The sequence below is a fragment of the Oryctolagus cuniculus genome, chromosome 1, assembly GCF_964237555.1.
Source record: "Oryctolagus cuniculus chromosome 1, mOryCun1.1, whole genome shotgun sequence".
Classification (NCBI taxonomy): Eukaryota; Metazoa; Chordata; class Mammalia; order Lagomorpha; family Leporidae; genus Oryctolagus; species Oryctolagus cuniculus.
This window is the reverse complement of record NC_091432.1, coordinates 4420584-4481162: the sequence shown is the minus strand read 5'-3', so window position 1 is coordinate 4481162 and position 60579 is coordinate 4420584. Positions and strand designations below refer to the sequence as shown.

Genomic DNA, 60579 nt, shown 5'->3' with positions numbered 1-60579 from the left:
GCCCCCTCTGTGGGTCTTTTCCGCCTCTCGCCGACGGTGCCCTCCCTGCCGTCAGCCTGGTCTCCCGGGCACCCGTCATTCCAGAGAAGCGGCACGGGCTGCCCGCTTCACTGTGGCTGCAGGAGGCCTGACTCCATCCCGGGCCTCCCCCACCCCACCCTGCCCTGGCCGCCCTCTCAAGCGCCCGCCCTGGACGCCAGGTGTGTGCCCTGACGTCCACCTGTCGCTTCAGTCAAGTCTCCGCCCGAGGTGAGGCTGGAGGGGTCGTGGGGACCACGGGGCTGGGCCTCGTGGCGCAGGGCGGGGCGGCACCGAGGCAGAGACCGGGAGAGGCCGGGCTGGGGCCACATGTGGCGGACTGGAAGCTACAGGGCAGCAGGTGCCAGCCGGACACACAGACAGGCTGGGCGGCTCCTGCTCACCATCGGGCTGGGGAGGTGGGGGGAGCGGCGACGTCTCCCCTCTCTCCCTCCCACTCCACTGCCCCCCACGACGCCAGGCACCAGTTGATGCCAGGCACTGCGGTGGAGATGGGGGGGCACAGGCCGGGCTCCGCCTGGGGACCTGGCTGTGGAGGGCGCAGGGCCTTCCTGGGTGTAGGTGCAGCATTGCAGCCCAACGCTGGGACAGAGGGCACGGCAGGGCGGCAGTTCGAGCCCCACATCCGGGCTGGCATTGCTGTGGTGCCTGGAGTCGGGGAACCGGGTGGGGGTGGGGGGCTGCGTGCAGGCCCGGGTGTCGTCACCGAGGCTGTCGGCTCCCCAGTGGTGGCCGTGACGGTGGGGACGCTGCCTGGTGCCACCGCCCCTTCACCCCGGGTTGGGATCCGCCTACCTCCCCACACCCTGGCCTCGGCCAGGTCTCCCCGTCCCGCTTCGCTCCGGGACCGCCCTGCCCAGCCCTCCCTGCCGGAGACGGAGGCAGGACTCACCCCACTGCCGTTCTCCTAGCCAGGGGGACCCCAGCCCCAGGGAGCTCCCCCAGCTCGGGGGCTGCAGGTGCCGTGGGTGCTGAGCCGGAGAAGCTGCTGTCGCAGACCTCATGGCTGAGGTGGGGTCTGGGGTGCTCTTGGAGGGGTGCAGCCGGGGTCCCACCGGCAGCCAGGGCCGCTGTGCCCAAGGCTGGCTCAGCCTCGTCCTGGGGAGGGGCCCCACGGAATCCGCACACCAGCTCCGAGGGGCAGGTGGAAACCCATTCTATCAGACAAGGACGCCGAGGCTGAGCCGCGGGCCTCAGCGACGGCGAGCTGGGGGAGCGGAGGGCGCAGCAGAGGCCGCTCTGGGACTGGGTGCGGGTCCCACGGAGGAGCCCGGGCCAGGGGGCAGCAGAGGGCGTGCGGACAGCAGCCCGCAGGCTCAGGGCTCTGGGCGGTTCCAGGCCGCTGCTCCCGGGCCGGGTCTGCTCAGCTGTGACCGGAGAGCAAAGGCCTGGACTTGGGGAGGGGACGGGAGGGGACACCGCGCCAGCTGGCCGGGTGCTCCGCTCCTGGCCTTTCTGGGAGCAGCCTCCCCAGGACAGGAGCCAGCCCTGAGTCACGTGACTCGGTCCCACCAATCAGAGACTGCGGCCTGGGGAGCAGTGTGAGGAAGCAGGGTGGGGTCCAGGCTTGGGCAGGGGGAGGGGAGGGGCAACGTGCATCTGCTCAATTCGGCCCAGCCAGATCCCCTGCAGCGGGCACAGCTGGGGCTCAGAGAGGGCTAGCACCTTGCCCGGGCACACACAGCCTGCCTAAGGCACAGCTGGGCTGCAGACCCAAGTCTGCCTGGGGCCAGCCCTGTGCCCTTGACCCTGCTCCAGCTGCCTTGGGTTAGGCAAGGGCGAGGTGTGGGGCTGACTGGGAGGCAGGGCACGGACCCACTGCCTGCGGCACTGCCGCGTTCTGGGGCTGGGTTGCTGCCCCTGGTGGCCCCCGGACTCCCGCTCTCCCGGGAGGCTTCGTCCTCTGTCTGAGCCATCGGCTCACCCACCAACAACCTGACTGTTCATTGTTCATTCATTCCTCCACCCACCTGCTCACCTGCCCATCTCCTTACCCACCCATTGTCCCCTCCATACACCCACCCTCACCCAACCTTCCACCCGCCATCTACTCTCCTCCAGCCTCCCACCCAGCCACTATCTGTTCTGTCACTGTCACCTGCCCACCTGCCCACCACCCATCCATCCATCCGTCCACCGTCTCGCTTCCTTGTTCATCCTCCCCACCCCTCATCAACAGCCCCTGTATGGCACCTCCCTCGAGTCCCCCCGTGCCCGTCTGGGGACAACCATCCCAAACAGCTTCCGGGGGAGCTGGTGGGCCCTTCTCCCCTTCCTTCCCTCAGCCTCAGGGCTCAGATTCTGCATGGCTCGGAGGGGTGCAGAACCCACCGGGACAAGCGGCTGCCAGGGTGGGCACCAGGGGGAGAGCAAGCGGTGGCTGCCATGGGCCAGACCTGCCCTGGCGAGGGTCCCCACGATGCCAGCTCCACCCCTGCTTCCTTACAAGCCCAGCCCAGCCTCTAGACCCGAGACTCGGTCTGTCGGGGTCACCAGATTTAGATCGCGCCAGCCCTGACCGCCTTCCTCCCGGGAGTTGGGAGCAGAGCTGACCAGTGGGGCCGCCGCGTGCGCGCCGCGCCGCCTGACCGCCAGCCGGCCGGCCCCTTCCTGCGGACCCCACGCGGCGCGGCGGAGCCCTTGCCAAGGACACTCTCAGGTCGTGCACGCCAGCTCCCCAGTCAGGTGACAGCAGCGCTGCTCTGTCTTTGTGGATGCGTTTATGGACCTGACAGAGGGGCCTCTCTGGCCACAGACTCTGCCCAGCGTTGGGACGTGGGGGCTCCATCACCAGGTCTGGGTCTCACGCGCGGGGCAGCAGGCTGGAGGGTCTGGCGGGGCCGCGCCTCACAGGAGGGTGCAGCTCTGCGACCCCATGGCCCAGCTGATCAGCCGCTGGGCGCAGTTGCTGTAGGGCGGGTAGCGGAGCTCGTTGAGCTTCTCCAAGCCGGGGCTGCGCAGCAGGCAGGCGCGGTGGTGGGAGAAGGTGTCGAAGGAGAACTTGCCGTGGTAGCTGCCCATGCCGCTGTGGCCTGCGCGGGCGTGGAGAGGCAGGGCTGAGGCCGGGCAGCCCGGCCTCCGGAGCAGCGCACGCCCCGCCGGGAGCCCAGAGACGCACAGGTGGGGAAACTGAGGCCTGCAGAGACCCCGGGCCTGCTGCAGGCTGGACAGCAAATGGACACTTCCTGGGTCTGGGGTGCCACACACCCCGGCTTCCCCGGGGCTGGGCGCAGGGCGGGCACTCACCGACGCCCCCGAGGGGCAGGGTCGGCAGGGTCAGGTAGATAAAGCCCTCGTTGCCTCCGAAGCTGCCACTACTGGTCCTGTCCAGCACCTGGCTCACGACCTGGGGTGGAGGGAGGCGGGTGCTGGGCTGAGCCCCAGGAGTCCGCCGGGGGCTCCCCCAGCTCCACCGGCCCCTGAGCAATCCCCTCCTCTCTAAGCCCCTCTGTGGGGCGGCACCTGCTTGGGGAGGTGCGGCAGGGTGTGAGGATGGAGGAAGCCCCTCTAGCACCAAGGGCGGCCATGACCTTGGGGCGTGGCAATGAGGTCTGGCAATGGAGAGCACAGGCCCCGCCCAAGGCCGGCAAGGCCCTGCCTGGCCCGTCAGGCTTCCCTCGGCCCCCAGCTCCACCGAGAACCTCGCCGGCCTGTGAGGAACCTGTTCAGGGTTCAGGAGACGCACGGTCCATACCAGTGGCTGCCCTGGCCCCGGCCCACTGCTGGCCAGCCCGCCGCCTGCTGATCTCCACCCTGCCCGAGCCCCTGGCCAGGCAGTCACACCAGTGGCCTGGTGAGAGGCCTTAGACGGGCGTGTCCCTAGGGGAGGGGGCCGGTATGGACCCCTTTCAGCCCCACCTGGCTGCTGTTGGAGAAGGCGTACAGGGCCAGGGGCTTCTCCCGGCGGTTGATGAAGGCGACGGCCTCGTCCAGGCCGCTCACCGTCAGGATGGGCAGGATGGGCCCGAAGATCTCCTCCTGCATGACCGGCTCCGCCTCCTGCACGTCCACCAGCACCGTGGGCGCTGCGGGCACGGGCGGCTCAGACCTCGGCCCGGCCCCTGGGGCAGGGGGCTGGGTGCAGTAGTGGGCGGGGGGCCGGTGGGGAGGACGGGGTCTTAGGGCCCTGGAGGCGGAGGTCACACCCAGGCCGTCCTGAGCCCAGGAGGTGGGGGCTCGCTTAGAGCCTGGGGCTGGGCCGGCAGGATCGGGGTCACGGGGTGGGGGAGGGGCAGGTGTTGAGAGCCTGGCCTGGCACTGGGCAGACGCATGGCTGTGGCCCAGGGTGTGGCGGGGAGGAAGTCCAGCTCCCGCCACGCTGAGCGGAGCCTTAGGCCACCAAATCGTGGCACCAGAGCCGTGGCCTTGGCCTGGGCTTGAGCAGCAGGGCCCTGGTTTGGGGGTGTGGTCCGGCCTGGCGGGGTCCCGGCCCCGGGGGGCTGGGCGAGGAGAGGGGCTCACCGATGTAGCGCTGGCTCTCGTCACTCTGGCCGCCGATGGCCACGCGGCCGCAGCCCAGCAGGGCCTGGAGCCGCCGGAACTGCTTCTGGTTGATGATGCGGCCCAGGTTGGGGGAGCGCTGGGGGTCGTCGCCGTAGAAACGGGTGATGGCCTGCTGCAGGGCGGGCAGCAGGCGCTCCCGCGTCTCGGGGCTGCACAGCACGTAGTCGGGGGCCACGCAGGTCTGGCCGGCGTTGAAGTAGCGGAACCAGGCCACGCGGTTGGCCACGGTCTGCGGGTCGCAGTTGTCGTCCACGTAGCAGGGGTTCTTGCCGCCCAGCTCCAGGGTGACGGGCGTCAGGTGCTTGGCAGCGGCCGCCATGACGATCTTGCCCACACGGGGGCTCCCTGGGGACGTGGCCAGGAGACCGCCCCGCCCTCAGCGGGCCTTGGCTGGGCGGCCCAGGCGCCTGCCTCTTGCTCCCTCCGACCTCACCCCAGGCCCCCTCCGGTCCCAGGCCCCCGCCCCTGGCCTCACCCGTGAAGAGGATGTAGTCGAATCTGTGTTCCAGCAGCTGCCCGGTCTCCTCGGGGCCCCCCAGCACCACGGCGAAGCAGCTCTGGGGTGGGGGGGAGCTGGGCTCAGGGGCAGGTCCTGGGGCAGGCGGGGGTGGGGGCACTGGCCGCGCGGGGGCAGGGCCGCCCTCACCTGGTCCAGGTACCGGGGCAGCACCTCGGCCAGCACCTTCTCCGTGCCCTTGCTAATTTCCGAGGGCTTCAGCACCACGCAGTTCCCTGCGGGGGGGGGGGGCGGTGGGAGAGGCCGGTGCCCCCCCCCAGCCCCCGACCCCCGCACAGGCAGATTCTGGAGCCTTCTCTGAGAGGGGCTCCTGGGCGGGCGGCCGAGGGGCGGCTCTCACCTGCAGCGATGGCCCCCACCAGGGGCATCAGCGTCAGGTTCACGGGGTAGTTCCAGGGGGCGATGATGAGCACCAGGCCGTAGGGCTCCTTCCGGATGAAGGCGGAGCCCAGCTTCGTGAGCTGGGGGTGTGGGGCGGACGGTGAGGCCCCACCAGAGGCCGCTCCGAGCCCGCCCCGTGCCCGGGTCCTCGGCTCCCCAGGCGGAGTCCCACCCGGGAGGCCTGGGCAGGGGCTCACCAGGTTGGTGGCGGCCGGCTTGTCTTTCATCCAGGCGTGCAGGCTGCTGAGGGCCAGGTCCACCTCCTTCTGACACACGATGAGCTCCGATATGTCCGACTCGAAGGCCGACTGCGGGAGGAATTCCCGGAGCTCAGGCCCCCGGGCCGGCCAGGGGGGACAAGCGAGTTCCCGTGGGCGGCCCGAGGATGGCCGCTTCCCTGTGGGTCAGCCATCAAGGCTGCCTCCCTGCGCGGCTGTGATGCACCTGTCCTGGCCCCACCCCCACCGCGCCCCGCCGCGCCCCTGCCGTCCACCTTGTGCAGGTCCTGGGCCAGCGCGGCCTGCAGGAGCTGCCTGTTCTCCTGCAGGAAGCGGCTCAGGCCCCGGAGCTGCGTAGCCCGGAACTCGGCCGGCCGCGTGCGCCCCGCGTCGAAGGCCTCCCGCAGCCGCCGCAGCCGGTCCTCCAAGGGCTCCATCCTGCGGGTGGGGTGGTGGGAACGGGGCGGTCAGCACCTGCGGGGCTCACGGGCACCCCCACAGGGAGGGCAGAGAGCTGTGACGCCCCACGCTCCAGGGGGCAGCCAGGCCCCTCCTGGCCCCTCCCACCTGCGCACCTGCCCCCCAGCCCCCGCCCAGCCGCTCTATCAGGAGACGGATTCAGGGTCCCCGTCTCCCCCGGTTCTTTGTCTCTGAGGCTGCAGCGCTCTCAAGGTCACAGACTGAGAGACCGGGACCGGGAGGCCATCAGGGAGGCACCTGATGTCTCACCTGTGACACCTGCTGCCCCCACCTGTGACACCTGCTACCCTCACTGTGACACCTGCTGCCCCCCACAAGTGACACCTGCTGCCCCCCACCTGTGACACCTGCTGCCCCCCACCTGTGACACCTGCTGCCCCCTCACTGTGACACCTGCTGCCCCCACCTGTGACACCTGCCCCCCACCTGTGACACCTGCCCCCCACCTGTGACACCTGCTGCCCCCCACCTGTGACACCTGCCCCCCACCTGTGACACCTGCCCCCCACCTGTGACACCTGCTGCCCCCACCTGTGACACCTGCTGCCCCCCACCTGTGACACCTGCTGCCCCCCTCACTGTGACACCTGCTGCCCCCACCTGTGACACCTGCTGCCCCCCACCTGTGACACCTGCTGCCCCCACCTGTGACACCTGCTGCCCCCCACCTGTGACACCTGCCCCCCACCTGTGACACCTGCCCCCCACCTGTGACACCTGCTGCCCCCCACCTGTGACACCTGCCGCCCCCCACCTGTGACACCTGCCCCCCACCTGTGACACCTGCCCCCCACCTGTGACACCTGCTGCCCCCCACAAGTGACACCTGCTGCCCCCTCACTGTGACACCTGCTGCCCCCCACCTGTGACACCTGCTGCCCCCCCACCTGTGACACCTGCTGCCCCCCACCTGTGACACCTGCTGCCCCCCTCACTGTGACACCTGCTGCCCCCCACCTGTGACACCTGCCCCCCCACCTGTGACACCTGCCCCCCACCTGTGACACCTGCTGCCCCCCACCTGTGACACCTGCCCCCCACCTGTGACACCTGCTGCCCCCACCTGTGACACCTGCCCCCCCACCTGTGACACCTGCTGCCCCCCACCTGTGACACCTGCTGCCCCCACCTGTGACACCTGCTGCCCCCTCACTGTGACACCTGCCCCCTCACTGTGACACCTGCCCCCCTCACTGTGACACCTGCCCCCCACCTGTGACACCTGCTGCCCCCCTCACTGTGACACCTGCCCCCCCACCTGTGACACCTGCTGCCCCCACTTGTGACACCTGCCCCCTCACTGACACCTGGTGCTCTCTGCAGTAATCAAGGAGCCAGAGCACCTGCTCGACAGGTGAGGAGACAGACTCGGCCAAGGTCACTGGCCTCCCCTGGCTCCTCCCTTCACCCAAGGCTCTTTCCGCTTCAGGCGCGGGGCCTCTGGGGTCTCCGGCCGCATCCCAGGCAGGTCCTGGTAGAACCTGGGCCACGCAGGCGACCACTGGGACGAGGCTGGCCCTTGTGGAGCTCACGGTCCAGACGTGGCAAACGCCGTCATTGCAATCTTGATCCGTGCCCGTGGCTCTCCCCGAGGCTGGCCGGAGACCTACTCCCGGCTCTGACCCCGCGGGGAGGGGTGGGGCCTCTCAGGGGCAGCTGTTCCGTTTGGTTCCACGGCGGGGGCAGGTGCCAAGCGCTTGGCCGTCTCCCGCTGCCTCCCCAGGTCATCGGCAGGAGCAGATCGGAAGTGGAGCAGCCAAGGCTCCATCCTGCGCCCCCATATAGGTCGTCGGTGTTGCCAGCTGCCGCCTAACCCACAACACCACAGTGCCGGCCCCCACCTCCAGGCTTTCTACCGTGGGGGAGGGAGGCTCCCGGAGGCAGGAGCCGGAGCTGGCAGTGAATGTGGCCCGGGGACCTGAAGCCAAAGCTTTCCCCTCCCCCCTCCGACTCTCCCCCTTCTCCCCTGCAGGCTCCCAGCCCTGCCGGGTCCCCACCAGGGTCCCCTGCATCCGTCTGCGCCACCCCCAGCCCCAGCCCCAGCCCCAGCCCCAGCCCCAGCCCCAGCCTGGGGGCTCCTTTAGGGGTGAGGAGAGGACACTGACCTGAGGTCACGAGGCGCACGCCTCCCTGCCCTGAGCCCCCCGTCCCGGAGGTCACCCCCAGCCCCAGGCCGCTTGGCAGTGTGGCCCCCTGCACCCACCTGCCGTGACCCCGTGCCGTGGCCCCACCCAGGGCCTTCCACCCGAGGGTCCCTCTGCCCCGGGGACCCCACGTACCCCAGCGCGGGCCGCGAGCCTGGGTCCTGGGCCGAGCCTTTGGCCTCTCCCCCGGACATGCTGCTCCCACCCCAGGCTTCTGCAGCCGCCGACTGCCCAGAAGCCGCACAGCTGGCCGCCCCGCCGGACTCCATGCCCACGCCGGGTGGGGAGTGAGGCCCAGGCCACCTGACAGCGGCTGGGGCGGGGCGGGGCGGGGGCCGCCACCGAATTCTCACACCCACCCCTCTCCCACTGCCAGGAGTCTCAGCAGCTCCTCCGCCCGCCTGCTTGCAGGGATCCTGCGGCTGCCAGGTGGAACTGGCCCGGGGAACAGGTCAGACTGCTCAGGCTGTGATACCTGAGCAGCCAGAAAAAGCCCCTCAGGGTCTCGGCTGCCTCCTCCAGGAAGCCCTCCCAGGCCTCTCCCAGGGTTCCTGGCACCGAGTCATCTCCACTCCTCCTCCATCCCCGTGCCCCAAGGTGCACCCACGACGGTCAGGGAACGTGTTCCAGCACCAGCTCCCGCCTCAGGGCCCCACCCTGACAATGGTGGAGCAGGCGGGTGGACAGGGGCAGAGCTCCAGGCATTGGCAAGGCGAGAGCGAGGAGACACCTGTCCGTGCGGCGGAAGACGGAGGACTTGGGGCACCAGGGCAAAGGGCAGGGGCTGGAAGGAGACCACTGGGCAGCCCCACAGCGAGCCTGGGGCAGGGGACACCCAGACACCCCCTGGGCGGGGCCAGGAGCTAGGACTGGACACCGGACGTGAGGTTCAAAGGCAAGTGGCACCTGAGAGTCCTCGGTGACAGCGGGTGGGGGAGGGGCGGAGTGCGGCTGGAGGAAGGAGCCCGGTGGGCATCTGTGCCATGAGGGGGCAGCCGTCATCGGGAGCTGAATGGGGGCCAGGGCGGGGGCCCAGGAGAGGGAGAATCAGGGAGGCGGGGACCACACGAGAGGTGGGAGGGACCAGGAAAGCAGGTGCCGGGAACCTGAGTCAGGGCCAGGGGCTCATGCCAAGGGCGGCTTCGTGGGGCTGGTGCTGTGGCACAGTGGGTTAAAGCCCTGGCCTGAAGCGCTGGCATCCCACATGGGTGCCAGTTCTAGTCCCGGCTGCTCCTCTCCCGATCCAGCTCTCTGCTGTGGCCTGGGAAGGCAGTGGAGGATGCCCCAAGTGCTTGGGCCCCCTGCACCTGCGTGGGAGACCCAGAGGAAGCCCCTGGCTCCTGGCTTCAGCGAAGCTCCAGCCGTTGTGGCCATCTGGGGAGTGAACCAGCAGATGGAAGATTCTCTCTCTCTCTCTCTCTACCTCTCTCTACCTCTCCTCTTTCTGTGTAACTCTGACTTTCAAATAAATAAAATAAATTTAATAATAAAAAAAAAGGGCAGCTTCGTCTGCGCTGGGGAGCCATCGCCCCACAGGCCATGGGACCGGAGGAGGTCACCGGAGTGCCCGGAGCTGTGGACGCGAGGGGCAGCCAGAGACACGGACAGACAGGACTGACAGCCGGGGAGGGGTCTTTGCGTGGGAAGGGGCGGGGAGAAGCCGCAGTGGAGCCAGGGAGCCGAGGGGCCCCTGGGGAGGGAGGGAGGGCGCCGCGCCGTCCCGTGGGAGGAGCATCTGGCTCTGCCGCCAGCCCGGGAAACGCAGGCTCGGGTCCAGGAGGTCGGGCGGGGCGGGGGAGCCACCTGGGGCCGGGCTCGCTCAGCGCCCTGTCACGCTGCCACGTGGGGCTGTGTCAGCAGCACCCCCAGGTGCCCGGAGCACCCTCGGGGCTGAGACAACCAGAAAGGCCCGGACATTACAGTGTTACTGCTCCTGCTGAACCTCAGCGAGTGTGAACAAAGGAGCTCCACACACTGACGCAGTCTGACGGTCCTTTATTGCCTGGTGCAGAGCCACCCAAAGCTACAGGGTTGATAAAGGCAAAGCCACAAAACCGGGAGGGGAATTCATGGTGCTAGGGTCGGGGGGATACATGGTTACCGGGGCAAGCTGACCCAAAACCTGTGCGAAACTGCTATCACTTATCATCTTGACAACACCAGTTACGATCTTAATTCCAATTGCAATCTTGACATGAGTCCGGGTGTTGGCTTACATCACATGTAGGACACAGACAAATCACATGTTCATCATTGACCCGGTGCAGCCTGTCCACCTCCACGCCTGAGCGACCCTCCCTCCTGGGGTTTCTGTGCTCTGCCAGGTGTGATGTAGGGACTGTTGTTGTCCGACTGTTCTAGATCCTCGTTTCAGACCAGAGTCTCACGGTGCGGGGGGCACCTTCCCAGAACGGAGTCTCTGCTCCGAAGTGGAGTCCCTGCTGTCAAGGTGTCACTCACTCCTCCTTCTCTTATTTGTGAGTTTTTTTTTTTTTTTAAGATTCATTTTATTTATTTGAAAGACAGAGTTACAGAGAGAGAGAGAGAGAGAGAGAGAGAGAGAGAGAGAGAGAGAGAGGTCTTCCATCTGCTGGTTCACTCCCCAGATGGCCACAACGGCCGGAGCTGCGCCGATCTGAAGCCAGGAGCCAGGAGCTTCCTCTGGGTCTCCCACGCGGGTGCAGGGGCCCAAGGACCTGGGCCATCCTCCACTGCTTTCCCAGGCCACAGCAGAGAGCGGGATGGGAAGTGGAGCTGCTGGGACTCGAACCGGCGCCCCTATGGGATGCTGGCCCTGCAAGTAGAGACTTTACCCGCTCCGCCACAGCGCCGGCCCTGAGACTTGTGTTTTTTATGCTTTGCTTCAGAAACCTTTTTCTTGTTTACGATTTATTTATTTTATTTGAAAGGGAGCGTGGGGGCCGGCATTGTGGTGCAGCAGGTTAAGCCGCAGCCTGCAATGCAAGTATCCTGGCTGCTTCCCTTCCGCTCCAGCTCCCTGCTGATGTGCCTGGGAGGCAGCAGAGGACGGCCCAAGTGCATGGACCCCTGCACCCACGTGGGAGGCCAGGACGGAGCTCCGGGCTCCTGGCTTTAGTCTGGCCCAGCCCCAACCATTACAGCCATTTGGGGAGTGAACCAGCAGATGCAAGGTCTCTCTCTCTCTCTCTCTCTCTCTCTCTCTCTCTGCCTTTCAAATGAAAAAAAAAAATTATATCTTTTTAAAAGATAAATAAACAAATGAAAGGGAGATCAGAGAAAGCAGAGGGACGGAGATGGAGAGATCTCCCACCCGCTGACTCACTCCCCAGACGGCCACAACAGCCGAGGATGGGCAGGCTGAAGCCGGGGACTCCGCCGGTTCTCCCGGATGGGCGGCAGGGACTCAAGCGCGGGCTGGCTTCGCTGCTTTCCCAGGTGCATGAGCCGGGAGCTGGCTCAGAAGCAGAACAGCCCGGACTCGAACTGGCGCGACTGCCGACGGCATTGCAAGCAGCGGCCCAACCCTCTGTGCCACACACTGGTCCCCACCTTGCCTCACAACTGTCTTCCTGGGGCTGGCATTGTGTAGAACTGGTCAAGCCACTGCCTGCGACACCAGCATCCCATGTGGGCGCTGGTTCGAGTCCCAGATGCTCCACTCCAGATCTGTCTCCCTGCTCGTGCACCTGGGAAAGCAGCGGACGGCAGCCCAAGCCCACGTGGGAGACCCAGGTGAAGCTCCTGGCTCCTGGCATCAGATTGGCTCAGCGCTGGCTGTTGCAACCAATTGGAGAGTGAACCAGGGGGTGGAAGACCCCTCTCTCTCTCTCTCTCTCTGCCTCTCTTTCTCTGTGTAACTCTGACTTTCAAATAAATAAATAAATCTGAAAGAAAGAAAGAGAGAGAGAGAGAGAGAGAGAAAATAAAACAAGAGCGGTTGCTCAGGACTCCACAGCTCCGGGCCGGGACCCTGGCTAGGGCTTAGCTGCGTCCACAGGTGCGGGACTTGAGCTGGGAACGGCTGTGGGCCCCTCAGTGTGTCCCAGCCCCTCAGCTGTGAGCAGACCCGGACAGCCAGTGTCCTGCAGGCGAGGGGAGCGGCTCCTTCTCTGTTGTCCATCCAAGTCGCCCTCCCTCCCCTGCCCGGAGCCCAGTAACAGAGCCAGGAGCCCAGGCTGCACTGGGCGCCCCTGCCCCTCCGCTCCCTGAGGGCCAGCACTAACCTGAGTCTTCTTGGGGGACCCCTTTTGCTGCTTGCGGGGAGGACTGTACATTTCACCCATGCTCCTGGGGCCTCAAATCCCTGCACAGGAGAGTGACCCCGGGTCCAGCAGAGGACACCAGGCACCCAACAAAACAATGGCTGCTGGGCCAGCGCCACGGCTCACTAGGCTAATCCTCCACCTGCAGCACCAGCACTCGGGTTCTGGTCCTGGTTGGGGTGCCGGTTCTGTCCCGGTTGCTCCTCTTCCAGTCCAGCTCTCTGCTGTGGCCCGGGAAGGCAGTGGAGGATGGCCCAGGTGCTTGGGCCCTGCACCGGTGTGGGAGACTGGGAGGGGGTACCTGGCTCCTGGCTTCAGATCGGCGTAGCTCCAGCTGTAGTGGCCATTTGGGGGGTGAACCAACGGAAGGAAGACCTCTCTCTGTCTCCCTCTCTCACTGTCCAGCTCCGCCTGTCAAAAAAAAAAAAAAAAAAGGTGGGTGCTGAGACCAGGTGCCCAGACCTGAGCATGGAGCATGCGTCTCTCCCGGCCTCTTGGAATGAACCGGAAGGGACCAGTTGATCCTCCTGGGCTTTTCCAAGACTCTGCCTCGAATGTAGCTACCTGAGGCCAGACACGGGGATGGGGGAAGGGGCTGGGAGGGCACAGAAGCAGAAGCTCAGGGCCCCCCACAGCCGACCCTGCCCTCGGCCGCCCCCTGTGGCTCAGGAACCGGCACGACCGACTTCTCACGGTCCTGAACATTCGTCTGGGCCTCCGGATCCTACTCCGCTAAGCTGGAGCCAAGAGGCCACGGGACGCGAAGAGAAGCGAGCACGCCCAAGGGTTTCTGGAGCAGGCCCCTGGCCCGGCGGCCGGCACGCTGGCTGGGAAGCCCGCACCCTGCTTCGGAGCACCTGGGTTTGAGCCCGGGCTCCACCCCCCATGCAAATTTCCTGCTGGTGCGCACCCGGGGAGCAGCAGGCAACGGCCCAAGTGGCTGAGCCCTGCAGCCAAACCTCCAGCTCCTGGCTCCAGCCTGGCCCCCGCTGTTGCAGGCGTTTGGGGAACGAACCAGCAGGTGGAAGCGCTCTCTCTGTGTGCCCCTTGCAGGGGCCTGCTGCACCAGCGACAGAACCTGAGGGAGGGAGTGGGACAGAGGGACAAGAGGTCGCAGAGAATGGAGCCAAGACAGCAAGGCTGGTCAAGGCTCGTTTATTCCAACGTCTCGGTGGTATTTATACACACCAGCTGTGGAACAAGAAGCACCAGATAACCACATGCGTAAGCCTCCGGTAGCACAGATAATTCTAGCAGTGTTCTTGGTTATCATCCTCCTTCAGGATGGGCCTATGAGACTTTCTTGTCCCAGGAATTCCACAGGCCTAGATTAGTCTTGACTTGTCCAAAGGCTGCCTACAGTCTCTAAAATGAACAAGTAAATAAATAATTTTTAAAAGATTTTGAAATTAGGGACTGGCATTGTGGGGCAGCTGGTTAAACCATGGCCTGGCCCGGTTGTTGGTCTGGTCCCGCCTCCCAGGGAGCACAGGAGCCCGTGTCAGGCCCGGAGCACATTTGAGTGACAGAGGGGCCGCGAGGAAAGAGAGGAAGGCGGACCCCGGAGAAGAGCGCCCGGAGCTCCGCGTTGTGCTCTCTGTGGTCAGTGCCACAGGCCTCAATGGTCCCCTCCGAGCACTGGGCACACGCTGTTCCTGGGAGACCAGAAAGCCCATGAGGACAGGGATTTACTTTCTTTGTTAAATATTTTATTTATTTATTTATTTATTATTATTTAAGAGGCAGAGTTACAGGCAGAGCGGAGGGAGAAACAGAGAGAGAGATCTTCCATCTGCTGTTTCGTTCTCCAAATGACCACAATGACCAGGACTGGGCCAGGCTAAAGACAGGAACCTAGAACTCCAGCCGAGTCTCCCACATGGGTGCAGGGTCCCAAGCACTTGGGCCATCTTCCACTGCTTTCCCAGGCCACAGCAGGGAGCTGGATGGGAAGTGGAGCAACCGGACTTGAATCAGCGCCCACATAGGATGCTGGCGCTGTAGGCGGTGGCTTTACCGCTATGCCACAGCACCGGCCCAACCTGTTTGCCCTTGACACCTGCCATGTGATCAGCCATGGTCCAAATCTGAGAGAGACTCCGTGAACCTTTCCCAGACAACCTGGCAGCCTCGGCCCTGGCCTGGGCCTGCCCTGCGTGTGAGCTTGCCCAGCCGCCCGCGAACCACGCGTGTGAGCTTGTCCAGCTGCCCCATGACCCATGCACAGGCGTTTCTCTGATTTCTCCAGGGCCCCCCTCACTCCCGCCGCCGTCTGCCCCTGGACCACTCCCACCGGCTGCCGTCCCTCAGGGGTCCCGGCACAAAACACTGCCTTCCAAAGCTGGAGTCCAAGGTCCGCTCGGCTGAGCTGAGCGACAGGGCCACTGTTAACACGGTTTGATGGTCTGACTTAGGATTGACTTATTATTTTTTGAAATTTACTTTGTGATGCTGAGAAAGCAACAGGGCTTCGGGAGAACGCGTCTGATTTCTGTGCTCTGGGCGGGCCACGTGTGGGCCACTCCTCCCTCGCCATGGGCGTGGACAGCCGCCACCGGCCCGGGGCCCGCGTCGCTGGGGTCTCGGGCTCAGCAGCTCCCGGGGAGGAAGCCCCTCTGATGGCTGGCGATGTCGGCATACAGGGGGCTCACGGGGTCGACCCCTCACTGGAGTCACGGGCAGGATCTGAACCTGCACTGAGCCAGGCGACCGCCACCTGCTGGTAGTGCACTCTTGGCCTGATGGCATCCACAGCCCTCCACCCACGCCCTGCACCCGCTAGCCTGCCTGCCGTCCCCACGGCGCTGCCTGGGCTCCGGGCCCGGCTCTGCCAGCTGGCACAGGGCTGTCAGGGTCACCCCCTGTCCACGGAGCAGCGCCCTGGCCCCTGCAGAAACCCTCCCTAGCGGCTCCATCCTCAGACAAGGTTGGCCTCGCACGGGAAACCTCTCCTGTTCCTCTGGGTGGGGCTTTCTCGCCCTGCCCCCGCCTCGCCCTAAGGGCTGCTCTGTGGTCCCAGCTTTACCCGTGGCCTCCACCCCACCCCGTTCTGCACCTGCCCAGCACCCAGCTGTCCCCACCCCCACCCCCAGGCGGCTGCAGCGCCGGCTCCCTGGTCGCCACCATGGTTTCCAGCTCCTTCTTCACCGTGGCCTGTGAGGATTTCGGTTTCTTTTCTTGAAAGCGTGGCTATAGCCCTAAAAGGAAGCTTCCTCTTCTTCTTCTTTTTTTTTTTTTAAAGATTTTATTTATTTATTTAAAAGTCAGAGTCACACAGAGAGAGAAGGAGAGACAGAGAGAGAGAGGTCTTCCATCCATGGGTTCATTTCCCAAATGGCTGCAATGGTTACAACTAAGCCAGGCTGAAGCCAGGAGCCAGGAGCTTCTTCTGGGTCTCCCACGCAGGTGCAGGGGCCCAAGCACTTGGGGCATCCTCCACTGCTTTTTCAGGCCACAGCAGAGAGCTGGACTGGAAGAGGAGCAGCCGGGACTAGAACTGGTGCCCATGTGGGATGCCGGTGCCGCAGGTGGAGGATTAACCCACTGCGCCCCGGCCCCGGCCCCGGAAGCTTCTTTCCTATCAAGCACGCCCGGGTGTTCGAGAAAGGGAAGGCTCAGGGTCTCTGACCTGCTGGTGAGAATTTAATCAAGATTCTTAGACGTGGGCAGGCCCTGTGGCACAGTGGGTAAAGTCGGCATCCCATATGGACACTGGTTTGAGTCCCAGCTGCTCCAGTTCCCATCCGACTCCCTGTTAATGCACCTGGGACAGCAGCAGCAGATGGCCCAAGTGCTTGGCCTAAGTGGGAGACCCAGATGGAGCTCCAGGCTCCTGGCTGCAGCCTGGCCCAGCCCTGGCTGCTGCAGCCATCTGGGGAGGGAACCAGTGGGTGGGGGATCTATTTCTCTCTCTCTCTCTCTCTCTCTCTCTCTCTCTCTCCCTTTCAAATAAATCTTTAAAAAATTAAAAAATACCAGCTTGGAGGGGAGTCTTACAGTGACGATTTACACATCTCCATGGCGCACCTTCACCGCTCACGGTGGCTTTGGAGTGACCAGAGACAGAGGCCAGCACAGCCGGATCTTCCACTCGGGGGCCCAGAGCCGCCCCCTCCGCAGCCCCCTGGTCCACGGGTGAGAGGCAGGCGAGGCGACACCAATGCCAAGGTCACTACCCCGAGACCCGGGGCTGCTCAGGGACTGGGCATTCTCTCCGGATGGCACAGATGGCCCACCCGGGCCTGGGGGCCTGCGGTCGCGACCTCTGTGCTGCTATCCTGTGGGGGGGGCACTGCTTGCCGTGGGTGTGCTCTGTGATGCACGCACATGCGTGTTGCCTATTGTGCTATCCAGGTGTGCACGGCTGGTCACGTGTGTGCGTGTGGGTCCTACCCACGTGCCAAGAGCAGCCGGGCGACGGGTGAAGCCTTCTCCTGGGAAGTGGGCCCTCCAAAATCTAGAAAATGTGGATTAACCTTGCTGTGACCTTGAGCGCTTCCTACTGGGTCCGTGTCCACGCTGTGTACTTCACAGGGGAGTCGGGCTCGGGCACAGGTCACGGGGGCCCAGGAGCGGCTCAGAACCGACCCAGGTGAGGGCAGTGGGGGCGAGAGCGGAGCGGAGGGGAGGCAGGCTGGGACGGCCTGAGTCCCGGCGCTGACAGGGCTGTGGGGCCCTGCGGTGGGGACAAGGCTCTGGCCTCAGCCAGGGGCCAGGGGCAGTGCGGCCCCGGTGGACGGCGGTAGGGTGCAGGCGGGGGACTCCCTGGCCCTCCCTGAGCACAGGCCGGGCGTGGAGAGGCAGCACCCTAAGGCCTCTACAGGTTTGTGGACATGAGGGCTGCGCCACCAGCTCCCGCGGACAGGGATCCAGTGCACCTGGGCTGGGCTGGGTGCAGGCTGCCCCCAGGCGACACGGAGGCGGAGCCTGCCTGCCAAGCTGTCCCCGCAGAGCCGTGGGCAGAAACACCCCAACAGCCCAGGAGAGCCAGAGCCGGCGGGCAGGTGCCACACGGAGCGCCTGGCCCAGTGCCACCCTCGCAGGGGTCCCCACTGCTCCAGGGCGGGAGAGCTCTGGGAAACCCCAAGGGAGTGGGGGGTTAGGGACCCTCCCCCCAGCCAGGTTCCTCAGACCCGTTGGTCCAGACTGGACAAACACATATCTCTTTATTTTTTATTTATTTATTTTTTTATATATAAAAGGTCACACTTCCGGGTGAACCCTGCCCACAGCAGAAGCGCAAAGCGCCGGTTACAAGCGTCCCAGGCCGGGAGCGCAAAGCTCGGAGACGCGGGGTGTGTGTGGTGCGCGGTGTGCACGGGGTTGGGGGGGATTCCGACCCCCTGTTCTGGGCCGCCCTCTCCCCTTCCCCACCCGCCACCACAGCCGCCTGTGGGCAGAGCGGTCTCAAAGCTCTGTGCCACCCCGGAGGGTCAGCGAGGGGTCGCCAGTACGGGGCAGGGGACGGGGGTCCTTCCCGAAGCGGGTGCAGGACTCATGTCCTTCCCCCCCACACACCCCCAAGCCGCAGTGAGCTGAGGCCGGCGGGGCCGCGCCCTGGGGTCCCTCACCGCTCCTCTGGCCCGTCGCCCCCCAGCACCTGCTCGTAGGGGCAGGGCCGGCGGCACAGGCCTGCGGGCTCCGGGCCGGGCCGGGGCCCCTCGGGCGGCGCGCCGTCCTCCTCGGCGCCGTCTCCCGGGCCTTCGGCGCCCCTTTGCTCCGCATCGCTCTCGTCGGAGTTGTCCTCTTCCAGGTAGCGGTAGCCGCGCACTTTGTGCTGCAGCCGCGGGATGCGGGGCTGGCGCGGGGCCACGCCCCTCCGCAGCTTCTGTTCCATCCACAGGTAGGAGGCCGTGGCGGCCACCAGCGTCACCATCAACACCGCCAGTTTAGCCTGGACGCGGGACCGGCAGGGGATGAGGGGCACCTGCGGGCGCGCACGCGCCTCCGGACCCGCGCCGGCTCCCGGGCGCCCCCTGCCGGGCACCCCCAACCCCTGCACCGTCGTTCCCTGGTCATGGCCCCTGATTAGGGGGGGGAAGGAAGACCCCCTGCCCCCCCGGGGGGAGGGGTGAAGGTCCCGCGAGCTGGGAGGTGCTCACAAGGGAACTGCAAACTGCGAACGCCCTGACGCCCAGCAGGGATGGGCAGTCAGTGGGGTACAGGCTGTGAAGCCAGGGCAGGCGCACCCTTAACCCCGCGAGCCTCACCTTCATGGGCAGGCTCATGCCCAGGTACACGAGGAAGATGGCCACGGCCTGCCACCAGTGGTAGATGGTGAAGATGAAGTCCTGCCTCTCCTTGTCCTCGTACAGGGTCCCCAGGAGTGCTGCGGGCAGGAGAGACCGGGTGGGCAGGGGCCAGGGGCCACTGGGGCCTGGGGCTGCTCCTCTTCCTCCTGTGACTGTCCCCCGCCCTGCTGGACGCTGGTCCTGGCCCGCCCCCTGGTGGCCACCTGGCTCCCACACTGGCCAGGCACTGAGCAGAGGCAGCAGGTGGGCCTCACCCCGCGACACAGGTGTGGCCGTGCTCAATCCTGTCCTGACTCTGAGCCCAGCTCAGTGCACAGCTGCGTCTAGGACAGACTGCAGCCCCCGAGGCCCTGCCAATCAGACCCGGCACCGCTTGTCTCCCGAAGGATCCTCCCTGGGGTGGGCGGGAGGCGCACTGGGCATGGGGCCAGGACTGCCAGGTGGCGAGAGGAGGGCGTTCCAGCGACCCAGATGTGGATTCAAACGCTGGCACTGTGGTACTGAATGCGCTTGTCCCAGCCGTGCAATGGGCTCGCGTTGCGCTGGGAAGGCCGATGCCCGGCACCCGGCAGACCGTGGGGGGGTCGCTGCTGACACGTTCATCAGGTGCTCGGACACGCTGGGGGCCTGAGCGGGGGGGGCAGCACCCCACAGGGCTGCTGGGAGTGAACCAGCAAGGAGGGGCGATGGGCTGCGGAGATGCCAGGGCCGGATGAGCGTGCCCAGGGGTGCCTGCCCTGAGCACAATGCCGGAGAGCATGGTGTGGAGCGGGAGGCTCCGCCCCTGCTGGGCAGGGACCCCTGGGCCACCCGGCTCCATCACCACACTGCAGCATCGGCCCACCGGGGGACCCCTGCCTGGGTGCCAGCCGCGCGTCGTCACCGGCACGTTCCCGCCTGTGGGCAGAGAGAGCCACACAGCAAAACGCGGGCCCAGCCCTGCCTCTGCAGTCGGCCTCCTGCTCCCCCGTGCTCCCGCTCGGCAGCCCGGGCCTGGGGCTTCCCGCCCGGCCTTGGCCCAGGTGTGCACTGTTCCCCAGAGTGAGGGCAGCTACCCGCCCTCCCTGGGCCAGGGATGGCATCTGCCCCAGCGTCGTGAGAGCTGGCGCAGCAGGTCCCGTCCCCTGAGTGAGAAGGAACAATCTCTCTCGTGCTTTCTCCACCGAGTTGCACGCCCACCCCTGGTCCCCAGGATCTCAATGCCCTGCCGTCCACCGTGGCGTGCCAACACAGCAGTGCCACAGCCCCCCGCCCCGCCTCCGAGGCGTCCCCGCCTTCCCCACATGTCGCCACGGTGTCCGTGAGAATTCGTCCACCCTGGAGCGTGTGCGGGAATGCCACAGGCCCAGACCCCCACCGCCCAGAGGCAGCCCGGCCCAGTGGTCGTACTCACTGCTGAGTCCCGCCTTGTTGAGGGCGCTGCCCACACCCCAGAGCCCGGTTACCGTGTACAGCACCCAGCTGTGCTGCACGGCCTTGGGCACGGGGGCCCAGAAAAAGAGGCCGAGGGTGAGCAGCAGGTGCAGCCCCGCCCCCGCCACCAAGGGCACCGAGCGAGGCAGCCACAGCCCCAGCAGGCCCAAGAGGGAGGCGGCAGAGGCAGCCAGGCTGTAAGCCACGAGGAGGTAGGCCAGCTGCTCCAGCCCCAAGGAGCACACGCCATAGCCCTAGGGGACAAGGGACAAGCACTGAGTCAGACAGCCCTGGCTCTCCCCGAGGCCACACTGCACCTCGGTGCACCCCCGGATGGACCCTCCAGGGGCTGTGCGAAGGCCCCAGGGGACAGACAGTGGGAGAAAGCTCAGACGGTGTCCCCAGACAGCCCCGGCTGCGTCCCGCACAGAGCAGGTGTCGTCCGGGTGGCACCCCTGTCCGGCTTCAGAGAGCTGAGCACAGCACGCCCAAGGCGGACGGGGCGGGGGGGGGGGGGGCTTGGGGACACACGCATCCCAAACGCTGACCCGACACCACATCAGCGCACGCCCTGCCTTCTGCCCGGCGCCCTCCCCAGGCTGCGCTCACCAGGGCCAGGCCAGTGCAGGCAAACAGCACCTCGAAGCCGCTGTAGACGAAGAAGGGCACGAGGTGGCGCAGGCGGAAGTCACGCACGTGCTTGAAGGGCAGCTGGAAGATGTTGCCCCAGCCCACGCTGCGCAGGTCGATCTCCTCCGTGGGCCGGTAAGCGGCACCGCACAGGCCCAGCACCTGGGCACCGCACGGTGAGCGGGCGGCAGCCGGGCACCCAGGCCCCGCCCCTCTGCCCAGCCCCGCCCCCAGGCGCACCCGCCGGCCAACTCCAGCCTTGGGGACGCCCCTGGGCCTCAGGCCCCTCCCCAGGACGCAGCCCCCGCCCCCAGGCTGCGGGCCACGCCCAGGCCGTGAACCACCCCCCCTCGGTCCCGGGCTGTACCAGCAGCATGGCCAGGAAGGCGGCCGCCATCAGCACGCTCTCCACCACAATGAGGTTTCGGCTCTGCGGCAGCGTCTGCAGGACCGTCTTGTTTAAGCCCATGAGGATGCCCTGGCTGTCCGTGCCTGGGGGAAGGGGTCGGGGGCTCCGTGAGGAGGGGGCGGTGCCTGCTGCAGACCCAGCCGGCAGGGGGCGAGCGAGGACCGTGCGTGCGGGCCAGGGTGCCCCCCCTGGGGAACGGCGGGGCGCAGTTCGGAGGTTAGCAGTGCGCCTCCAATCTGCAGGCACACGTCCTGCCCTGACGAGCCCTGACCACGTGCCTGGCTGGAGAGAAATCCCCCCACCCCCGCAGCATCAGCGCCTCCTCCAGGCAGCCTGCCCTGCCCCGTACCCACACTGGGTCAGCTGTCATAAGGACCCACTGCTGCAGGACCCCGTGCCTTGCCCACCAGAGCCCTGGGCTGCAGGCCTCCCACCCCTGACCACTGTGCGTGAGGACTCCGTGTCTGCTGGAGGACGGGCCGAGAGCAGGCCCACCTCCCCCCCCCGGCCCCCGGCCCTGCCCAGGACTGACCACAGCTCTGCACGTTGGCCAGCGTGTGGTTCAGGTCGTACAGGTAGTGGTTCAGGAAGTAAATCATAGGCAGCTGGGCGCAGGCGAAACTCAGCTGTGGGCGGGAGGGCAGTGGGGCCGATTCAGGCACAGAGCTGGGGAGGGGGCCCGGCGGGACGGGAGAGTCAGCCCAGGGGCGGGGTCTCTGGAGGCGAGCGGGCGGGGGCTGGGCCCTGGGCCTGGGGCATCCCGGCTGCACTCACGTGGAAGAAGCAGTAGAAGATGGCTTGGAAGACCACGAGGTAGGGCACGTGGGAGCCCCGGGGGGGCCGCTGCCTCGGCCTCTGCTCGTCCTGCTCCTTGTAGTGGGTGTACTCGCAGTACTTCTGCGCCATCCTGGACCCCAACACAAGCAGGCTGGTCCCTGCCCGGCCTCGGCGCCCGGGCCCCCCGGGCCCCCGCTGCCCTCCGGCCCCCGCCCACTCACCTGGTGATGTAGTTGCCCACGGAGGCCCAGAGCGGCACGATGGCCATGCCCAGCGCCACGGCCGAGGGCACCAGCGTGTAGTAGCGCTCCCAGTAGTTGGTGGAGACGAAGAGGGCGTAGATGCCCACGGCCAGGAACATCATCCACTTGGTGCCGAAGAACCTGCGGGCAGTGGGCAGGACCTTGGCACCGCGGGCACACCGTGCAGCCTGCAAGCAGCCGGGGCCGCCGCGGTCCCGGCCGCAGGTCCCAGGGTGGGAGTGGGCAGAGCGCCCCAGCCCGGGGGGCCGAGGGGCCCAAACTGACCTCCCAGGGACAGGGCAGCCGAGCGACCTCACGTGACCCTCGCACGGGCCCAGCGCCCCAGCCGCAGATGAGGCAGGTGAGTGGCCCTGGCGCGTGAGCGAGCCCCAGTCCCCCTCTCCTGAGCCCCCCGCGCTCCCCTAGAAGCCAGGAGCTCCCCGAGGGGCTGGGCTCCCCCCGCCATCGCCCCCTGGTCTGTTGTCAGTGGGGACACTTCCTGCTCTCTGGGTCTGGGAAGAGGTCACACAGTGACCGCGGGAGGGGCTTGATGAGTGACAGGGCAAGGGCCCAATCAGAGTATGGGGGCCGATCAGCCCGAAAACCGCTGCTGGCTCCTTTCTTTTTTTTCCCCACTGTATAAGGAATTTATATTAAAGCAAGAATTTTATAACCTGAATTACATGTCCTCGCTCGGTTATCAATTCTGCTCCCTAAAACAGAGCTGATGTTCTGAGCTCTTCCACAGTAAAGAATTACAAACTTAAAGAAAGGAGTGCTTTAAATTCTTGTACTTAGCTGAACATTCTTTTTTCCAGGGTCTATAAAACATTAACTTGTTTTTATATTTTACTATCTTTTGTGTTTTTTTTTTTAATCAACAGGTAATCCAGGACTAGCATTGCGCTTGCTAGACCTGCATTTGCTCGGTACATAAGGGTCAAAGTTCCCTTCTTTTAAATTTATTTTATATTTTGCAATTTTTTCCATAATGTTTAAGTTTTTGGGTGTTTGGATATTTTTCTTCGGTGAAGCGCCAGTTTCTGCTCGTGGCCCCTGATCAATGCTAACAGCGGGAACGCCAGTGGCCTGGCCACTGCTTTCGGGGCAGCCTCTGGCTCGGGGGGCTGGTACAGCTGCAGCCTCGCCCCCTTTAGAACGAGACCCCAGAGACCGCTGGCTCCTTTCTCTCGCTCTCCGGAAGCCACAGCTCGGTGGCGCTAGTGTCCTGATGCTGCCCCGTGGACCGCAGGGCCCTGGTCTTCCGCCAGCCTTATTTTTCGCTCTGTAATAATTAGGCAGCGTCCTCTGATCTGTTTAGGGGACTGCACTACAGGCGCCGGCGTTGTGATGCAGCAGGTTAAACAACGCCGGCATCCCAAATCAGAGGCCCGGCTGCTCCCTGCTAAGGCACCTGGGAAGGCGGCGGAGGACGGCCCACGTGCTTGGGTCCCTGCACCCACGTGGGAGACTTGGAGGGAGTTCTGGCGCCTGGCTTCAGCGGGGGCCCAGCCCTCACTGTTGCAGGTATTTGGGAAGTGAATTTGTGAATGGAAGATCTCTCTCTCTCTCTCTGCCTTTCAAATAAAGGTGAAAACAAACATCTTAAAATACATTTTAAAAACGATGCCTGCAGCCACTGGTCCTGGGGAGAGGCCCAGGCTCCGGAACGGGGTGAGCAGGTGGCTTTCGGGGCCACCCGTCCAGAGCCAAAGCTGCCTGGGCTGGGGCAGGCGCTGCACCTCATGGTTTCTCCACGCAGGACCGCAGCCTACTGTGGACTGTTGGAATGCAAGCAGCTGAGAGAGCGCCGGGCGGGCGCACCGGCAACACCACGGGGTCACTGTTTTTCCTAAAGTGCTGACCTTCAGGAGCCAGGCCTTTGACCTAGCGAGTGGATGGCTGAGCACCGGTCCCAAGTCTTTGTTGTTAACTTTTACAAACAAGCAGAGGGAAGTGCAAGGCGCAACCCAGAGCCTTGATGGGGAACTAAAACCTGTCCCAGTGGCATCGAGGTGCCTGGGGGGGGGGGGGGCTCGGTGGCTGGGAGGGCGGACCCCTGGCCTCTGCTCGCCCCTTCCCGTGAGAAATGCCCCCCACCACCAGTCCCAGTTGATTGGGCCCGGGGTGGCACCTGGCCGTGGCCGGCTGGTCAAGGTCTCTCCAGGTGGGGGTGGCTTGCGTCCCCCCAGGAGCAAACCGTGATGCCGCGTGGTCCCCAGGCAAGCTCTCCCCCCACCCCTCGGTGCCACAGCCTGCGCCCCGCTGAGCGCGCCCCGCCGCCCAGGGACGCCCGCCCCCACCCCTCGGTGCCACAGCCTGCGCCCCGCTGAGCGCGCCCCGCCGCCCAGGGACGCCCGCCCCCACCCCTCGGTGCCACAGCCTGCGCCCCGCTGAGCGCGCCCCGCCGCCCAGGGACGCCCGCCCCCACCCCTCGGTGCCACAGCCTGCGCCCCGCTGAGCGCGCCCCGCCGCCCAGGGACGCCCGCGGGCACCTGATGAGCAGGGGCGTGTACAGCAGGGCGGCGATGGGCGTCACGTTGATGCCCGTCAGCATCTTGCTGTCGATGTCCGGCAGCCCCATGTTGCCGTACTTCACCTCGCGGTACGTCTCGTCGTAGTGCAGGATCAGCTGCATCTGCAGGAGGCCTGCGCACGGGAGCCATGGAGGGGCCGCCCGGGACCCGACGCCAGCGCTGGGGGCGGGGTGCGTATCCTAGGGCGCCCACCCGCCCCGCGCCCGCGGCTCCGCCCCGTCCGCCGGCAGCCGACCGGGAAGCGAAAGGGGAAGCGGGGCCGGCCGCGCGGTTCCCGCCCCCCGAGCCGGCGCGGCGGGGCGGCGGGGGCGCCCGGGGCCCGCGTACCCAGGTAGACGCCGTAGGTGAGCGCGCCGCCCGCGCTGGCCGCCAGCACGTTCTTGAGCACGCACAGGCGCTTGCGGCGGTAGTAGCGGCGCTCTTCCTCCTCCTCGTTGTAGTTGGGGTACGCGCCCACCAGCTCGTCCAGCTGCGGGCCACGCACGCCGCTCGCACCCGCTCGCCCCGCGCCGCCCTCGCCCCACCGGGGTCGCCGCCGCCCCGCTCCCGCCACCCCGCCACCCCCGCGTGCCCTGCGCTGCCGGCCCCCGCTCACCGGGGCCTCGGGCCCGTCCGGGACCCCGAGCTGGTCCTCCTCGCCCTGCGGCCCCGCGGCCCCCGCCTCCGGGTACAGCGGCGGCTCCACGTCCATGGCCCGAGCCGGACCCACGACTCCCCGCGGCGTCTGCCCCGGGCCAGCCCGCCCGACTGGGCACTTCCTCGGTGCCGGCCCCGCCCCGTCCCGCCCCGTCCCGCCCCGCGGCCCGGCGCCTCGGGGACTGGACGCGATGGGGCGCGCGTGTGCACGTGTGTGTGCCTCTGCGTGTGCCTCTGCGGGCTCCTGCGTGTGCGTCGTGTGTGCGTGTGTGTCTCGTGTGCATGTGTGTACCCATGTGTGCTTGTGTGTGTGCATGTGGGTGAGGCCAAGACAGCCCCAGCATGTGAAGTGTGAGTTCACACCACCCGGGGCGGGCACTCGGTGCAGTGGTCACCCCCATCCCACACCCTCTCAGGTCCACTTGGCTCCACCCCCGATTGCAGCTTTCTGCCCACAGACACCCTGGGAGGCAGCAGAGACTCTAGGACTTGGGTGCTGGCCACCCCCGCGTGGGAGACCCAGCTGGAGGTCTGGGCTCCTGGCTTCTCCCTGGAGTTGGTGTCTGGGGACTGAACTGATGCTCAGGCCAAGGATCTTTCTGTCTCTGCATTTCAAAGAAAGTGAAAATGAATGATAAATATGTTTAAAAAAAAAAAAAGCAGAGTCCCCCTCAGCCACCTCCGGGCCTGTGACTTTAGGATTTAACTCCTTGTCTTTGCACCTTGGCCTCCCAGCCCCACAGCCGGGACGCTGGGCACGCGCAGCAGAGCTGGGGAGGTGATGGGAGAACTCACAGAAGTTCCAGGCCGCCCCCACCCCCACAGGCCCAGGAGGCCACTCATGCCCACCTCCCCTCGCCTGCACACAGAGCTTGGGCGGGCCCTGGTGGCACAGGCAGGACAAAGCCGAAAGCCGGGGAGGTTAGGTTACACTTGGGCAGTAGCTGAGGACGGGCCGGGCTGCCTCTGGTTACTAAGACACAAGGCTTGCACTTAGGGGCTGTGCTTTGCAGAAGCCTGGAAACTGTACACGAACAGCAAGAGAGGGGGCGTGGCAAACCGGACAGCACACCTGGGCCTGAGACTGACCAGGTGGGCAGAATGGAGATCAGAAGGCAGGGTGAGGGGCCCGTGCCACGGCATGAAGCCTCCGCCCGCGGCGCTGGCATCCCACGTGGGTGCCGGATCAGGTCTGATCCAGCTCCCTGCTGTGGCCTGGGGAAGCAGTGGAGGATGGTCCAAGTCCTTGGGCCCCTGCACCCACGTGGGACACCCGGAAGAAGCTCCTGGCTCCTGGCTTCACATTGGTGCAGCTCCGGCCATTGTGGCCATCTGGGGAGTGAACCAGCGGATGGAAGATCTCTCTCTCTCTCTCTCTCTCTCTCTGCCTCTCCTTCTCTCTCTGTGTGTAACTCTGACTTTCAAATAAATAAATAAGTCTTTTAAAAAAATAAGTGAATAAATCTTTTTTAAAAAGAAGAAGGCAGGGTGAGCTCACCACACAAGAAGACTTTTCTTAAAGGGCCCGAGCGAGCTTCCCAGATCACCCCCTTCGCCCGCTCTTTCCTCGCGGAGAAGAGCCCTGCGGTGCGTCCCCGTCTCTGTCGCCCTTGTCCACGCGGCCTTTCTGTTTCAGAAGCCCCCTCGCGCCGAGCCGCTTGCCTGCGAGAGCTGTCTCTGTGCGCGTCCAAACACTCGGCTAAAAATCGCCGTCCTGGTCAGGTCAGCTGCCTCGCCCTCCCCAGGGACGCGGCAAGTTCTCGGGGTCACTCTCAGCTGTCTCTGCGACATCCCGGTCACTGTGGGTGAGCGACAGCAGGCGGCCGCCGCCCCGCCCCTTCTGCACCCCTGAGGGGTCCACTCGGCAGCGCCAACACCCCAAAGCCTTCCTGGTCCGTCCACCTGGCCAGAGCTCCTGGGAAGCTCTTAGGAAATTGCCAAGAGGTGGGCGCTGGCCTCCGACTCCGGCTTCCTGCGGGGCAGCCGCGGTGGCTCAGGTTCCGAGGTCCCTGCCGCCTCCCTGGAGACCGCCTACGCCGGAGCCCTGTCTATCTGGGTGCCTGGAGCCGGCTCCCCTCCCACGCCGTCCCTGTGGCGGGAATGCCCTGCCTTCCCCCTGCTGCCCCTCAAGCCGCCTCCCCCTCGGCTGTAAACCAGGGGTCCTCCCCGAGGAGGGACCCAGCCCCACGCCACGGCTCCCCCTGGTTCTCTCGACTCCTGCTGTCCCCAGGGGTGCCTCCCGCCAGGGTTTGTGCCAGGCTCTTCCTGAGTGACCAGATGGACAGTGGGCCTGGGGGTGTCTGGGGGATTTACGGCGGCTTCAGGGGTCCAGGAAGGGGCACCAGGAGGTGATGCCAGGTGCAAGTCCAGGTAAAGCAGACCAGGGATCCAGGTAGGTGGGGCCATGGGAGGGGCAGGAGGGACGGCAGCGACGAGGCAGGGGGCAAAGCGGAGGTGTAGCAGCGCAGGGGGCGGTGGGCACCCAGGTGGACGCTGGGGTTCATCACCGTGGGTGGTGACAGCTAAGGGTGTGGCCATGGGGCCTTGGGGACAGTGGGGAGGGAGCAGCGGTGTCCGATGCCCCGGGAGGCTGTCCTGTAGAGGGTAGGGGACCGGGCAGTGGCCAGGAGGCAGCAATGGAGTCGTGGACTGGGAGGCCCAGCGTGATTCCCCAGGCTGCCAGGAATGCACCCAAACCTTAACAGAACAGGGCCTTGTGCTGGGGCGCCGGCCGCATCTGCGTCCCTCAGCCCTGGGCCGGGTGCTGGCAGCCTCGTGCTTCCGGCCGAGGACTCGAGGAGCCGGGCTGGAGGTCGCCACCCATGGGAAACGGGCTGTCCGGGCTGCGGCAGTGGCCATGTGGCAGGGCCTGACTGTGTGGGGTGGGCGGGGCCTGAGTGTGTCCCCTGATGTGGGCGGGGCCTGAGTGTGTGCCCTGGTGTGGGCGGGGCCTGAGTGTGCACCCTGGTGTGGGTGGGACCTGAGTGTGGACCCTGGTGTGGGCAGGGCCTGAGTGTGATCTGGAGTGTGTGGGCGGGGCCTGAGTGTGCCCCCAGGTGTGGGTGTTGCCTGAATGTGCACCCTGGTGTGGGTAGGACCTGAGTGTGTGCCCTGGTGTGGGCAGGGCCTGGGTGTGCCCCGGGCGTGTGGGCGGGGACGGAGCGTGCTCCCTGGTGTGGGCGGGGCCTTTGTTCCTGGGGGATGTGGGTGGACCTAAGTGTGCCCCAGGGGTGTGGGCGGGGCCTGAGTGTGCCCCAGGGGTGTGGGCGGGGCCTGAGTGTGCCCCAGGGGTGTGGGCGGGGCCTGAGTGTGCCCCAGGGGTGTGGGCGGAGCCTGAGTGTGCCCTGGGTGCGTGGGTGGGGCCTGAGTGTGTGCCCTGGTGTGGGCAGGGCCTGGGTGTGCCCCGGGCGTGTGGGTGGGGACTGAGCAAGCTCCCTGGTGTGGGCGGGGCCTTTGTGCCCAAGGGATGTGGGCAGAGCCTAAGCATGCTCCCTAGTGTGGGCGGGGCCTTTGTTCCTGGGGGATGTGGGCAGGGCCTGAGCGTGCTCCCTGGTGTGGGCGGGGCCTGAGCATGGACCCTGGTGTGGGCGGGGCCTTTGTTCCTGGGGTGCGTGGGCGGGGCCTGAGTGTGCCCTGGGTGCGTGGGCGGGGCCTGAGTGTGATCTGGAGTGTGGGCGGGGCCTGAGTGTGCCCCAGGGGTGTGGGCAGGGCCTGAGTGTGCCCCAGGGGTGTGGGCGGGGCCTGAGTGTGCCCCAGGGGTGTGGGCGGGGCCTGAGTGTGATCTGGAGTGTGGGTGGGGCCTGAAGTGCTCTGGGGGCAGGAGGGCAAGGCGAGGCTTGTGCCTGGGCTTTCGCTTGTTTTCTGTTGCCAAAACCGCAGGCCGGCGCGTTCCGCAGCTCTCGGCTCTGCAGGTGCACAGTGGAGGCCGCCTCGGCCACGGCCTCCCTGCCGGCGGAGTCGGGTGCAGCCGGGGCGCCACGTGCGGGGCACAGAGCGGTGGCCCTCGTGTGACCGGGACGGGGTGGGGGTCACGGGGCCACACCAGGCTGACCTCATGCCATCCGCTCCAGCGCCCCAGCTTCAGTCCGGCGGCTGGTCCTGATTACCTGTCCTTTGTGAGTGCCCCGCAGGGACTCCACTCCCACGAAGGAACCCCAGGCACACAGGCCCCGCCCACACCAGGCACACTCAGGCAACACCCACACCCGGGGCACACTCAAGTCCCGCCCACACCAGGGCATACACTCAGGCCCCGCTCACATCCCCGGGCACACAGGCCCTGTCCACACCAGGGAGCACACTCAGGCCCCGCCCACACCAGGGAGCACACTCAGGCCCCGCCCACACCAGGGCGCACACTCAGGCCCCGCCCACACCCCCGGGGCACACAGGCCCTGTCCACACCAGGGAGCACACACAGGCCCTGTCCACACCAGGGAGCACACTCAGGCCCCGCCCACACCCCCGGGGCACACAGGCCCTGTCCACACCAGGGAGCACACACAGGCCCTGTCCACACCAGGGAGCACACTCAGGCCCCGCCCACACCCCCGGGGCACACAGGCCCTGTCCACACCAGGGAGCACACTCAGGCCCCGCCCACACCAGGGCATACACTCAGGCCCCGCCCACATCCCCGGGCACTCAGGCCCTGTCCACACCAGGGAGCACACTCAGGCCCTGTCCACACCCCTGGGGCACACAGGCCCTGTCCACACCAGGGAGCACACTCAGGCCCTGTCCACACCCCTGGGGCACACAGGCCCTGTCCACACCAGGGAGCACACTCAGGCCCTGTCCACACCCCTGGGGCACACAGGCCCTGTCCACACCAGGGAGCACACTCAGGCCCCGCCCACACCAGGGAGCACACTCAGGCCCCGCCCACACCCCTGGGGCACACTCAGGCCCCGCCCACACCCCCACGCACACCCCAGCACCCTGGCTGGAACTCACAGAGCCTGCCCGAGGCGGTCATCCCCGTCACCACCCTGTCAAACCCCGCCTACTTACTAAGCCTGGCCCATGCACTCCCTGAGGCTCTGTGTTACAGAAGTGGAGCCCGGGAGGATCCCCACCAGGGATCGGAGCCCCCAGGACCCCCCCACGTTAGGGGCCCTCACCCCTCCACGCACAAACCCCACTGCTCCCTCCGCAGCCGAGGAGAGAGCCCCATAGCAGGAATTCTGCAAATGGGGTGGAGAGAGGGGGGCGAGCTGGACCCCTCCGGTGGGCGGGGGCGGGGTGATGGAGGTGACAGGTCCCCGGAGGCCCAGAGGGAGGTTGGAGCTGCAGCCAGACCCCACCACCCAGCCCCGTGGGGCACCCGCGCCCCTGCTGCCCTGAGCCAGAGAACAGCTGGGACACAGGGGGCGCGTTTCAGCGTGGCCAGGTCCTTCCCCAACTGAAGCAGGTGTGTGTCACCGGGGACACCCAGCGTCAGGTCTGGGGCCCCCGCTGGGGGGAGCAGAGCCAGGCCCAGGCCAGAGGCCGGCCACGGGGCAGAGCTCACGGGTGCTGGTGTCTGCTGGGGGGGGAGCTGGGGGCATGGGACAGGGAGGGGGGCCGGGGAGGCCCCAAGCCTAGTGGTGCCACGTATCCCCCCATGGAAGACCTGGGGCAGCCGGGGGCCCCCAGAGAGCGTGAGGCTCCACTCAGGGACTCCAAAAAGTGCACCCAAAATGGAATTGAGGTAAATTACTTTAAAGTATTTTGATTTATTATTTATTTTCATTTTATTTGACAGGCAGACAGAGGTCTTCCATCCTCTGGTTCACTCCCCAAATGCCCACAACAGCCAGGGCTGGGCCGGGCAAAGCCGGGAGCCAGGAGCTCCACTTTGGTCTCCTGCGTGAAAGGCAGGGGCGCAGCTACTAGGGCCGTTAGCACATGAGCAGGGAGCCAGACTTGAACCCAGGACTCTGAAGGGTGTGCAGCTGTCGCGAGAGGTGTCTCGGCACCTATAACAAATGCCTGCGCAGAAAGACAAGTGGTTTTAGTGTGAACAGTTTCACAATTCATGCAAATGATGGGGTCTTCCAAAAGTTCATGGATGGCCCGGCACTGTGTCGTAGTGGGTAAAGCCACTGCCAGTGGTGCCGTGTCCCATTTGGGTGCTGGTTCGAGTCCTGGCTGCTCCACTACCCATCCAGCTCCCTGCTGTGGCCTGGGAAAGCAGTAGAAGATGGCCCAGGTCCTTGGGCCCCTGCACCCGCATGGGCAACCCAGAGGAAGCTCCTGGCTCCCGGCTGTTGCAGTCATTTGGGGAGTGAATCGATGAATGGAAGATCTTTCTCTCTCTCTTTCTCTCCCCCCCCCATAACTCTGCCTTTCAAGTAAATAAATAATTTTTAAAGATTTATTTATTTGAAAGAGTTACACAGAGAGAGAAGGAGAGGCAGAGAGAGAGAGAGAGAGAGAGAGAGAGAGAGAGGTCTTCCATCTGCTGGTTCACTCCCCAATTGGCTGCAGTGGCCGGAGCTGTGCTGATCCGAAGCCAGGAGCTTGCAGCCTCCTCCTGGTCTCCCATGCGGGTGCAGGGACCCAAGGACTTGGGCCATCCTCCACTGCTTTCCCAGGCCACAGCAGAGAGCTGGATGGGAAGAGGAGCAGCCAGGACTCGAACTGGCACCCATATGGGATGCTGGCGCTGCAGGTGGCTGCTCTATCCACTAAGCCACAGCGCTGGCCCCAATAAATAAATTTTTAAAAGAAAAGAAAAGAAATTGCTTGGGCTGGTATGGTTACATAGTGGGTAAAGGTGCCACCTGTGATGTTGGCATCTCATACGGACACTGGTCCATGCCATCAGCTGCTCCACTGGGAAAGCAGTGGAAGACAGCCCAAGTGCTTGGGCCCCTGCACCCACATGGGAGACCTGGAAGAAGCTCCTGGCTCCTGGTGTCAGCCTGGCCCAGCCTTGGCCATTGCAGCAACTGGGGAGTGAACCAGTGGATGGAAGACCTCTGTCTCTTCCTCTCTCGCTGAAACTCTGACTTTCAAATAAATGAATCAGAAGGAGGAGGAGGAGGAAAGAAATTGGCGTATGCGGTAGTAGAAGGTGGCAGACCCCAAGCCTGCAGGGTCAGGTGGGCGCTGGGCGTGCCCCCAGTGAGGTAAGCTGCGGATGCTGCCCCCGCCCATGCCCCGCCCCTGGTACACGTGTCCAGGAACCAGGCTGCTGCTTTTGTCTGAGATAGGAGGTTCCTTGGAGCTGGACGAGGACCCGGCCCCCCTGGGCAAGCTCCAGGCACCTGCGGCGTGCTGCGGGCGGGGAGGCAGCCCCATCTGGGTTTGAATCCCTGTGTCCCCGCTGTGTGGCCCTGGCCGAGTCACCGCACCTCTCTGAATGGGAGGTCTCAGTTGTAAGGCACAACTTGAGCCTCCACCAGGGGACAGGGGGGCGGCGTGGGAGCAGTTCCAGGCCCACGGCTGCGGGCCGCCTCACTCACTGCGGGACGTGTCCCATCACGGACCCCATTTCATGGGTGGGAGCACGGAGGACGCAGCCCGAGGTCACACAGGTAAGCGACCGGCCGAGGACTGGAACCAGACCCGGCCCGCAGCCCGCCCGTGCCAGGTGCTGGGCCATGGGCTCCGAGGTCTCGCCCGAGTCGGCACCGGTTCTCCCAGCCTGGCGTTCACAGGACAACACGGGGGCAGGACCGCAGGAGCGTGGCCCTGTGTCCCCAGGCCACGACCTCGGCCGCGGCCACCACAGCACCCACCCAGGCTGGAGCTGGGCCTGGCTCCGGGGTCCCCAGTGGTCCCAGCTCTCCTCGGCGCCATCGCTCCCAGGCTGTCCACCCTCTGAGGCCTGAGGACCCTCGCGAGAGAGCAGGGACTGGTCCTGTGCCCTGAGACCCGGTGGAACCCGGGCAGGGCACTTCAGACCCTGTCCCTGGAAGACAGCGTCCTTGGGGCCTCCTCCCAGGCTGCCCCTGAATCATGACAAGCTCGGCCCCTGCAGGGGGACCCCCTGGCCAGGGAGAGGGCCCGACACTCCTCCCACTCACCGGTACCTCCCCACGTGGATCCGTGACTTGCTGTGTGACCCTAGGCCAGTGGCTGCCCCTCTCTGGGCCCCGCTCCTGGCCCGGAGCTGCAGGCTCAGCCCCAGCCCGGCCCCGCCTGTCACTCGCTCTGCCTTTGCCGCTGCCTGGCTCTGCTCCAGAGATCAGCCGAGCAGGACTGTCACATGCCATGCCACGTGACAGGCGGTGGCTGGGGGCTCCATCCCCTGCAAGCAGGCCCAGGGCCTCTGCGCCCCTCACCCCTGCCCCAGCCGACAGTCCTCCTGGGGCTCCCACCGCGGGCGAGGACCCGCAGCCCTCCACGCCCTCCCAGGTAGGCCGGGGCGCCGGAGCGGGCAGAGATGAGCGTCTCCCAGGAGCCAGGTCGGCGCAGAGGCCCTGGGGCCAGGAGCCCAGGGAGACCCAGGGCACTGGCAACCGAGCGGGGGGACGGGAGCAGCACTGGCACAAAGGGTGCCCCTCCCAGCCCGTAACCCAACCGGCAGCCTGTCCGACACCTGCGCTGCTCGGGGCTCATCCCCTTTGTGCTGGCTCCGACAGGTGTGCCCAGGGTGGGGCGGGGGCCGGGGCAGGAGGGGGCGGCCCCCAGCACAGCCCCAGCGGAGGAGCGGCGGGACCTTGGAGGCAGCATGGGGAGCACTGTCGCGGGGGCCAGAGGCGACACCCGAGGTCAGCCCCAGCCGGGCGCACGCAAAGCCAGCCCCCCGGGGCCCGGGGCGGGGGTTGGGGGGCTCCACACCCTCTCGGCCCGTTTGCTTTGTGAGACGTCGGGTTTCAGGGGTGTCTTGAGTTCCGATGACACAGTGCTCTGGGGGGCGGTGCCGAGAGACACAGATACGTGGGGTTGGGACATGGAGCGGGCAGGCGGTGGATGTGGACTTCGGCCAGTCTGGGGTCTGACCTCTTCGCTTTGGGGAAACTGAGGGTCACTCACCGTGGGGGACGCCTTAGGGGAAGTCTCGGCACGGGGAGCAGAGCCGGCTCTGCTGTCCCCCAGGCGCTGGGTTCCGAGCTCAGACCTGCTGTGCGGCCCTGACCCCGTGCTGGCCATCTCTGGGCCCCAGTGTCTCCCTGTGGTCCAGGAAGTTCCTGAGGGCAGCTGAGGCTGAATCTCAGCCCACAGCCTCCGCCTGGCCGGGAGCCGAGGCCGGGCACGAGGCCAGAGCCGCCCCGCCCAGGGGCTGGCCCGGCGTTGGACATTTCATAACCGCAGAGTGGCCGGGCAGAGCAGGGACGGCCAGCAGCACTCAGAGCGGCGGGGCCCCAGGTACAGTGTCCCCGGGAAGGCTGGGGCGGCCGGACGGGCAGTCGGGGCAGGGGTCCAGCCCAACGACTCCGGGCTGCTGGTCGCCCTGGTGGGCCTGGCCTCTCGGGTGCACACACAGGCCTGCCTTGTCCCTGGAGGAGCCCAGCAGCCGCCAGACAGCGAAAAAAGGGAAGGAGGAGGAGGAGGAGGGGCCCAGGCCGGGCTGACCACACATCCCACAGGGAGCCAAGGGATCCGGGACGTGGGGGGCTGCATGCACGCGGGGCCTGGGCAGTGCCCAGGAGAGACTTCTGAGCTGTGGACTTTGTCACAGTGCTGGGAGGGAGGAACCAGGCAGACGGCCCCGCCTCGCGGGGACCCGAGGACCTGTGGGGGCCTGGAGCTCGGCCTGACCCACGGCCACAGCGACACCTCTGTCCCCGCCTCCCCCAGCCCCCATGGGAGGGAGGGAGGAAGGGAGGGGCTGCCGCCCCCACTGTGGGCGACCCCGTGAGCATCCCAGAAGGCTGAAGGCCAGGGGATGAGAACGGGGACCCGGGACAGCGGGCAGTGGGGCCTGGGGAGGCTTCAGGCTGACCCGGGACCCCAGCCCGCAGCCCCCAGGGGCACTCCTCTCCATCACCTGTGCCCCCGCCCCTCCTCCGTCTCAAGTTGATGTCCTGACCTCCCCACCGCACCCACGCTGGGTCCAGGCCCCTCAGGGCCCCCGCCAGCCCCACCCCCACCCCAGGGCATCCGGTCTGAGCCATGGCGACTGAGCTTTGGGCCACTCTGCTCCAGGTGGCCGTGGGAAGTCCCCATTTCACAGACGGGCAGAGAGCGACCAGCCCGAGGCCTCCTGCTGACACCTGTCGCTAGGATTCGACCCAGGGGAAGACGGTGGTGGGATGCTCCGGAGGCCCCTGGGATGCAGCCCCCGTGACGGGCCAGGGCGAGCCCTCCAGCAGGACCCCACCCCGCCTGCCCCTCTTCTGTGCACAACTCCGGCGCCCCGGGGAGCACCTGCACGGCACAGGCTACGCCTGGTGGTTGTAGAAGCCTGAGGCCTGAGGCGGGAGGGGGAGTGGCTGGTCCTGCCAGCCCACCCCAGGGGGGCACCCATTCCCACCCTATCGTCACCAGGACCCTGAGGCCCGAGGCTCCCGTGCCCCAGCGCTCACCCTGAGCAGGAATGGGGGGGGCTCGGACGCCCAGCTGGCTCTCAGAGGCGTGGCAGGGAGTGAAAATGGCCGGGGGTCCTTCCTCCGCTGCTGACCGCCGGAGCCCCCTGGACCCCGGCCGCCCCTCCCCGGGACCGCCCTGCTCCTGCCCAGTGGGGGAGCGGGTCAGGGAGGTTGGGGGGGCTGCCCAGTGTGCTGGGCGCCTTGTCCTTCCTCTGCCTCCCTCCTCCTACAACGCAGTGGCTTGTGGGCCCCCCCGGGCTGTTGCCGTGGGCAGGCACGGGCAGAACTCGTGTGGCCTGTGCCGGGGCCGGGGCTCGGGGCCTCACGCCTGCAGTGACTGCTTGGTTCCCTTGAAGGTCGCAGGCCCGGGTCCCCCCAGACCGTGGGCAGCAGGCAGCCCGGCACCTCTGCTTGCCTGCCCCGGGCCTGGCTCCCACCCCCCAGCTGCGCACGCTGGGGCTCGGCCGGCCTCCGTGTTGCTAGGCATGGGTGCTGGAATGTTCCCTGCAGGCTCCACCCACAGAGTGCCCCTGCCCCCCGGGCACACCCTTGCATTTCTGTGGGTGCCCCGCAGGGACTCCTGAAGACGGGGGCGGCGCACGCTTTGCCTTGGCACCGTCCACAGGAGTCTGAGGTGAGGGCGGGGCCGGCGGGAGCCAGGCAGCTGGCAGGGTCGGGACCCCCAGGCTGAGCTCACGGGCCACTCAGTCCTGACCCCAGTCCCCGCGCTGTCGGCAACCCTGCCGTACAGCTGAAGAAACTGAGGCAGAGGCGGGGGAGGGGGCAGAGGCGGGGGAGGGGGCAGAGGCTGGAGAGGGGGGCAGAGGTGGGGACGGGGGCAGAGGCGGGGACGGGGGCAGAGCCGGGGGACGAGCGCCGGGGGTGGCTCTGGAGGCGGCCGGGCTCGTGTCTGCCGGCCCTCGGCGGTGGCCTCTCCGGGGGCCGTGGTGCCTGTCCCCAGCTCCCAGCCGGGGCAGCTGGGTGTGACCTGGGCCTGCAGCACTCAGCCGGGCACAGCTGTGGGCACCTGCTCCCACAGCGGTCGGGCCAGGCCGTCCAGCGGGTGAGAGCAGGCTCGGTCCTCAGGTGGCTCAAAGCTGCGGGGAGACTCAGGCTGTGTGGACAGCCTCAGTGGTCTCTCCCCTCATGAACACCCTGTCCCCCATGGAGCCATCACATCCCAACAGAGGAGGCAGCTGGGGCACTGAGACCCACGTAATGGGCTCAGCCAGCCAAGAGGGCTCTGCCTCCCCGGGCACAGAGGGACAAGTGGGCAGAGGGCAACCAGGTACTTGCCACCCAGTGTGACTAGGTACAGTGGGGGGCACCAAGGGGCCGCTAGGAAAGTAGGTGAGGGAGTAATCAGGGTGGGCTGCCTGGAGAAGGCACCAGCCAGGCTGAGACTGGAAGGGAAGGTGTCAGAGGGAAGGGAACAGGGTCCCCAAGGGTCCTGGGCACCAGGCCGAGGAGTGAGTGCGTCAGAGCGTGCCCCTGACGAGGCTCGGGTAAACAGCTGGGGCCCAGGGGAGCGTCAGGGCCCCCGCCCGGTCCGCCAGCCCTGGCTGCAACCGACAGCATGATGGCACACAGGCCCCTGGCCCTTGCTCTCCCCTCCCCCATCACCTCCCCCTCGCCTCGGACCCCTGCAACCTGTGGGGGGGTCCTGACTCTTTCCCCTTCTGCCAGGGACAGGCGGCCACAGCCGAGGTCACCTGGGCCTATGAGCCACCCCTGGTGGCCAGGACGCCCTGGGCAGCGTCCCGGGCTGGGGGCGGGGCAGAGTTCTGAGTGTTTGGACATGGTGGCCATGGTGGCCGTGGGTGGCGTCTCGATAGTGTCACTCATGCCAGGCAACAGTGGAGCTGGGAGGGCCCTGGGCTCAGCCCTGCAGCAGGAGGGGCATGGCCTGTGCTGAGGGGGTGGCCCGGGGTCCCTGTGGGTGCACCCATGCATGTGTGTGCGTGCACTGTGTGTGTCGGCCCCAGGGGCTGCAGACAGCCGGCGGGGGGTCCCGTGGCTTGTGGGGGTGCCCGTGAGCCCCGCGGGTGCTGACTGCCCCGTTCCCGCCCCCCACACCCGCAGGATGGAGCCCTTGGAGGACCGGCTGCAGCGGCTGCGGGAGGCCTTCGACGCGGGGCGCACGCGGCCGGCCGAGTTCCGGGCTACGCAGCTCCGGGGCCTGAGCCGCTTCCTGCAGGAGAACAGGCAGCTCCTGCAGGCCGCGCTGGCCCAGGACCTGCACAAGGTGGGCGGCAGGGGCGCGGCGGGGCGGGGACGGCTGCACACCCACGAGGGGCGCCCAAGGGCCGGTACGTCCGGCTCCGTCCCCGGGCCAGGAGCTGCCGCTGGCACCCTCTCACTCACTCATCCATCGCATACCCACTCATTCACCCATCTGCACGCTCGTCCATCCATCCACATACCCACTCATTCATGCATTCACCCACCCACTCATTCATTCATTCACGCACCCACTCATTCATTCACGCACCCACTCATTCATTCATTCGCCCACTCATTCATTCATCCACCCACTCATTCATTCATTCACCCACTCATTCACCCATCTGCACGCTCATCCATCCATCCACATACCCATCCACCATCCGCATACCCACTCATTCATGCATTCACCCACCCACTCATTCATTCACCCACTCACTCATTCATTCACCCACTCACTCATTCACCCACTCACTCATTCACCCACTCATTCATTCACCCACTCACTCATTCACCCACTCATTCATTCACCCACTCATTCATTCACCCACTCATTCACCCATCTGCACTCTCATCCATCCATCCACATACCCATCCACCATCCGCATACCCACTCATTCATGCATTCACCCACCCACTCATTCATTCACCCACTCATTCATTCACCCACTCACTCATTCACCCACTCACTCATTCACCCACTCATTCATTCACCCACTCACTCATTCACCCACTCACTCATTCACCCACTCATTCATTCACCCACTCATTCACCCATCTGCACTCTCATCCATCCACATACCCATCCACCATCGCATACCCACTCATTCATGCATTCACCCACCCACTCATTCATTCACCCACTCATTCATGCATTCACCCACCCACTCATTCATTCATTCACGCACCCACTCATTCATTCATTCGCCCACTCATTCATTCACCCGCCCACTCATTCATTCACCCACTCATTCATTCATTCTCCCACTCATTCATTCACCTGTGCACCCATTCATCACCTGCACTCATTCATTCTCTCGTTCATCTCCACAAACACCCGTTGTGCACCTGCTATGTTTGGGATCTCTGCTGAGCTCCAGGGATACAGAGGGGAATGTGACGCCGTCCAGTGCCTGTAGAGCTGAGCATTCGGCCGCGGACCGCTGGACCACACGCTGGGCAGCCACAGGCCCCACAGAAGGTCTTAGTGTGGACAGGGAGAGAGGCAGGGAACTCAGTGGACTCTGGGTGCTGTGGGCACCGCGGCCTCTGAACCCAGGCGAGCTGAGGGCTGAGCCCCTCTCCGTGTGGGCAGCAGCCTCAGAACACCTGGCCCTGTGGCCACGCCCCCAGCCCCCGGCCCCAACAAGGCCCACCCGCTGGACTCCGGGAGCTGCCCCCGGCTGCTCTCTGCGGACGTCCCCTGCTGTGGCTTCAAAGGCCACGGTGTCACAGCCCCTCCCCTCCCCTGCGGGCTCCCTGGGAACTGACCCCCCCACCGGACACACCCCTTGGGCCGCAGCCAGCCTGAGCCTGAGCCCCGCTCGCGCTATCTGGTCCCTTTTCTCTCTCGGCTCCGATTTCACCTCCGGACTCCGGGAAGGAGCCTGGCCGCACAAAGGGATCAGCAGCCCAGAAAATTGTAGCATCTGCCCACTTAACCCCCACGGCCCTCCTTGTAGGGCAGCAGCCCCCCGAGGAGACGCCGAGAAGGCCAGGGTGGGAGCCTGGCTCCAAACCGCCACCTGCCCACAGCAGGGCGCTCGGCAGGGCGTGGAAGGCAGCGCGAGGCTGGCCGGCCCGGAGCAGCGGCTGGGACACAGGGGCAGCGGAAAGCGGGCCTGTGCTGGGGGTGCTGGGGGCCACGGCCCCCTCCCCTCCAGCCACAGCCTTGCCACGCCCCCCCTCCTCGGGCCTTGGCCCGCCCTGCCCCCGGGGCCATCAGCTGGCACCGCAGTGGCAGGGAGACAGCCTGGGGCCGGCGTCCCTGCCAGTGGCCTTTGGCCGCCTGCAGCCTTCGGGCTGGTCTCTGAGGGACAGAGATCAGGACAATGTCCCTATTGAGTGCTGTCCCCTCCTGACTCCTGCCCCTGCGCCCCAGGCTGTGATGGCGGCAGCGTGGCCGTGCCCGGTCTGAGTCCTGCGTCAAAGGCTGCCAGGCTGCCCACCCCAGGGCCGCCCAGGAGCCCAGCCCCTTCACCTCACCTGCACTGTTCCCTGCAAAGCAGGACAGACCAAGACTTTGCGCCTGCTGCCCGGAACACTGCACCTCCTGACCCCATGGGCTCCCTGCTTGCCTTAGACCACGGCTCAAATGTCACCTCTTGCCTCGGCTGACCGTCTCTCCCTCTCTCCCTCTCTCTCCCTCTCTCTCTCTCACACACACACACACACAGGATGCACAGTCAGGCACACCCATGCCCCGCCCCCACTCCAGGTGTCACCAGCCCCCACGTGTCCCGGGCACCTGTCTCATCCTCCTGGGGCTGTCCCTGGCACGGGGAGGGAGTGAGCGAGGGGTGCAGGCCTGGCCCACGCCTCCGGCCACCTGCTCACGCTGGGCCCCCTCCCCCACAGTCGGCCTTCGAGGCGGAGGTGTCCGAGCTGGGCATCAGCCTGGGCGAGATCAAGCTGGCCCTCAGGAAGTTGCGGGCCTGGAGCCAAGACGAGCGCGTGCCCAGGAACCTGGTGAGCTGGCGGGGGCGGGGCCTGGCTGCCCCCTGGGGGCCTCTCTGGGCTGGGGGTGGGCGCCCTGCACTTCACCCCGGCTTCCCGGCAGGCCACTCAGCTGGACTCCGCCTTCATCCGGAAGGAGCCCTACGGCCTGGTGCTCATCATCGCCCCCTGGAACTACCCCGTGAACCTGACGCTGGTGCCCCTGGTGGGGGCCATCGCCGCAGGTGAGAGCCGCCCCTCGCCCGCCCGCGGAGCCTGGCGGCCGTGGCAGAATGGCACAGTGGTCCCACTGGGTGTGTGTCCCTGCGCTGATGAACTCAGATCTGCCATGGTGCCACCTCTCTGAGCCGTTGCCAGCTGAAAACGGGTGAGGCTGGCGCCTGCCTGCCCAATAGCGGGGGTGTGAGGCCAGATGCGTGAGGGCAGGTGTACGAGCCCAAGTGTGTGACCAAGTGTGTGTGACCAGGTGTGTGACCAGGTGTGTGACCAAGTGTGTGTGACCAGGTGTGTGACCAGGTGTGTGACCAGGTGTGTGAGGCCAGGTGTGTGACCAGGTGTGTGTGACCTGGTGCGTGACCAGGTGTGTGTGTGAGGGCGGGTGTGGGCCGGGCCTCCCCATCCCTCCCCTCCCCCCACCCCCGCAGGGAACTGCGTGGTGTTGAAGCCCTCAGAAATTAGCAAGGGCACGGAGAAGGTGCTGGCCGAGGTGCTGCCCCGGTACCTGGACCAGGTGAGGGTGGCCCTGCCCCCGCGCGGCCAGTGCCCCCACCCCCGCCTGCCCCAGGACCTGCCCCTGAGCCCAGCTCCCCCCCACCCCAGAGCTGCTTCACCGTGGTGCTGGGGGGCCCCGAGGAGACCGGGCAGCTGCTGGAACACAGATTCGACTACATCCTCTTCACGGGTGAGGCCAGGGGCGGGGGCCTGGGACCGGAGGGGGCCTGGGGTGAGGTCGGAGGGAGCAAGAGGCAGGCGCCTGGGCCGCCCAGCCAAGGCCCGCTGAGGGCGGGGCGGTCTCCTGGCCACGTCCCCAGGGAGCCCCCGTGTGGGCAAGATCGTCATGGCGGCCGCCGCCAAGCACCTGACGCCCGTCACCCTGGAGCTGGGCGGCAAGAACCCCTGCTACGTGGACGACAACTGCGACCCGCAGACCGTGGCCAACCGCGTGGCCTGGTTCCGCTACTTCAACGCCGGCCAGACCTGCGTGGCCCCCGACTACGTGCTGTGCAGCCCCGAGACGCGGGAGCGCCTGCTGCCCGCCCTGCAGCAGGCCATCACCCGTTTCTACGGCGACGACCCCCAGCGCTCCCCCAACCTGGGCCGCATCATCAACCAGAAGCAGTTCCGGCGGCTCCAGGCCCTGCTGGGCTGCGGCCGCGTGGCCATCGGCGGCCAGAGCGACGAGAGCCAGCGCTACATCGGTGAGCCCCTCTCCTCGCCCAGCCCCCCGGGGCCGGGACCCCGCCAGGCCGGACCACACCCCCAAACCGGGGCCCTGCTGCTCGAGCCCAGGCCACGGCCACAGCTCTGGTGCCACGATTTGGTGGCCTAAGGCTCCGCTCAGTGTGGCCGGGGCTGGACTTCCTCCCCGCCACACCCTGGGCCACAGCCATGCGTCTGCCCAGTGCCAGGCCAGGCTCTCAACACCTGCCCCTCCCCCACCCCGTGACCCCGATCCTGCCAGCCCAGCCCCAGGCTCTAAGCGAGCCCCCACCTCCTGGGCTCAGGACGGCCTGGGTGTGACCTCCGCCTCCAGGGCCCTCCCCACCGGCCCCCCCCCCCCGCCCACCTCTGCACCCAGCCCCCTGCCCCAGGGGCCGGGCCGAGGTCTGAGCCGCCCGTGCCCGCAGCGCCCACGGTGCTGGTGGACGTGCAGGAGGCGGAGCCGGTCATGCAGGAGGAGATCTTCGGGCCCATCCTGCCCATCCTGACGGTGAGCGGCCTGGACGAGGCCGTCGCCTTCATCAACCGCCGGGAGAAGCCCCTGGCCCTGTACGCCTTCTCCAACAGCAGCCAGGTGGGCCCTGCGGGCTGGGGGTGGGGAACAGGTGACAGCAGGGGGTCAGGCCCCTCGGGGCAGCTGGGGCAGCTGCAGGACTCCCCGGCATGGGCCTCTTGGCTCCATCCCCGCCCATGTCCTGGGAGCAGCCTCTCCCCCCTCCACCTCCCACCCCAGCCAGGGCCCCTCCAGGGTAGCCCCCACCTGCGTGTCCCTCACCCGGGGCCCAGTGGCTTGAAGGTGGCGCGGTGGGGGTAGGGGATGAGGGGATGATGTAACACAGGAAGCACTCTGGTCTCCGCGTGGGACAGGTTGGGGGCCTCAAAGGCACAGGGCGTGTCTCCAGCTTAGCACACACCAGACACCACCTGTCTCCACCCAGCCAGCGCTCAGCCGACTCCCCCCGCCCCAATCGATGGTTTAGAAGTGTCTTATCTGGGGAGCAGCCCAGACTGACAGAGGGCTGCAGTGTCGAGGGCCCGAGCGCCCGGGCTGGGGCTTGGCGGAGACCCCACGGAGGCCGGCAGTGTTCCCTGGGGCCCATGTGCAGCCAGCGATCGGCTTCAGTCCCCGTCCAGGCTGCGGCCCGCAGGGCTCTGCGCTGCAGGGTCCCGGGTGCCCTCTCCCGGCTTTGGAAGCCGCAGGTCTCTAAGCCTCGCCCACCTGCTGAGGGCATCCCCCGGACTCCTCGGGAGATCTCTCCTGCCATGATTACCTGGCTTTGGGGCAGAATCCAAGGCCAGGCTTGGGCCTGCCCCTGTCGTGCCCCCGACTGGCACCAACCCCACCCCGCCCCGGCCAAGCAGTCCCAGGCCCCACCCGACTCCAGGGGCCCTCCAGGAGGCCCAGGCTTCCCCGCTGAGGGGCGGCCGCCCTTGGTGGCTCTCAGTGCCAGGGCACACGGCAGTGGCACAGGACGCACCCAGTGCTCTCCGCGGTCCTGCCCTGTTGCTAATGCTGGTCCCTAGGCCTCCCCACTGGGGGAGGGGCCCACTTCCTCCTGTCGCCCACCTCTCACTCTGCAAATGAACCCACGGGCTGAGGACGCAGGGCCTCGCGAGCTGGGTGCAGGTGCAGCTGCGTCCCAGGTCTTAGCGGCCGCTGGTCTCTGGGCACCACTGTCGGGGGCTGGGGGGTCTGTTTGCCTGCACCCCCGGAACACAACAGCCACGTCACGCAGGGCCCTGCACGTCCCCACACCAGGCGGGGGCTGGCGAGAGGTGGCTGCAGAGACACCCCCAGCCCGCCTGCAGCCCCTTCACGGAGCTCAGCCCGCACGCACGGGGCAGCCTCCCCAGGCCTGCGGCCAGCGCCTGCCCACTTCCGCTTCCTCCCAGGTGGTGAGGCAGGTGCTGGAGCGGACCAGCAGCGGGGGCTTCTGCGGCAACGACGGCTTCATGCACATGACCTTGGCCAGCCTGCCCTTCGGAGGAGTGGGTAGGTGACAGCGTCCGGACAAGGCCGCCCGGCCTCCGGCTCCCACACCCACCTGTGCCCGCACAGCGGGGGCATCACGGCCATGACTGCGCTGCGCCGCCTGCCCCGGGGGGGGGGGGGCCGCGGGAGGGAGCTGCCCGCCCGACCCACACGCGCCACCAGCTTCAGCCAGGGCGGCCACTTCCTCTGAGACCAGGCCCCCTCCACCTGACAAGCAGGGGACAGTGGGGCGGGTCTCTGGGCGAATCCGGCTCCGGCCCAGGTCCCGGACAAGCCCCAAGTCTCCCGCCCCTTCCCTCCTGGCGGTCACTCCCTCCGGGACGCCCCTGCTGCACCCAGGCCGTGTCCCCGGGCCTCCCTGGTCAGAGCCCTCCCGGTGCCCAGCCAGGCTGCACCACTCAACGCTTGCTCAGCCCACGGCCGGGGGCAGGGCGCACTGCCACCCCTTGTCACGGGGAGGGGCCGAGGTACAAGAGGCCACCGCTGGCTTGTGGCAGGGCCGGGGATCAGGTCCAGGACCCTGGCACCTGCTGTCTGCTGCTGTCTGAGCCGGTGCTGGCGCCAGGCTAGGGTTCAGTCCTGCCTCACGCCCAGTGACTGGACGGATGGGGGACCCGAGGAAGGGGTGGGCGCCCGCGGCTGCGCAGGGCAGGGCCCGGGCCGCCCGAGGCGCTGACCGCCGCGTCCCGCGCAGGCCACAGCGGCATGGGCAGCTACCACGGCAGGTTCTCCTTCGACACCTTCTCGCACCGCCGCGCCTGCCTGCTGCGCAGCCCGGGCATGGAGAAGCTCAACGAGCTCCGCTACCCGCCCTACTCGCCGGGCCGCCTGCGCGCGCTGCTGCGGGCCATGGACGAGCGCAGCTGCGCCTGCGCGCTGCTCTGAGCCCCGCCCCGAGCCTCAGTTTCCCCATCTGCGCCCGGGCCCCCGAGGTGCCGCACGGCGGTGCCTCCCGGGGCTGTTACTGGGATTAAAGCGGGGAGCCGTGGCCCCGAGGCCGGCGTCCGTGTGGTCTCTCCTGCCGGGCCGGTGGGGCTGACGGCGGGGTCTCCCTTGCCCGCGGCCCCCCGAGCTTGTCCCACTCTGGACTCAGCCCCCCACATCGGGGGGTCCCACCCATTTGGAGCCCCTGCTAGACTCCATCCCATGCACAAGTCGCCACACGCAGGGCCCCAGTGCACCGCCGGTCCTCCGGTCGCCAGGGCCCGTCCTCGACCACAGGACCTTTGCGCACGCCCCAGACGAGCCCCCCTCGGCCTTTCTCCTACCCCTCCTCCAGGAAGCCCCCCACCCCGACCAGCGCCACCGACTTCCCGAGGCCTCTCAACCACAGAATCCACGCGAACACAGACAGGTGGAGAGGCGGGGCGCCTGCGGGGTCACCAGACGCGTCCGTGCCTCAGTTTCCCCGTCTGCAAATTCAGGCGGGGTTGCCGTGAGGACTAGATACGCGCAGTCACTCCCAGGCGGCGGTTCCCACCGTCGCCGCCACCGTTACCGTTTTAAACGCAGCCGCCCACACCTAGACCACCCGCCCAGTCTGCAGCGCCCCCAACTCCACAAGCCACAGCCTGCACCACGCCCCGGATGTCCCGCCTCCAGAGGCTCGCGGGTCCTCGTTTATTGGCCTCCTGGAACCAACATGGCGGCGCCCTATGAACCTTCAAGAGCCCGCCGCCTCTCAGCCAACCAGAGGAGAGATGTTTCCGGGTCTCGCCTCTTACGGCAGGGCACTGGCCAATCAGACCACAACACAGAGGAGCGGCGCTAAGTAAGTGAAGCCAGCCGGCCCAATGGCAGAGTCCCAGAGCGTAGGCTCCGCCTCCCGGCTGACCGGCCGGCTGGAGCCGAGAAGGAGCCGCAGCGCCGCGAGGTGGGTTTCGGGGCTCGGCCGTAAACGGCAGGCCGGGGTGGCGCGGCGCCGGGGGCGAGCGCGGCGTCCTCGTCGGCCCCGCCAGCTCCGCGCCCGGACTCCCTGTCGGCTCTCCCGCAGCCCGGGGCCTCCGCGTCCTTCAGCGTGGAGCCGACTGACCGGGAAGCCAGTGCTGGCGGGCGCATGCGCCGCCCGGCCCCCTCCTGCGTCCGTGGGGTCAGAGGTCACGGGGAAGGTCGCGGGTGGGCTCCCTGGCGCTGAAGTCAGTGGTCAAACGGGGTGACCCCGCTGGAGGCCACAGGTCACAGAGCCCCGGCCTGGCGCCCACAGGCTTCCCCCAGTGCGCGGACGCGTGGCCGAGCGAGGCCGGTGACGTCACCCGCCCAAGGTCACTCGGCCGGCTGGGGACGGTGCCGGGAGGGCCTTCGTGGGGGAAGGGGTTCCGGCCCGGTGGGCTCCGCGTTGTGCGGTTACCCCCCGCCACCCGCACCCATAGCCGGTGCCCGCACGGTCGGCCCGGTACCCGCGGTGGCAGGGCCGCCCGCACCCATAGCCGGTGCCCGCACGGTCGGCCCGGTACCCGCGGTGGCAGGGCCGCCCGCACCCATAGCCGGTGCCCGCACGGTCGGCCCGGTACCCGCGGTGGCAGGGCTGCCCGCACCCATAGCCTGTGCCCGCACCCATAGCCGGTGCCCGCACGGTCGGCCCGGTACCCGCGGTGGCAGGGCTGCCCGCACCCATAGCCGGTGCCCGCACGGTCGGCCCGGTACCCGCGGTGGCAGGGCCGCCCACACCCATAGCCGGTGCCCGCACCCATAGCCGGTGCCCGCTTCCCGTCGCAGCTTCCAGTGAATGCACACCGTGGGGGCAGCAGGTGGGTGCCTGCCAGTCACGTGGGAGCCTTCGCCAAGCCCAGCCCCAGCCGTGGCAGCCTTCTGGGGGTCCAAATCTGCCTGCCCCGCTCTCTCTGCCTTTCGAATAAATAGTTTTTTTTTTTAACAAAGGAGGTGGGGTCGGTGGAACTTGGGGTCCGTGGGGGCTCCTCGCAGAGCCGGCTCAGGGTGCAGGGCTGGGCTGGGCCCTGCCGCCCTGGGGACCGGAGGGTGTCCTGTCCCTAACAGGAACGGGTGGCCCGGGGACCCGGGGACCCTGCAGGCCCATAGCTGCTGGGGGGGGCAGATCCGGAGCCCACCCAAGCCTCCCTTCCGATGCCCCCGTTACCAGAGAATGGCAGGGTTCTTCGCGCAAGAAAGAATTCAGGCGTGAGACGGAGTAGTGGAAAGTAAAAGTAACAAAGTTTATTAGGGCAGGGACGTCCGTAAGGACGGATGGGCACCTCTCCAGACAGGACCTGGGAGAGAGCCCAGTCGCTCGGACAGGGGGAGGAGCGGGTTACATGGTTGAGAGGAGAGATCAGACCCGGGCAGGCGGGCGGGCGGCTCAGCAGAGAGGCCGAGGGCTGAGCGCCGTCCGGTTGAGGCGGGGTTTTGAGGGGATGGGTCCGGTTGAGGCCGGGGTTTTGAGGGGATGGGTCCGGTTGAGGCCGGGGTTTTAAGGGGAGGGTCCGGTTGAGGCCGGGGTTTTGAGGGGATGGGTCTCTGTCTTCACTCGTCTCCTCCTGAGACAAGGACTTTATGGCTGTAGATACTAAGAAGCTCCTAGCTAGTTTTCCCCTGAAGGTATCAGACAGGAGGGAGCCTCGCTGGCGCCATCCTGGGTCAGAGGCAGGGTGAGCAGGCCCCTGGGGAATGGGGGTCAGAGCAGGGTGTTTGAGATGCAGACACTGGGCTGCTCCGGGAGACTGGAAGATTCGGCAGGCAGAAGGGGCGGGGCCCCCACCTGGCAGGTTATCGGGTCGGAGGGGGCGGGGCTGGACATAGCCGTCTTTAGGCCTGTCACACACACACACACACACACACACACACACACGCCCGCTCATATCTGACTTCCTGCCTAAAACCCCTAGATGCGCCGCCTGCCGACGCCCACGCTGCTGCGGGCCCTGGCCCGGGCCGCCCGCGCAGGTAGGACAGGGAGCTTCCCGGGGGTGGGGGTGGGGGTGCCGGGCACGGGGTCACGGCCCAGCCTCCTCTCTGCAGGACCCCCGAGTGGCAGAAGCCTGCACAGCAGCCCCGTGGCCGCCACCTACAGTGAGTGCCCCGTCCACCTGGGCCCTGCTGCTGGCTGGGGAGTTGGGGGAGGGGGCGTGGGGGGGGGGGGCTGCGCCTCGGCACGGGGCTCCCAGGCCCGGGCCCCTCTCTAGCCCCCTCGCCGGCCTCCCTGCAGAGTACGTGAACGCCCAGGAGGCCGCCATGGACATGAAGTCCGTGACGGACCAGGCGGCCCGGACCCTGATGTGGACGGAGCTCTTCCGAGGTGGGTGCTGGGGGCGGGGGGCGGGGCGGGCGCCGGCGTGGGGCGGGGCGGGCGCCGGCGGGGGCGGGGCGGGCGCCGGCGTGGGGGCGGAGGGGCGCTCCCCCGACCACGCTGCGCTGCCCCCAGGGCTGGGCATGACCCTGAGCTACCTGTTCCGGGAGCCGGCCACCATCAACTACCCGTTTGAGAAGGGCCCGCTGAGCCCACGCTTCCGGGGCGAGCACGCCCTGCGCCGGTACCCGTCGGGGGAGGAGCGCTGCATCGCCTGCAAGCTGTGCGAGGCCGTGTGCCCCGCCCAGGTGAGCCCACCCGCCCCCGTGTGCCCCCCAGGTGAGCCCCGCCCCGCCCCCGTGTGCCCCCCAGGTGAGCCCCATCCCACCCAGGTGAGCCCACCCCACCCCCGTGTGCCCCCCAGGTGAGCCCACCCGCCCCCGTGTGCCCCCCAGGTGAGCCCCGCCCCGCCCCCGTGTGCCCCCCAGGTGAGCCCCATCCCACCCAGGTGAGCCCACCCCGCCCCCGTGTGCCCCCCAGGTGAGCCCACCCCGCCCCCATGTGCCCCCCAGGTGAGCCCCGCCCCACCCAGGTGAGCCCACCCGCCCCCGTGTGCCCCCCAGGTGAGCCCACCCCGCCCCCATGTGCCCCCCAGGTGAGCCCCGCCCCACCCAGGTGAGCCCACCCCACCCCCGTGTGCCCCCCAGGTGAGCCCCGCCCCACCCAGGTGAGCCCTGCCTCTGTGAGCCTCATCCTGTCCCACCCAGTGTCTCGCAGGCCCAGCCCAGGCGCTCCCGGTCCTGCCTGGGGTCCTGTGGGGGGTGTGGCGCAGGCACAGTGCCCAGCAGAGCCCGGACAGGCACGGCCCTCTCTGCGCCCACTCCGGGTGGCTCTGGCCTGGTCCTGGCCCGTTTCTAGCCTGGGGGGCCTTGGCCGTGGGGGCCCGTGCAGCCGCCCAGCACCCCTGCAGCGGGGCAGTGACAGCGTCCTGGCTTGTGTGGCGTGAGTGCTGCCACGGGCGGGGCCTGTGTCACCTCGCTGGCTCCTTACGGCAGCCCCAGGAGGTAGCAACTGCGCCTGTTTAAGAAATAAACAAGACTGATTGACTTGGAAGGCAGAGCGGGAGAGAGGGAGCGATGTGCCACCCACTGATTCACTCCCCAAGTGGCCTCAACGCCCAGGGCCAAAGCCAGGAGCCTCCCCTGGGTCTCCCCGGTGGGTGCAGGGCCCACGCCGTCCTCCGCTGGTTTCCCAGGCGCATTAGCAGGGAGCTGGATCATAGAGGAGCAGCCGGGACTCGAACCGGCGCCCATATGGGATGCCGGCGGCGCAGGTGGCAGCCCCTGCTCCCATTTCTGTAGGCATAAGAAGAGGAGCCCCAGCCACAGTCCCAGGTAGTGGGCTGACCTTCCTGGGGCGCCCCCGGCCACGCCTCCCCCTGCCGACCCTTGGGAGCTGGGGGTTCAGGGCGGGCCTGCAAGGCCGCCTCGCTCTGGGAGAGTCAGCCTCTCTGGTCTCAGCTCTCGTCCGTCTAGCGGGCCGGCCAGGCCTCCGCGACAGGTCAGCACACCGCAGTCGCCGCGGCTCGGGTGGGGGAGACGCGGGCACAGGAGGAGGCTGGGAGCGCTGAGGGCATCCGGGCAGGCACCGGGCGGGGGCGGGCGGCGCAGCAGTGCCCTGGCCACTCCCCACAGGCCATCACCATCGAGGCCGAGCCCAGGGCCGACGGCAGCCGCCGCACCACGCGCTACGACATCGACATGACCAAGTGCATCTACTGCGGCTTCTGCCAGGAGGCCTGCCCCGTGGACGCCATCGTGGAGGTGGGCGGGCGCTGGGCGGGCGGGGGCGGGGCAGAGCTGGGGGCGGGGCCTCACCCGCGCCGCCTGCACCCCAGGGCCCCAACTTCGAGCCATCGTGGAGGTGGGCGGGCGGGGGCGGGGCAGGGCTGAGGGCGGGGCCTCACCCGCGCCGCCTGCACCCTCAGGGCCCCAACTTCGAGCCATCGTGGAGGTGGGCGGGCGGGGGCGGGGCAGGGCTGAGGGCGGGGCCTCAGCCGCGCCGCCTGCACCCCAGGGCCCCAACTTCGAGCCATCGTGGAGGTGGGCGGGCGCTGGGCGGGCGGGGGCGGGGCAGAGCTGAGGGCGGGGCCTCACCCGCGCCGCCTGCACCCCAGGGCCCCAACTTGGAGCCATCGTGGAGGTGGGCGGGCGCTGGGCGGGCGGGGGCGGGGCAGAGCTGAGGGCGGGGCCTCACCCGCGCCGCCTGCACCCCAGGGCCCCAACTTGGAGCCATCGTGGAGGTGGGCGGGCGCTGGGCGGGCGGGGGCGGGGCAGAGCTGAGGGCGGGGCCTCACCCGCGCCGCCTGCACCCCAGGGCCCCAACTTCGAGTTCTCCACGGAGACGCACGAGGAGCTGCTGTACAACAAGGAGAAGCTGCTGAACAACGGGGACAAGTGGGAGGCCGAGATCTCGGCCAACATCCAGGCCGACTTCCTCTACCGCTGACGCAATAAAGCGCTCCCACCCGCCGGCGCCTCCTGTCCTGCGTCGGGGCCCACCAGGGACACCCCGCGGCCAGCCCGGCCAGCCCTGGCGCCCGCCTCTCGGGCGTCTTCCCCGGGGGTAGCCGTGCCCGAGCCGGCCCGCCCTCTCGGCTGAGATGGGCCAGGTGACCCAGAGGGAAGCGGAGAAGCGGAAGCCGCTGTGGGAGTGACCGTCACGAGGCGGTGACCCCGGCCCCGCTGCCTCTGAGCTGGCCTGGCCTCCCGCCACATCCGCTTTCTGCCCCAAGTTCCCCAGGCCCGTTTGCAGCCGCTCAGGGCTTCCTGCTCCGCGTGTCCCGAGGCGGCCCCCTGCGCGAGGGCCTGAGCGTGGTGCGGGGTGTCCCGGCCCAGAGGGGGAGGCCCCGTGCCAGGGCTCACGGCTCCAGTCTGTGGACAGCGCGCGTGTCCCGAGGCGGCCCCCTGCGCGAGGGCCTGAGCGTGGTGCGGGGTATCCTGGCCCAGAGGGGGAGGCCCTGTGCCAGGGCTCACGGCTCCAGTCTGTGGACAGTGCGCGTGGAGACGCCCAGACGGGCACAGTGTGCAGCCGCCCGGGCTCTGGGGAGGCTGGGGGCCTGGGGCCCAGCCTGGCTGCATGCCTGCATTCTGTGGGGGTGGGCACGAGGGTGAGGCGAAGCCCGGGCCTGGGGGTGCTCACGTGTGGGTGAGCCACTGGCGGGAGGAGGAAGCCGGCAGCCCTGGGTGGCCTGAGTGAGGTTTTCCAGTCCAGCAGAGCAGCCGTGGGCTCCGTGAAACAGGGCGCCCCCTTCCGCCCGCCGTGAGGCCCTGCCGCGGCCCTGGCCAGTGAGGCCCTGGCTGCGACTGTTTCCAGGCCTGGCTCTGGGGCTCCCTTTGCCCCCCAGGGGCCCCTTTTCACTGTGTGGGTTCAAAGATGACCAGGGCTGGGGCCCCCTTTCCCACCAGGCCCAGGGGCCGCAGGTCCGCTCAGAGACCTGATGCACCCCGTGGAGCAGTGGGGTTCCCGTGCCCCCACACTGTGCTCCCAGGAGGATCCACAGGCCAGCCCGGGCCGGACCCTGAGCAGACAGCACGCCGGACGGCACGGGCCCCGGTGGCCAGAAGCGAGGGACCCTAGGGAGAGGGGTGCCGGGCCCAGGTTGGGGCCCCCCCAGCGTAGGCGCCGCGGGCCCTCTAGCTGGGAACGGGGTCTCCTTCCGAGCCCGCAGCCCCCGGCCGCGTGGACGCTGGCCAGCTATCCCCTGACCTCGGCGGGATTGGGCGCCCACAGCCCCACGAAGCCTCCCTGCCTAGAGCCGGCCCCGCCTCGTCCCGGGCTCGGGGGCGGGGCCCGGGCGGCGCGGCCCCGCCCACGGAAAAGCGCGAGTGGCGTTGGCCGCGGCGGGCGCAGCGCGGTGCCAGTCCGGGGCGCGGAGCAGGCGTCCAGGAGCGGAGCGGGTGCGCGCTGCCCAGCGGGGTGAGTGCCGGTCGGCGCCCGCGGGGCCCCGGCCCTTCCGGCCGCCGCCGCCTCGCCGGGGAAGCGGGCCCAGCGCCCCACCGGCGGGGCCGAGGAGTGCGGCGCGGGGGCGCCGTGGCTGCCGGCTCCGCGGGGCTTGGTGCCCGGACCTCTTCCTGCTGCAGCTTCCTGGAGGGAGGGATCCATTCTGCAGACGGGAAGACTGAGGATGTGGCCAAGCTAGAGACCGCCTGGGGCAGGGGGGGCGGCAGACCCGCGGGTTCCTGGGCCGGGAGCCCGCTGAGCCCCGCGGCCGCGGGGGGAGGCGGGAGGCAGGTGCCAGCAGCCTTGGCCCAGCGGGAGGAGCGAGCCCCTGGGGGCCCCGCTGCCGGGGGAGGGGTCCGCGCTGGGCTCTGCACCCCCAGCCGCACACCACGCTGGTTCCACCCTAGGGTAAGGGCCCTGGGCTCCCTGTTGTCCCCTGCTTCCGGGCACAGCTGCTGCCCGGGGCCCCTCTGCGTCACCCCCACAGGGTGCCCCTGTCAGAGCCACGCTGCCCGGGGCACCACGGTGCGCTGGGCCTTCCCGACCTGGCCAGGGGCCTCGCACCTCCCTCACCAGAGCCTCCGGGCCCCTCTCCTGCACTGCGGGGCGGGGGGCTCTTTTCCCATCCCCCCATCCACCTGGTCTCTGCCAGGAGTGACCAAGTCCCAAAGAGGAAGTGGGGGCCCAGAGCAGGCAAGGGACTTGGCCAAGGCCACAGAGCCGACCCCAGCCCCCAGGGCCCCAGCCTGGCCCTGGCCCCCGGCCCCTCACTCCCCAGGGCTGCAGCCACGTCCTCCCGCCTCTGCCCCTCCTGGTGCAGCCTTGGGCCGAGCCCTGTGGCCTCCCAGGCCACACCCAGCTTCGGATGCCTGCTAGGACCTCAGGAAGCGGGCGGGAGGCGGCAGCCCCCGGGGCGGGCCTGAACAGCCCCCTCCCACGGCAGACACCGGGGCCCCTGGGTGCTGGCTGGGCATCTCTGGAGCCCCCTCCCCCGTCGCCTTTGAGCAAGGCTGGGCTGGTTTCGCTTTCGCTGGTTTCCACACCAGGAAGGCAGTTCCCGCCCCTGCCGGGCTCCCAGCTGCTGCAGGGGACGCCCCCAGCGGCACCCCCTCCCCAGCCTGCTCTGCGCTCCCTGAGCCCGCCCCAGAGGGGGGGAGAGGGCTCCAGCAGCCCCTCCCCAGCCCTGGGTGTCGCAGCTGCTGGGGGGGGCCCCAGGATTGAGAGGGGTGTAGGGCCCCGAGTGGGGGGACAGCTGGGGCGCTGGCTTGAGCTGGGGCCAAGGGTCAGGCTGCGGGGAGGGGTCCAGCCTGGGCCAGCCCCCTCCTGCTCGCGCCTTACTTCCTGTGTGAGCTCAGCACCCACCCGCGTCCTGGGCAGTGGTCTCTGTCCCCGGCTGCCAGGCGCTGCTGGGGCACCGGGAACTGGCTGTGGTTGGCCCCAGCTGTGCCCTCCCCGCCCCCCGCCCCCAGGACCATGGGCTCCCTGTTCCGGAGTGAGGAGGTGGCGCTGGTCCAGCTCTTCCTGCCCACGGCGGCCGCTTACACCTGCGTGAGCCGGCTGGGCGAGCTGGGCCTCGTGGAGTTCAGAGACGTGAGTGGGGCCCGGGGCCGCGCTCGGGGTGTGTGGGGCAAGCCTGTGGTGCCGGCCCGGGGAGGGCGCTGGCGGCGAGGCCCCGGGTGGGCTCCTCCACCCTCCCGACCTCCTGCCCGGGCCGTGCAGAGCAGGGGGGCCTCCAGGACCCCTCCCTGGGACACTGACACCCCCCCATGTGCAACCCCAGCTCAACGCCTCCGTGAGCGCCTTCCAGAGACGCTTTGTGGGGGACGTGCGGCGCTGCGAGGAGCTGCAGAAGACCTTCAGTGAGTGGGTCCCGGGCCGCATCCCAGGCAGGCCTCCTGGAGGAGGTGCTGGCTGGCCTGTGCTACCCAGGTGGAGGGCAGAGGGCGGTGCCGGCGCTGTCTGGACACCAGGGGCCTCAAGGCTGTCGGCTGGGGGTGGGGGGCAGAGGCCAGGGTCTCGGCCCGGCGCCCCCAAGGAGCAGAGCAAGGAGGGGTCCTCCTCCTTTGGAACAGGCACAGAGCAGGTTCCGGCCTGGCGCTGGGCTGGGGGAGCAGCCGGGGCTCGAATGCACAGGGAGGGCTTGCGGAGTTAGTCCGCTGGGGGTCCGGGCAGTGGGGCAGCCCTTGGGGACCCGCGGCCGGGAGCCAGCCCTGGGCCGTTGGGGTGGGGGCCAGCCCAGCCTCCCTGACCCCTCCCTGTGCACGCAGCCTTCCTGCAGGAGGAGGTGCGGCGGGCCGGCCTGGTGCTGCCCCCGCCCGAGGGGGAGCTGCCTGCGCCCCCGCCCCGGGACCTGCTGCGCATCCAGGAGGAGACGGAGCGGCTGGCGCAGGAGCTGCGGGACGTGAGAGGCAACCAGCAGGTGCTGCGGGCCCAGCTGCACCAGCTGCAGCTCCATGCCGCCGTGCTGGGCCAGGCCCACAGCCCCCAGGTGGGCTGCCGCCGGGCGGGGCGTGGGTGCCAGGGAGCAGGGTGCGCCCGGTCCCGCCCGGGCTGGGCTCACGGGCGGGCGTCTCTCGGCTCACAGCAGGCCGCTGCCCACGCCGATGGCCCCTCAGAGAGGATTCCCCTGCTCCAGGCCCCCGGGGGGCCGCACCAGGACTTGAAGGTCAAGTGAGTGAGGGCACAGAGCCGTCGGCCCCAGAGCCCGGGTGGCGTGGACTCCTCGGCCGGGCTCAGGTTCCTTTGTCTTCAGACGCCCTGGCAACTTCCCCTTGGCCCTGGGGCTCTCTCCCCTCCGGGCTTGCTGGGGGGAGGCGGAGGGAGGCGGAGCGGCCCCGCCAGCCCCACGGCCGCAGCTTCGTGGCAGGTGCGGTGGAGCCGCACAGGGCCGCAGCCCTGGAGCGCCTACTCTGGAGGGCCTGCCGGGGCTTCCTCATCGCCAGCTTCAAGGAGACGGAGCAGCGGCTGGAGGACCCGGTGACCGTGAGCAGGGCCGGGAGGGGCGGCGGGGGCGGGGGGGGGGGCGCCGGGGCGGGCGGGGCGCCGAGCTGAGCGGATGCGGCCCCGCAGGGTGAGCCTGCCGCGTGGATGACCTTCGTCATCTCCTACTGGGGCGAGCAGATCGGACAGAAGATCCGGAAGATCACAGACTGGTGAGAGGCAGCCGGCTGTTGGAGCCCTCCCCAGCCGGGCCCGGCACTGCCCTCAGAGCCCTGAGCTGCCGCCTTGTCCCCTGCCAGCTTCCACTGCCACGTCTTCCCCTTCCTGGAGCCGGAGGACGCGCGCCGCGGGGCCTTGCAGCAGCTGCGGCAGCAGAGCCAGGAGCTGCAGGAGGTGGGCGCCCCCCACCCCCGGCCCGGGGCGCTGCCCCTCTCCCAGCCCTCCTGACCCCCGCCGGCCCGCAGGTGCTGGGGGAGACGGAGCGGTTCCTGGGCCAGGTGCTGGGCCGGGTGCAGCGGCTGCTGCCCGCCGCGCAGGTGCAGGTCCGCAAGATGAAAGCCGTGTACCTGGCGCTCAACCAGTGCAGCGTGAGCAGCACGCACAAGTGCCTCATCGCCGAGACCTGGTGCGCCACGCGGGACCTGCCCGCGCTGCAGCAGGCCCTGCGCGACAGCTCGGTGAGCACGCCCGCCCCGCCCCCGCCCCCGCCCCGCCCCCGCCCCGCCCGTGCCCCGCCCACGCCCTGCCTATGCCCCGCCCACGCCCCACCCGTGCCCTTGCCCCGCCCCCGCCCCGCCCACCCAGGCCCACTACAAGTCCCTGTGACCCTGGCGGCGGTGGCCCCGCCCCCAGGGGGGTCGCTGGTGCCCAGCAGGTGCTCTGGGCGCTCACGGGCAGGGAAGGGGCTGCCCCAGGAGGCCCCCAGTCCGCGAATGCCCTGCTCAGTGTGTGTCTCTCGCCCTAGGGTGAGGCGGGAGTGAGTGCCGTGGCGCACCGCATCCCGTGCCAGGACGCGCCCCCCACCCTCATCCGCACCAACCGCTTCACCGCCAGCTTCCAGGGCATCGTGGACGCCTACGGCGTGGGCCGCTACCAGGAGGTGAACCCCGGTGAGAGCCACAGCGCCCTCCCTGGCGGGCAGCGGGACTGGCCCCGGCGTGAGGTGCAGCCCGCTGCACCGGGGTGCCCCCTCCCCCGGTGCCTCGAAGCCTCAGGCAGCCGCCGGCGAGGCAGTGGGCGCTGGGTGGGGTCTCCCGGGTCTGATCAGGAGCTGCTTCCAGGAGCAGCCAGTGGGGCGCAGGGGTGGGGTGGGGGAGCTGGGCGGGCTGCCCCGCAGGGGGCAGGGGGAAGGGGGAGGAACTGGGCTGGCTGCCCCGTGGCTGTAGCCGCGATGGGCGGGGGGCTCCTGCGTCCCCAGTGCGGCTGGGCGGGGCCTGGGCTGCAGTGTGTGAGGACCAACACCAGGGTCGCCCCGGCGGCGCCAGGGCGGGTGTGTCCCTGGAGACTGGCCATCCACGTCCCAGTGTGGGCAGGGCCTCTCTCGCCTTGCGTGTAGAAGGCTGTCCTCGTCGTCCCTGGTGTCCCCCTTCGTCCCAGTGTTGCCTTTCTGAGGGACAGCTGTCCTGGTGGATCAGGGCCCCCCAAAGCCCTTTCCCGGAGTGACGTCACTTCCGGAGGTCTTTGGGGGGGTCCCAGTCCAGCCATCACAGGAGTGTGTATAGCGTCCCTGCCGGTGCCCAGGTGGCCAGGGTCCTGGGGGCTAGCTCGGCCTCTGCCTCTGGCTCGGGGCCCTGACTGCGGCTGGCCTGGGTGCCTGCTCACGGGTGACGGCCCCGTCCGGTGGCCCTGCTGTCCTCTCCGCCTCACAGGTGCGGGGAAGACGGCCCAGAGAGCCGGTTCCAGCCACGCAGCTCGCCCGTGCCGTGTGGTCTTGATCCATGCCCTCACCGGCTCCTGGGGTGCCAGAGGCCTGGGCCGGGGGCCGCGGTGGCATCTGGGACGGGGCAGCATGCGCCCGCTTCCCCCCCGAGGGCTCCCAGCTGAGCCCACGCCCTCTGCCCGCAGCGCCCTACACCATCATCACCTTCCCCTTCCTCTTCGCGGTGATGTTCGGCGACGTGGGCCACGGGCTGCTCCTGTTCCTCTTCGCCCTGGCCATGGTGCTGGCGGAGAACCGGCCGGCCGTGAAGGCGGCGCAGAACGAGGTGCGGCGCCGGGTGCGGCCGGGAGGGGGCGCTGTGGCCGGGCCCCCGCCTGCTCACGGTGCCGCCCGCGCCCCAGATCTGGCAGACCTTCTTCGGGGGCCGCTATCTGCTGCTGCTCATGGGCCTCTTCTCCGTCTACACCGGCTTCATCTACAACGAGTGCTTCAGCCGCGCCACCACCATCTTCCCCTCGGGCTGGAGCGTGGCCGCCATGGCTGAGCAGTCCGGCTGGAGGTGAGGCCGCGTCCCCGGCTTGCCCGGTGCACCCGGCCCCGCGTCGCCCTCACCGCCCACCCGCTGTTGCCACAGTGATGCCTTCCTGGCCCAGCACCCCATGCTCACCCTGGACCCCAACGTCACCGGCGTCTTCCTGGGACCCTACCCCTTTGGCATCGACCCTGTGAGTGGCGGGGGTGGGGCGGGGCCTCCAGGGCTGCACCTGTTACTGCCTCCCCCCTGCAGTGCATGGAGCCCCCTGCTCTCCCCGCCGGGCAGGTGCCCAGCTGTCTGTGTAGCAGCCCATGGGCACCCTCAGGGTCACGGCCACTGCACAGATGAGAGGACCTAGGCTGGGAGAGCCGGGGTGTGACCCTGGGTCCCCTGACCTCGCTCATGCCAGTCACTCCTGGATGCACGGTGGCAGAGCCGCAGGCGCCCGGGGGTGGGGGCAGGGACGCCGGCCGGCCGGAGGGCTTCCCGGCAGTGGGGGCCGGGGAGCCCGCTGAGCCAGCCCCCGCCTCCCGCCCAGGTCTGGAGCCTGGCCACCAACCACCTGAGCTTCCTCAACTCCTTCAAGATGAAGATGTCCGTCATCCTGGGGGTCACCCACATGGCCTTCGGGGTGCTGCTGGGGGTCTTCAACCACGTGTGAGGGCCAGGGCTGCCCGCGGGCTGCGGGAGGCCGGGCGGCGGCAGCGGGCCCCGGTGACCCTGCCGCCCCCGCCCGCCCGCCCGCCCAGGCACTTCGGCCAGGGGCACCGGCTGCTGCTGGAGACGCTGCCCGAGCTCGTGTTCCTGCTGGGGCTGTTCGGCTACCTCGTGTTCCTGGTGCTCTACAAGTGGCTGCGCGTCTCGGCCGCCGGCGCCGCCGCCGCCCCCAGCATCCTCATCCACTTCATCAACATGTTCCTCTTCGCCCGCAGCGCCGCCAACCGGCCGCTCTTCCCCGGGCAGGTGGGCTCTCACCCGGCCTGGGCAGGTGAGGGGTGTCCCGGCCTGGGCAGGTGGGCTCTCACCCGGCCCGGGACTGATGGGCGCCGCCAGCCGGCCGCTCTTCCCCGGGCAGGTGGGCTCTCACCCGGCCTGGGCGGGTGGGGGTCCCGGCCGCAGCCCCTCTCCCCGCTCAGCGAGGAGCCCCTGCAGGCGACTGATGGGCCCTGCGGGGTCCTGACCGGCGCCCTGGCCTGCAGGAAGTGGTCCAGTCCGTCCTAGTGCTCTTGGCCTTGGTCATGGTGCCGGTCCTGCTGCTGGGCACGCCCTTGTACCTGCTGCGCCAGCACCGCCGGCGTTCGCAGAGACGGCCTGCCGGCCCCCAGGTAGGGGTGGGCCACGGGCGGGGCTGGGGGGCCCAGGCCTGGCTTCGGGTGGCTGGGCGCAGGTGTAAGGGGGCAGGGGTCCCTCCTGAGGCTGGGGGGCTGTGGACACTGCCTCCTCCCTCCCCTGCCCCCCAGGGGGACAAGGCCGGGCTCCTGGACTCGCCCGAGGTGTCTGTGAACGGCTGGGGCTCTGATGAGGAGGCGGCTGGGTGCCCAGGGGAAGACACAGAGGCGGAGGTGGGTGTGGGGCCTTCCTGGGGGGTGGGGGGCTCTGGCCGCGGCCGGCCCCTCACTGCCGTCCCCCTGCCCAGTTTGTGGCCTCGGAGGTGTTCATGCACCAGGCCATCCACACCATCGAGTTCTGCCTGGGCTGCATCTCCAACACCGCCTCCTACCTGCGCCTCTGGGCGCTGAGCCTGGCCCACGCCCGTGAGTGCTCACCCAACCGGGGTCCCATCGCTGGGCCTCAGGGCCCCACCCCGCGCGGCGGGGCTGTCCGAGGGGTTCCCCCGCAGGGCGCAGGAGCAGGGAGGGCCGTGCCCCCTTCCCTGGGTGCCCACCCCCGACCGTCCCTTGGCACACAGAGCTGTCGGAGGTGCTGTGGGCCATGGTGATGCGCGTGGGCCTGGGCGTGGGCCGGGAAGTGGGCGTGGCGGCCGTGGTGCTGGTGCCCGTCTTCGCCGCCTTCGCCGTGTTGACCGTGGCCATCCTGCTGGTGATGGAGGGGCTCTCGGCCTTCCTGCACGCCCTCCGGCTGCACTGGTGAGTGCCCGCCCGCCCGCCCGCCCGCCTGCCCGCCGGCGGCGTCCTCACCAGCCTCTGCCCTCGCCCCCAGGGTGGAGTTCCAGAACAAGTTCTACGCGGGCACTGGCTACAAGCTGAGCCCCTTCAAGTTCGCGGCGGAGGACGACTAGCGCCCAGCGGGGAGCACGCGGGCGCTGGCCCGGGGACGCAATAAAGAGGCGCGGGCCCGGAGCTGTGTCGGTCCCGTCTGTAACGCCAGGGCTGGCCGAGGCGGGCGGGGCCCCGTGGCCGCCTCCACTCTAGTGAGGCCGACGGGGATGGACCCGCAGGAACCCCAGGTTCTTGACGGAGGGGACAGAACTGGGGGGGGGCGCATATAGGGTGGGCGTACAGCACGCTGCAGCTCACAGCCCAGTCTCCTCTCTGCACGCTGGTGTGGGCCTTCGGGGCTTGGGGTGCTGTGGGGCAGAGAGGAAAGTGGGCCCCCGAGCCAGCCCGGGGACGCGGGGGGGGGGGGGGGTCACGCCCCCAAGGCAAGGCCACAGCCCTGTAGGGAAAGGCGGGGCTCCAAGCCCTGGTCTCGCCCGCCCCTTCCTGGGGCTCCGTCCTGTTCCCGAGTGGCCTGCGGGGAGGGGATGGCCTCCTGCCGTTCCTCGTGCAGAGCCCCGCCTCCCACAGGCCTTGATCTTGGCGGCCGG

General features: G+C 68.3%; 5 protein-coding genes across 13 annotated transcripts; 3 read left to right on the top strand and 2 right to left on the bottom strand.

The window, feature by feature from the left end:
• Window positions 1-2742: 2742 nt before the first annotated feature.
• LOC127486711 (aldehyde dehydrogenase family 3 member B2) lies at window positions 2743-8659 on the bottom strand. Its single transcript, XM_051830832.2, has 10 exons — window positions 8418-8659; window positions 5934-6096; window positions 5638-5748; window positions 5400-5520; window positions 5189-5274; window positions 5018-5099; window positions 4501-4887; window positions 3898-4064; window positions 3286-3385; window positions 2743-3071 (listed from the first exon to the last, which is right to left on the bottom strand). The coding sequence occupies exons 1-10, from the start codon at window positions 8549-8551 to the stop codon at window positions 2887-2889; spliced, it is 1536 nt and encodes a 511-aa protein (XP_051686792.1). The 5' UTR covers window positions 8552-8659; the 3' UTR covers window positions 2743-2886.
• Window positions 8660-17690: 9031 nt separating this feature from the next.
• On the bottom strand, window positions 17691-25546 carry UNC93B1 (unc-93 homolog B1, TLR signaling regulator). Its single transcript, XM_070065969.1, has 11 exons — window positions 25381-25546; window positions 25113-25254; window positions 24744-24897; window positions 22228-22389; window positions 22004-22136; window positions 21762-21855; window positions 21188-21312; window positions 20800-20982; window positions 20171-20444; window positions 18736-18854; window positions 17691-18419 (listed from the first exon to the last, which is right to left on the bottom strand). The coding sequence occupies exons 1-11, from the start codon at window positions 25474-25476 to the stop codon at window positions 18093-18095; spliced, it is 1809 nt and encodes a 602-aa protein (XP_069922070.1). The 5' UTR covers window positions 25477-25546; the 3' UTR covers window positions 17691-18092.
• An 8071-nt stretch (window positions 25547-33617) lies between these two features.
• LOC103346087 (aldehyde dehydrogenase family 3 member B1) lies at window positions 33618-45211 on the top strand. 3 transcript variants are annotated; one of them, XM_051831091.2, is made up of 10 exons: window positions 33618-33767; window positions 37967-38129; window positions 40685-40795; window positions 40887-41007; window positions 41428-41513; window positions 41603-41684; window positions 41815-42201; window positions 42631-42797; window positions 44117-44216; window positions 44911-45211. In XM_051831091.2, the coding sequence occupies exons 1-10, from the start codon at window positions 33619-33621 to the stop codon at window positions 45099-45101; spliced, it is 1557 nt and encodes a 518-aa protein (XP_051687051.2). In that variant the 5' UTR covers window position 33618; the 3' UTR covers window positions 45102-45211. The 3 variants fall into 3 exon arrangements, with proteins under 3 accessions (XP_051687051.2, XP_069921812.1, XP_051687054.2); XM_070065711.1 differs by lacking the exon at window positions 33618-33767 and adding an exon at window positions 34590-34721; XM_051831094.2 differs by lacking the exons at window positions 33618-33767; window positions 37967-38129; window positions 40685-40795; window positions 41428-41513 and having other exon boundaries at window positions 40985-41007.
• On the top strand, window positions 44807-50987 carry NDUFS8 (NADH:ubiquinone oxidoreductase core subunit S8). 6 transcript variants are annotated; one of them, XM_070065806.1, is made up of 7 exons: window positions 45949-46089; window positions 48056-48113; window positions 48189-48239; window positions 48376-48512; window positions 48558-48764; window positions 50151-50279; window positions 50833-50987. In XM_070065806.1, the coding sequence occupies exons 2-7, from the start codon at window positions 48056-48058 to the stop codon at window positions 50962-50964; spliced, it is 714 nt and encodes a 237-aa protein (XP_069921907.1). In that variant the 5' UTR covers window positions 45949-46089; the 3' UTR covers window positions 50965-50987. The 6 variants fall into 6 exon arrangements, with proteins under 6 accessions (XP_069921970.1, XP_069921937.1, XP_069921907.1 ...); XM_051831099.2 differs by having other exon boundaries at window positions 45958-46089; window positions 48376-48465; window positions 48592-48764; XM_070065915.1 differs by having other exon boundaries at window positions 46052-46419; window positions 48376-48465; window positions 48592-48764.
• A 1301-nt stretch (window positions 50988-52288) lies between these two features.
• Window positions 52289-60112, top strand: TCIRG1 (T cell immune regulator 1, ATPase H+ transporting V0 subunit a3). Of its 2 annotated transcripts, none has more exons than XM_070065670.1 (20): window positions 52289-52434; window positions 53928-54048; window positions 54239-54317; window positions 54726-54946; window positions 55046-55128; window positions 55314-55440; window positions 55528-55610; window positions 55698-55791; window positions 55863-56075; window positions 56363-56507; window positions 57463-57602; window positions 57679-57836; window positions 57912-58002; window positions 58351-58469; window positions 58562-58775; window positions 59012-59137; window positions 59273-59374; window positions 59449-59566; window positions 59722-59899; window positions 59973-60112. In XM_070065670.1, the coding sequence occupies exons 2-20, from the start codon at window positions 53932-53934 to the stop codon at window positions 60049-60051; spliced, it is 2487 nt and encodes an 828-aa protein (XP_069921771.1). In that variant the 5' UTR covers window positions 52289-52434; window positions 53928-53931; the 3' UTR covers window positions 60052-60112. The 2 variants fall into 2 exon arrangements, with proteins under 2 accessions (XP_069921771.1, XP_069921763.1); XM_070065662.1 differs by having other exon boundaries at window positions 55043-55128.
• The last annotated feature ends 467 nt before the right edge of the window (window positions 60113-60579 follow it).

Bases quoted from the DNA above. Each gene is read 5' to 3' on its own strand.
- UNC93B1 (XM_070065969.1), bottom strand. From the start codon at position 25,476: ATGGACGTGGAGCCGCCGCTGTACCCGGAGGCGGGGGCCGCGGGGCCG. The intron at 25,255-25,380 runs GTGAGCGGGGGC...CGTGGCCCGCAG, and splicing joins CGGACGGGCCCGAGGCCCCG to CTGGACGAGCTGGTGGGCGC. The intron at 22,390-24,743 runs GTGCCCGCGGGC...CACTGCCCGCAG, and splicing joins TACACGCCCCTGCTCATCAG to GTTCTTCGGCACCAAGTGGA.
- TCIRG1 (XM_070065662.1), top strand. From the start codon at position 53,932: ATGGGCTCCCTGTTCCGGAGTGAGGAGGTGGCGCTGGTCCAGCTCTTC. The intron at 58,470-58,561 runs GTGAGGGCCAGG...CCGCCCGCCCAG, and splicing joins CTGGGGGTCTTCAACCACGT to GCACTTCGGCCAGGGGCACC. The intron at 59,138-59,272 runs GTAGGGGTGGGC...CCTGCCCCCCAG, and splicing joins GACGGCCTGCCGGCCCCCAG to GGGGACAAGGCCGGGCTCCT.
- NDUFS8 (XM_070065806.1), top strand. From the start codon at position 48,056: ATGCGCCGCCTGCCGACGCCCACGCTGCTGCGGGCCCTGGCCCGGGCC. The intron at 48,114-48,188 runs GTAGGACAGGGA...TCCTCTCTGCAG, and splicing joins GGCCCGGGCCGCCCGCGCAG to GACCCCCGAGTGGCAGAAGC. The intron at 48,240-48,375 runs GTGAGTGCCCCG...GCCTCCCTGCAG, and splicing joins CCCCGTGGCCGCCACCTACA to AGTACGTGAACGCCCAGGAG.
- LOC127486711 (XM_051830832.2), bottom strand. From the start codon at position 8,551: ATGGAGTCCGGCGGGGCGGCCAGCTGTGCGGCTTCTGGGCAGTCGGCG. The intron at 5,275-5,399 runs GTGAGAGCCGCC...CCCCCCCCGCAG, and splicing joins GGTGGGGGCCATCGCTGCAG to GGAACTGCGTGGTGCTGAAG. The intron at 3,386-3,897 runs GTGGGGCTGAAA...CCTCCACCCCAG, and splicing joins CCTTCTCCAACAGCAGCCAG to GTCGTGAGCCAGGTGCTGGA.
- LOC103346087 (XM_051831091.2), top strand. From the start codon at position 33,619: ATGCCATGCCACGTGACAGGCGGTGGCTGGGGGCTCCATCCCCTGCAA. The intron at 41,685-41,814 runs GTGAGGCCAGGG...CCACGTCCCCAG, and splicing joins CGACTACATCCTCTTCACGG to GGAGCCCCCGTGTGGGCAAG. The intron at 42,798-44,116 runs GTGGGCCCTGCG...GCTTCCTCCCAG, and splicing joins CCTTCTCCAACAGCAGCCAG to GTGGTGAGGCAGGTGCTGGA.